Genomic DNA, 72,089 nt, shown 5'->3' with positions numbered 1-72,089 from the left:
GCACCAGTGAACAGCAGCGGCTAATGCTTGATCTAACCACCATGAAAGGAAAGCTTTTACACAGCCTGCAACCTGAGCTTCTGCAAACACAATTCAAAACTCCAGCTAGTCAAGGTGCACCTCTGCTCACATTTCCTTTTATCAGAGGGCTGCAGGGGACCATTCTGGGCAGATTATTTACTCTCCTCTGTATGCAGCCTTACATTTCATATTGGAGGTTGCCACCCATTAACTAAACATGAGATTAATAATTGTGAGTAAAAATACTTGTTCTTTATAGAATTTACTTAGATCATTAGAGGATCACACACTATTTACTCAAATGAGAAGGCAGGAGCCAAGATGTGGATGCTTGTCTGCACTAAAACTCTATTTTCAATCTTTTTTGCCAGCATAGCTGAGAATCCAGTATGGGTGAAAATATGAATGCCAGGCTTCAGCTCCCCCAGAGGACATCACAGGGTATGGTGGTAAAGTCATCGTATTTGACGTAGCTTGCTTACTGCCTGGTGCTATTGAAAAGGACTTTGAAAATCAATCAGACCCACAGCAGAGGCTGGCACTGAAGGTTACTTCTGTATCCAGAGCAGGAAGGTAAGAAAGGCCAAACACCATGAGATGACCAAAAGCAGTAGAGGAAAACCACATTAATGTATGCAGGAGGAGCATGAAAAGGCTGTCAGGCCTGTTTCCTTCAGGCTTTCTTCACTGCTTTTTTGCTGGCAAGGAATGAATGAGGTGGCTGGGACTTGGGCTGTGTCTCACAGACAGGCTGGGGAGACCCTGCTTCTCCTTCCCCAGTGACTGCAGAGGAAGGCAGTGAAGCTTTATCTCAGCCTCTGAAGTGAGGCATGAGTCCAAGCCTCTGCCGCTTTTGTTGATACCCTCTATACTTAGCAAAGAAACAAAAATGTCCTTGAAACGTGTGCACATGATAGGCACCTGTTTGCATTGGGTGTCCCCAGGGAATTCTCAGCTAGTATACATCCTTCTGCATTGCACCACTTTGGGAAAAATGATAGAGCTCCCTCCTGCCTTGTAACTGTGTTATGTAAAGCATCTGAATATGGTACCCTCTGAAAAGTTGTGCCAGCTCCAAGAACCTCATTCAGATATTTCAGATATGATAATGACCCATTTAAGGAACTAATTAAAATTGGATGAGTTTCATATCTCCCCCAGTTTTAGAAAGGAAAAATCATAGGCCAAATATAAATTTCATAAATGCTTGATAAAACCTCTGTAGGAAGAAATTTGGTACAGGACATCAAGACCAGGCCATTTTGAACAAATGAAAGAACCTAAAACAGTCTGACCTTCAGAGTTTATAATAATACACTGGATGACAAAGGTAATAAATGCCAGGTAGTGGGACAGAATGTATCTAATGAAGCAGTTTTAGCCATGTTTTGACATTCTTTTCAATTATGTTTCTTACTAGAAGGATGCACAGTTTTGTAGTACTTTTGGTTCTGAAAACACTGCTTTTTTTCCTCTATGCAAAGCAGTACATCATCAGTTATTTTAGAGTCACATCCACTTCAGTGGTGTCATTTCCATTACAGCAGTGGAAAGCTGCAACTGTGTCACTTCACTGAGAACTATGGGCCAAGCACATTTTCCTGAGCTTTATGTTAAAATCAATGGATAATCTAATAGGCTATACACTGCATATGAACCAGAACACCAATTTCTTGCACTCCATACAGAGAGACTAAAATCTGTGCTCTCTTACTCATTTGTTTTGCCAGAATCACAAAACAAATGAGTTGAAAGGGACTCCTAGAGATCTCCTGTCTGACCCCCACGTATTCTTTACAGCTCTGTCGATTGTTTATGCACAACTGTAAGTAGAGCAGAGGGCAGGGTCACATCCTTTGATCTACTGGCAACACCACTTTTAATGCAACTCAGGAGGTTCTTGACCTTCTTTACTGCAATTATTTAGTGTTGGGTCACGGTCAGCTTGTTTTCCACCAGGGTCCCCCACTCCTTCTCTGCAGATCTGCTTTTCAGATGGTTGCCTCCCAGAGTCTATTGGAGCATGAAAATTTTCCCCCCCAGATGCAAGACTCTGCACTTCCCCCTACTGAACTTCATGAGATTCCTGCCAGCCCATTTCTCCAGCCTGGTCATGTCATGTTGCTTTGAATGCCTACAAAACTCCCTGGTGTGTCAACAACTCATTCCAACCTTTTAGTGGCTGCAGTCTTACTGAGTGTTCTCCCTGCCCCAACATCTAGATCATTAATGATGTTACGAGAGCCAGTGTTAAAAGCCCTGCTAAAGTCAAGATAAATATCCCCTATTCCTCAGTTTCTTTGCAGAAGACTGTCAGCTCAAGCATCTTTTTCCTCTTCTCAAATCCTTGCTGACTATTCCCAGCCACTTTCTTGCTCTCATGCTTAGAAAGGTTTTTCAGAATTATATGTTCCATCACCTTCCCTGTGACTGAGATGACACTGCCTGGCCTGTAGCTCCCCATATCCTCTTTCTCACTTTCCTTGAAGACAGTGATATTTGCTTGCTACCAGCACTCATGAACCTTTCCCAGCTGCCATGACTTTTGAAATAGAATGGGAAGTAGCTTTCCAGTGGCATTGATCAGCTCCCTCAGCACTCATGGGTGCATCCAACTTGAATTCACCCAGTGTATTCACAAGTTCCCTAAATGATCCTCCTCCTGAAAGGCAGCCTTTTTTGTTCCACTCTTTCCCATTGGTCTCAAGGCCTTGGGACTGATCAAGGACAAGACGAGTGAAGACCAAGTTGAAGGCAGCATTCAGTCTCTGCCCATTAACTACGCTGTCCTTTGTCACCAGGTGCACTGCCCCATTCAGCAGCAGACACATTTCTTCCAGTCTTCCTTTTGTTTTCAATATATCTGCTGAAGCCCTTGTTGCTCAGCATATCCTCCATACAAAAATTTAACTGTAGGTGTGCTCTGCCTTTCCTAACCCCATCCTTGTATTCAGGCAGTGTACCTGTAGTTCTCTGAGGTTACCTGTCCCAGCTTCCACCTCCTGTTTTGTCCCTTTTTGTTCTTGAGTTTATAGAGGAGTGGCAGTCCTCCTCCCACCTCTGCTTTTATACCTCCTTATGAGGATGGACCGTTCTTTAGCTCAGAGATGACCATTAAAAAGAAATCTTTAGCGTCCTTCCAGAACTGTATCCCATACAAATCTGCTATATAACTATCTGAACAGACCAAACTCTGCTCTCCTGAAGACCAGGGTTATGGCACTTCTTTTTGCCATGGTTCCTCCTCTCAGAATTCTGAACTCCACCAGCTCGTGGTTGCCACAGTCAACTGCCTCCTGATTTTTATGTTCCTGTGAAATTGTCTTTCTTTGTAAGCATGAAGTTCATCAGAGCACCTCCCTCACTGATCCTTGTCTCTGAACTGCATAGCCCTCAGCAGCTGAAAACAGTTGGGTCTCTGCTGGCAAAGCCCAGGGATGGATGATGAAGAAAACCTTACAGGCACCAGTCACAGACACAGAGGCATGGCAGATGCCAGGTGGATTCCTCCACATTCTTTGTTCCCTGCCTCACCTCTTGGTTCACAGATCCAGAACAGCTATGCAAAATGATTTTGCATATTTTGTGCTTCCAGTACATAGTATGAAACATTTTCCCAAAAGGCACCCACAGCAAGGCTGTTCTGGCAGTGGGCCCATTCCCCAGGTGCTCACTTCACAAACTGGCCCATGTAACAGGAACTTTCAAGGCTGAGAAAGGGTGAGATAAAGCCATCTGGTGGAGTAGCTTTAGCTACAGGAACAGAAAAACCTGATAACCCAGGAGATTTACAGTGCTCACGTCAGCAAAAAAGACTAATACATGGAAAGCACATTTCGAATCCTGGAGGCTTTCACTTGTGGGATCAGCTCAGTCCTTTCATGCAGATTTGTGTGTGCTTTGGATAAGCACCTGCTGGAGGAAAAGTGGAGGGCTGCTGAACTGTAAGATGCAAAAGGCCACTCTCTACAAATAGAACCATGCTATGTTCTGGGTCTGAGCAACAGGGTGCATCAGGTTCACTGCCCAGTCCTAAGTAAATTAATCATGCGGTGCTATTGACAGGAACTCTCTGAGGACATTGGAGACTGAATGTTGTTAAGAGGTGGACACAGAATGCTCTGTTCCAAGTATGACCAACACTATCTGGATATCTATCACAAAAGTCACCATGCTTCCCTCATAGTCCAAGATAGAATAGGCCATAGTAAAAACTGTTAACACTAGACTTCTGCCTGGTCTTGAAGATCACATTTTTTCCTGTTTCCACTTCTTCCAAGACACTTTTGCCAACTGATAACGAGTATTCTCCTTTTCTACCTTCTCTTCATACTTGATTTTTGCATCTCATGATACAACAGCACAGTAGTCATATTTTTCAGTCTTTACCTAATATTACTTTTCATTGAAAACACCATCCTATGTGGAAATTAATTCCTGGTTTCATATGGTTTGCCTAACCTAGGTTCCTGAGCTGTACACAAGCACCTGGTGCTTGGTGAAGCAATCCTGCAGAAATGAGGGCTTCATGGGGCACTGGTTCTCACTAGATTTTCACACTTCTCATAGATGCACTCAGCTGCAGCCTCACATGCCCTGTTGAATCACTCACCCTCTGGGGGATGTCCTCTGTGCCCTGGCTGAATTCATCTTTGAGTGTGTGCCACCACAACAAGGTGACAGGCTTTCTGCAGACTGATGTGTCACTGGGGTGGTAGTGGCAGACGGCCCTTCCTGTCCTCAGGCTTTGAATTATGTGAAGGAAAAAGCTTTTATTCCTTGCTGAGCTGGGTGACACATGCTTCTTTCAGATTCACACACATATCGTAACTTACAGAATCATAGAATGGCTTGAGCTGGAAGCGACATTAAAGACTATCTAGCTTCAAAACCCCTGCAGTGGGAAGGGATGCCTTTCACTAGACCAGGTTGTTCAGAGCTCCATCCAGCCTGGCCATGAAGACTTCTAGGAATGGAGCATCCACAGCCTCCCTAGCCAAGCTGTGCCAGTGCCACACCATCCTCACAGTAAAGGATTTAAAAAATATTTTAGTATCTAATCTAAGCCTACTCTTTTTCAGTTTGAAGCCATTCATCATGTCATGTCTCCACATGTTCCTGTAAAAAGTCCTTCTCCATCTCATTTGTATACTTCCTCCAAGTATTGTAAGGTCACAATTATTAGGTCACCCCAAGGCCTTCTCTTTTCCAGGCTGAACAATCCCAATTCTCTCTGCTATTCTTTCCTCACAGCAGAGCAGCTCCATCCCTCTGATCACCTTGGTGGCCTCCTCTGGACTCACTCCAACAGCTCCATGTCCTTCCTGTGCTGGGGACCCCAGGGCTGGATGCACCACTGCAGGTGGGGTCTCAGCAGAGCCGAGGGGCAGAATCCCCTCCCTCAGCTGCTCCCCATAGTGCTTTGGCTGCAGTCCAGGATACAAATGGATTTCTGGGCTGCAAAGGCACCTCTGTCCAACCTCTCATCCACCATGTCCACCATATCTTGGGGTTTTTCTACATGAGGACCCAAGTGCAACATGTGCTTAACCTGGTGGTCTAGCAATGTGGGGTGTCTGTGTGGGGGGCTCCAGTGCCATTTGTGAGAGCTAAGCTGAGAGATCAGAGCCGATGTCTAACCATGGTAACAATTTTTATGTGTATCTATGTACCTTTATCTAATATATAAAAGATGATTAATAGTACAATTTGTAAACAGTTTTGTACTCCATGGGTTGTTTGAGGCTCTGTCATTGTTCCCAGACTCTACAAAAATCAAAGAAACATCACTGATCTCCTTGAAATGCCTTGTGGTTTACTGCTTAATTATTTTACATGCCTCTTCTAAATTAGCCATGGTTAGTATGTACAGGTTTGTGCATGGCACTGACTGCACTGTAACATGCACGTACGTGAATATTATATAGCATGATTAATGCTGAGTACTTAAACACCAGCTTTGCTGGTAGGGATTGAGTGCAGTCATCTGTGTGACCTAAATTGCTTTATGAGCTGGGGTTGCTAAGAGAGAGTGAATAAGTGATGGGATGGCATTATGAAATCATGTCTTCTCTTGTGTAGCTAAAAATGGCTGCAGTCAAACACCAGTGGGTCTAAGTTTGCTTTGGGGTGTGGTGAACTCAGATATTTGCAGTTTCACACAGGAACAGAATTCAAAACATCCTTTTCTGAAGGGCTACTTTGCTGAACGTTAAGAAGATTGGGCAAGAACTCCAAAGTCTCACTGACATTTGTTATTTGGGTTTGCCATCTGCCAATGGACATTTTCTCAGCTCTTTAGTGCTGGAGGGTTTACAACAACCATTACAAAGCACTGCAGGTACATGCAGGCAGAGCTCACCTGCTGTGCCATGAGCAATTCCCAGCGGCTCCAGCAGCCCCTGGCTTGCAGCAGCAGCACCACCAGCAGAGAAGCTGCATTGGAAAGTGCTGTGTATTCTACATGTTCACTGACACCATGAAGAATCAGCTTGTTTCTGGTTTTTAGGAAAGTTTTCTGTCTCAAAAGGATACAACAAATAGTGATGGCTCCAGTCAGATGAGGATAAATCACCTTTTAGAAAAGAAAGGGAGCAGAAGATTACTAGTTACATAGCAAACTAGCACAGTAGGGCTTTGCACCGAGGTTTGGCACAGCTCTGGTTTTTCTCATTTACTATGAATATGTATATATGAGGTCTGTAATTTGGTAAGTAAAGTACCTATGAGTAAAGGGAATATCCAAAGCATCATTTCACAATATTCTGGGGGAGATTCTTGAATATCTCAGGGAAAATCAAACCAAACTCCTCAAAGACATTTATATGAATTTTCTGTTGTTCTGTGGAAATTGTGATTTTTACTGTGATAGACAAATCAAACCCTACATTCTTCCATAAGAAAAAAAAAAAAATTAAGGCATGTTCTAGTTCTCAGGGAAGCTGTGTAACAGTGGAGCTAAAAGGCCATATTCTCATTTCACATTTCCTGACTTAAGCAAAGGCTAAAACTTGGGTAAACTGTTTATTTTCTCTAATTGTGGAGCAAATGGAGGTACTAACTGAAAAGGTGCATTTATTAGTAACTATAAAAGAAAAAGAAAATTGGGTTTGAGGCAGCACAAAATTGTGTTGCTGTTTGTTCTTAGGATTGTGGTAGCTCAATTATGGAAAAACCAGTTATCCTACGAACAGCACTATTGAGTAGGTCTACGGCTTACATGACTCTAGAGAAAGCATTCAATATTTTGTTTCCAGCATTCTGTGCTATGTGTGTAATGATAATTTTTCTTCATAAACTCTGAGGGAATCCTTTCAATGCCAAATCCAATATTCTGGCATCTAGCCCTAGTCATCATCTCTAAAGAGAACAGGTTTTAAATTTGTTTCTATTTCCTATGAAAAAATAAAATTGCAGTTCTAATTCTTCTTTCACTGAAATGATAGTGAGGTTAGAAATCTCTGTAGTCATAGTCTGTATTGCTATTTTTAGAAGAAAGCTCTCAAAACTGTCCACTGAAACCTTTCAACATAATTGAAAACAAATTTCCAGTGGTTCCACCCTTTTGATCTTGTATAAAATGAAAAGAAGATCCACTAATATTCAGGACAGCGTGAATGTCTGTAGTAAATTTTTTTTTCCTAAGATGAAAATTTTATTTTTTGATTGTTCTAAGATAAAAGCTTCAATTCTGTTTTTGTCAGTGTGATGTACTTCACATCAATAATCCCATGATTAGTTAGCATTTAAGGGGTATATGAATACTGTGAAGAGTTTATCAGCTCATGCTTTCTCTTGGCTTACTGCCTAATTGGGAATGTGACTTTGATCAACTTCCAGTTCAGCAGGCTTTGGTGCTTCTGTTATGTAAACACACATGAAAATGGCTATACATACTGCAATGATTATTACACAATTAATGTCTGCAAACTCCAGAAATGTCTGTGTTATGATATTCATTTTCATTGCTAACCAGACCGTATTAGGGGAAATCCACTATTTTGTAACTGGTGTCAGTTCTTCTTTCACATTGGTGAAACTCTCTTAGGAAAGACACTGAAGAATTCTGAAGAAAAATTGCTCCTAATGAGAGAATCATGCAACTGAATGGAAAGAGATATGATAAACTGATAAAATCTTCATTTAATGGTTTAGAACATTAGTCATGTTTTAAAATTTTTTATGTGTCTGCCTTCCTTTCTCCTCATTCATTTATTCATTCATACTGCTCTCCAAAAAGTGAACAGTATTTCTGATTCTGGAGAAGACAAGAGTCCATATGCAGCTCTGTTTTACATTTCATGTTTTTGTATTTTTAAATCTTACTAACTTTTTATTGGTTGATAGATCAGCAATTGGATGAGGCACGCATGTTTACAAACAGGTCTGCCAAACCCCTTCCCCAAAATAAAAGGCAATAAAATAAAAGAAGAGAAATGTTGATGTATTTCTTAATTCTGTTGTGTACCTGTGCTTTTCAGAATCATGAATCTTCATCAAAAAAGAGACCGAAAGGCTTTGTCATTGTGAACTGTATTCTTACTGATTTTTTTTAAAGCTAAGTTCAAATCCATACAATCATTTGGTGGTACTTTCCCTCCAGCACTGCTAATATTGAAGCATTGAAAGAACAGTGAGTCTACTCTGAAATATCAATAGCCAGTGCATGTTGAGTCTGTATTTTATAATATTGTATTTTTAAGCAGGAATCCAAAATATTTCTCAATATTTTGAATTACAAACTGCAGGAGACACGTTGCCAATAAGGGGTGGGTTCTTATGTGGCGTCTCTGCAGAGCTGGACTGTCAGGCATATCTGAAGTTGGCCTTTCTGAATCAGTTCCTGTGTTCTTAGGAAAAGCTAGGTTCTGCATTGAGTTCAGGCAAAAAATGGGAGCTCTTTTCTTTCAGAATTGCAGAAATTTCTCAACTGTTAATGTCTTTAATGAGGTCTGTGGTTGAGTAATTTAATTGCCCAAGTATAGATTAAGATACTAGCAGTATTTTGAAAATGTTGGCTTTGTTTTGACTTGCATCTGTTGCCTTTACTGTAGCTGTCAGACATTTCTTGACATCTAGAATGTGAACTGCTTTTGTTGCAAATATAATATTGGTTTGTGTTTGTGTCTTGTCAAGCACTTGGGGATGCAGGGTTTGAAGGCAAGCCTGTGCTGGTGCAGAGAGCACCATCCTACAGCTTTGGGTGGATTCTGAGCTGTGCGGGTGCATTGCCCACACCATAAGCCTGGTGCAAAGTAGGTGGCTTCCTGATAGATTCACACAAATGTTGAAAGTTGTCCCAGTTACATGTTTTGCCCTTCACAGGTTTTAATCTTTGCCAGTTTGCCAATTTTTCTTCCTCAGAACATGCTTGGTTTTAACAAACCAATAAAATATAAATACCAATCCATTTAGTCCTGTATCGTATCTTCAAAACTAACCAGTTCATGGGACTTCAGCAAAAGAATTAAATGTATATCAAAAAGAAAAGAGCCCTTAGGTCTGAAGGGCTGATGAAAGGACCTGAAAAGCTATCAAAAAGTCATGGCTTAATTTTTATTGGATAATAATAGGAGATATTACAGTCTTTTTTAAGAACCTATTATTATTGCAAACCTTTATTTTAATAATAAAACAGACCATTATTCCCTCTGTACCAATTCTCCCATGACATAATATCACATATCTCTGGTAAAAATATTTTTTGCATTCCTTTGATCAGCAATTCCGTTTTAGACTGTCTCCTCTCAGCTCCTTCTTTGATCACCTTTGACAGACTACTAGATTCTGGAGGACTAGTCCATCTAGAAGAGCAAGAAAAATCTCTGGATACAAAATATATTTATTAGAAATATGACTTAGGCATGTCTCCACAGCAGAAAGTCAGGATAAAAGACATAAAAGCTAGTGCAAGGAAATGGCAGAAGCAAGAAAGATTGTCTGGTATCTCTCTGGTGCTACAATTCATTGTTTGCCTTAGGGTTTCAGAAAACAGCAGCTGCCTGAGCCTTGATGGCTAGAAATCAATAATATAGATTTCATCTGCAAACAAATGCAATCTCTGCCCCTTCAGGGGAGGAGCAGCCAATACCTCAGGCAAACACAGGACATGACTTTCAGGTACACCCAGTGAATGCCCTGGGAAGTGTCATGTAACCTTGCAAGCAGCCTTATTTTCATAAGCAGAATGAAAAATCAAAGGGCTAGATATGAGGGGGAAGACTGCTGGGGACAAATTTAGGAGCAAAGTGTAAAATAATTACTTCTAACCAGATTATAGAAAACATGTAAACAAGATTCTGAGAAGAGTGCAATTTCTTAGGAAGGATAGCAGGCTTTGTTTTAAAATATTTTATTGATTTCTATTTCCTAGACACTTTTATTTCAACCTGATATTGCCTGTGATTCCTTCCTTCCTTCCTTCCTTCCTTCCTTCCTTCCTTCCTTCCTTCCTTCCTTCCTTCCTTCCTTCCTTCCCTCCCTCCCTCCCTCCCTAGTTCTCTTTCAAAGATAAAAAAAAAAAATCCCTTTAGCATCAGCATGCATTTTCTCAATTTGATGGAATTTTCATTTCTTTTTGCTTCAGTTTTCCACACAAAAATAAAAACATCATTGTGAAATAATCTGAAATGGGTGTTACAAGACTTCCTGGATGATTTAAGTGTGTTTCACAACAGGCTTGCTTTTGACAATATAAGTGATAAAGCAATATTTAGAGAGGGTACATAGACATTTAGAAAAAGAGAAATGATAGCCAGAAGGGAAATTGCCTTTAATTTTCTCTCTGACACAACTATATTTGTTATATGCAAAATATTTTATCACAGCACACAGAAATCACAAATTGCTGACAGTAACACAACTGAGAAAACTGCAGAGACTCAAGGTATTGTTCCAAAAATCTTTCAGTTAGTTACATATTAACAGCTTCAGTAGTTGTACATTCACATATTAAGAAATCATCCAAGTTTAGAGTTCAAATAAAAACTTCCTTTTCAGTGCATTGCACTTTATCTGGAAAAAAGTAATGACTTTTTATATTGCACTCTAATGGCCTGGAACATGTTTGTCTGACTGGAATACTAATGAATAGTCTTCTTTGATATTAATATACTTGAGAACTTATATGTACATATTGAAATTTTAAGATGAAGGGAGTCTGGTGCCTAGACCGAGCAGTGTACTAGTTAGTAAAGAGTTTTGCATTAAATGGTAAAATGAGAGCTCTCTAAAACCCCTGTCAGTAGTTTTGTCCTTTACCAATAGCAACAACAACAACAATACAGTTCAGCTGAACAATTATTAATTAACTGTATTTTCCATGATCTGTCTCAGGACCAAAAAGAACCCAGCACCCAAAATGAGCCCATTTCTGAATACACCAGATGCTCTGAGCACACTGCTTTCTCTCCTATGTATGTGATGTTTTGCTTTGGCTTTGACTGTTCTTCCTGGCAAAAATATATTCATTTTCAAAATTTCTAATTTCATTGGTGCCTAAATTTTTTTTTTTTGGGGGGGCGGAGAGGTGGGGGTGGGCGGGAGAATATTCATTCAATACTTCTCTGAAAAACATGAACTCATTAAAGATCAATTCCATTATAAAAATATTTTTGTTGGTATTTTTTTGACCAACTATCATTTAGACATCAAGATTTATGTACACCAGTGACTCACATCTCCTTCCTCCACTGATTTTCAGCACCTTTGCTATTGTTTTGACAAACTGCTCTTTTCTCTTCCATTATGAAAATAAAACAAAGACCGTTGTATCAATCCTTGCCTTTGTTTTCCCTGCCTTTCCAGCTTTTTTGGCTAAAGACACAGCTTTTTTCTGGAATAGGAGAATACCACTTTATTTTTCAGATTTGCCTTAGGTGTTGCTCTCTATCATAAGGATAAACCAAATCTCACCATGTCTCAGTCGGCACCACTTTAACCTGCTGGTTGTGAGATTTAAATAGCCTTCAAAAAAGAGATGTAAAGGGAGGAGACAATTGTTCTAGACAGCCACACTCCACAGAAGTTAATTAATATGCCAGACATTGAGTTTATCCTTAACTAACTTGCCTATTCCTAGATAAGTAAGGACAACTTTTACACTCCCTCTCAATGTTAGGGTACCACTGTGGCATCACATTTGCTGAGCCCACCTAGTCTGGAGGCACCCAACATTCTTTGCCCTATTGGGACTTTCTGCCAATGACCAAGTTGGCTCTGCAGCATTTCTTCCAGGGCCCCTCAGATTTGACAGATTTGGGGTTTACCAAGTTGAAGCTCTTCCCGACACACCTGGGTGGGGATTTTCAGAAACAGCAGTCCAAAACAGTGACCAAAATGTTTTACCTCAATAAAGGATTAAAAAAAAAAAAGTGGCAGGCCCTCTCTAAAAATCTCAGTAGGCTTTATGACTTCAGACAAGCACTTTCACAATGATACAGTTTATGAACACCAGATGAGGGTGGGATTGCTCTTGTCTAAGTTTAAGTGGCCAAAGGTTAGTAGTCTAAATCAGTCCCCATTCTCCCCCAGCAGTCAGCAGTGAGCTGTAGGTAGCTGCAGAAGTGATTCATTCCAGGTCTATCTGAAGATGGGATGACTCACTGGCTGCAGGGTAGGCAGTCAGGTGAGATGTACTGGGCTGCTGGGCACTGTTTGTTAGCCTGCCCCTAGAACACAGCCACAGCCTCAGCTGTAAAATACCCACAGGCTGCATCACCTCCCGTTTGGAGCCAGCCAGGAGCACACACCTGGACAGTCACAGCAGCTCACAGGACAAGTGCTGGCAGGTTCAGCTGCCAGAGCTGAGTCATGTGGCTGAACCCTTGGTACCAGCATCTGTTTGCAAAACTGGCTCTGAGATACTTCTGATAAAGAGGATTATGATTTGGAAAGGTTGTGAGTTCTTTTGAAACATTACACCACTTCAAACAGCTCAAGCTATGACCCAGCATCTTAGCACCCCCTCTTCTTGGCTGCAATATCACGTGGCTCTTTCTAGCTGTAACTACTACCAATAATTGATTATTACTCAGTTAAATGCTGTGAGAACCTTAAGCCTAAAAAGCAGAACATTTTATAAGGCCAAAATCTATGACTTCATTAAAATGATTCTCACATCAGCTTACTTTTACCTTAGATGCTCACCAGACTGAAACAGCATAGTGGATCCAACTCAGTTATTAATAAGGAAGTCAAATTGTTGACATATCTTTCACTTTATTCCCGATGAATTTTTCTTGCCTCCTCCACACAATGGAAAACGTCATCATCACAGCTTCATTTTCTTTTTACAGTCTGGGAGCTTTCTAGTTCACTTTTTTCTTCATGCCTTAAGAATCCTCCTTGAAGTGATTTAATTTTCACGTCCTTTTTTAGCTACACTGGCTTTTCTCATACTTCTGATGGATTTGTTGCTATGTGGCACAATTCTTCCTAGGAAACACATCCATTTATGTTTGACTATTTTGTGTTTCCATTGCACCATCCCATTTGATTTCACTCAGAACCACCCACGTTTACTTCCTGCTTGGATGGAATTTGTTGTCTTTGCTTTACATTTCATCCTTGATCATGGTGGCAAAGGTGTGATCCTGACTGTGCAGAAAACATTGTTGTGTCTCCAGCTATGTCTTTGAGGTTTGTCACAACGAACAGGAGCACTAGGAAAGGCTGGGAAGGCTGCAGGAAATGGACATTGGAGGGTTCTTGATATTGGACATATTTGTACTGGGCAATGCTTATGCTTTGCAGTCATTCCCAGGACGTTAATATGCTACATGTATACGTCTACAGCAAAGCACGGCACTTATCCATGACCAGAGTCATGGATACCATAAATTTCATAGGATAAGTTCCTCATGGCTCTCCTGCCTCCTCCACTGAACTGTGAATCTGAATGAAAACCCAGGCTTGTAGCAAAATGCAAAGTGTAAAATTGGTGTCCTTCTCTTTCTTGCTCCCATTCAGTACCTGAAGAGTCCTAAATGTTTGGATGGTTTCAATCTGGATCATAACTGTGTTTATAGAACTGTGAAAAGTATTTATTTCAAAAGAAATATACCTATATATACCTTGAAAAGATATCTATGTAGAAGAATGTTGAAATGTTAAATGTTGAATGTTGAATGTTAACATTAACAGACAACAAATACAGGAGTTTTGTTTTAATTTAGGAATCAATTCCTAAATTTAGGAATTTAGGTCAGCGTTTATTTTAATTTAGGAATGAGCAAAATAATTTTAAGCTGGGCTTAAACTGGAAATAAGTATTTGTGATCTATTTAGAGAGAGAAATACATCCTTTTTTGAAGTGGCAGAGCATTAATTTAGATGTAAAGAAACCCTGTTCTCTTCCTTTGACTTACTAGTACATATTCTATTTACACAGTAGGCAAGGGCCCTGAAGCTGTAGTTGAGAGGATGATCCCTGGAGAGCACTTTTTGAGTCCAGGTCAACCACCTTTCTTCCTAGCAGGCCTCCTTGCCAGCAGTCCCCACTCCTGCATCACTCCTGCCAGGAGAAGATGCCCAGTGTGCTGCAGCACGAAGGGGAGGCTGGTGGCGGCCAGGGTCTGCTCTTGTGCCCCTCAGCACACCTTGCAGGCTGGACTTGCAGCTGGTGGAGGGCAACTAGCTCCACTGCACTTGAGAGCCAGATCTCATTCCATGGCCACATCTCAGCTAAATGAGTGTTTCAGAGCTTCAGATCTTCTCAGTGGTTTCTGTTCAGCTGAGCCCTGTGGCAAGCTGACACGAACTAAGCAGAGGGAGGACTGCTGAAGGACAATTGAGCACATGGACATTTGCAACACTTGTGAATCAATTTTATTTTACAGCTAAAGTAATGCAAATAGATTTAGATCCATGCTTCTAATTAAAACAACAGTTTCCTGTGCCTCCCAACTGCAGGCAGAATCTGAGTTCTATTCTGTGATGAAACTTCTCTTTCACAATTTACTGCAACTTTCCTAGATCTTGCCAGCTCTGCTGAACCATTAGATAGGATGTAAATGCCCTTCTTAGGGTACTCTGAAGAAAGAAAAAAATACATCAAATTATGTCACTTTGGAAGTCAAATATTCCTCCAAATTAGTTTTCCTTTTTTAATGTGCATTTTGCAGGGCATGATTTTTTTTATTGCATTGTATTCATTTTTACCTTAATCTTACAGATTATCCCTATGTTGTGTGATGTAATGAACAACTTTAGGTTTTTTATGTACTCCCGCTTCTGTACAAACATTTTACACATGAAGACTGTTGTTAATATTGGTCTCAGTCCTCAGGTAAAGCAAGATGCTAACATAATACAAACCATGCTGCTTTATGTTGTAAATATTTGATGACCAGGGGAATTTGTTTGTCAGTTTGAGATCAAGCATAGGTAAATGGGGAAGTTAGACAATGTGCCCATGGAAGAAAATCATCCCCTTGGATAGTGCATGATAAGACTCTCAGGCACATGGTGTGATTCTTGGGATTGTCCTGGGCAGGGCCAGGAGTTGGATTTGATGATCCTAATGGGTCCCTTCCAACTCAGCATATTCTATGATTCTATGATCAATGGGCAGAGAAGTCCTCTTACCATCCTACCACTTTGTTTCTGCAATTGTTTTAGAGCAATGTAAGATGATCTATGAGTGTCTCAAACTCTGCAGGAAGAAGATGGTCTTTCTACCAACTGTAGGGTAATAAAATTATACAACCTAAATATCTGAAAATTTAGGAAAATTGGAGCTTCCAGACAATTAGTCCATCTTTCAATGTTACATTGAAGGCCTATTCTCAGAAGTTACACAATTTTCAGCCTCTTTACAGTAATTGACATCAAGGAATTTAATCCTTTTTTATGATGCAATCCTATTCTCATTGTTGTCAGAGCAGATGGAGGCAACTGTGCAGATGCTCTTCTTAAACCCAATTGATGCCTGGAGAGTCACCTCAGCTTGTGTTGGCAGGTGAACCCAAAAGACTCTGTTTGATGCTGGTCCACTCTTGCATGTGATAAAGTTCTTCTTAAAATCACTTTCCTGCATGAAATAAATGTTGAGTGAAGACACCTTTCTGTCCTGGGTTCCACACAGAACTGCTTCAGTCTTTCTTTTTCAGTCCTGCTACTGCAAAGCTTACCCAATTGGCTTTCACTGTCCTAATGCTCTTATTTGACCCCACCAAACTTCCTAGGAGGTTTAAACTATAGTACACCATGAAAAGACTTGTGAATTGGGATTTGATTTTGCAATAGCTGTGCTCAGAGCTCTTTGAGGACAAAGTGTCACCACAGCTCTGAAAAATATCCTCTAGAAGACATAAACCAAGCCAAAGATGATGTTACAAAAAGGTATCAAAGAAGAAAACAATGAAACATTATTGCTAAGCAGGAAGAACTATATAGATGAAAAAAGACTAGGAAGTTGGTCTCAGATCTTGTAAGCTTCTCCTTAACAACAGAGCACATTAATTTTTGGACTTTTTGCATGACTAGTTCTTAGTTTCCTTAGGGCAGAAACAGAAAGATTGAGCAGAAGGGTGTAAAACCTAACTGAAAGCACTATTCAGAAAAGAAAGATTACAGGAATGAGGATAAATAGAGCAGTGCCATGCGTAATGACTGGCACATGAATGAGTTCATTGGAAACGTAAACATGGAAAGGGACTGGCAGAGAGGGCGTGAGATGAGCAACTCAGAGCGATGAATAACTGCGGAAGTGGTTAAGACTTCCTGGTCACCAAAGAGAAAAACAGTGACGCAAAAGGAGCTTGGGCTAAAAGGAAGGAACAGGAGAAGCACTCCCCTTCGTGTGCTCAGTGTGCCTGCCTCTCTGTGTGTGGCTCCACATCTTGGTGCTTGTTGCTTCAGTGCTCTAATGCTGATCAATAACTGACCAATAATCACGTGGTTTTGTGTTGATGATTGCTACCCTCTGGTTCCTGTTCCTGCCTATGAAAAAAACATAAAAATTAGTACTGCTGTTGAGCTCTTGATGACTGAGGCAAACTTTGAAACCCAGACAATCACAGCTCTTAGATATTTTTAATCATAACTGCTGAGGCAACTCAAGTCTAATACAAATGTGCAAGCTAATTTTAGAGGATTTTGTGTTCTTTCAGTAACTACATTGATTCTTGGAGATGGATATATGTAGCTGACTTTGATCTGGAAGGGGTTTTTTCCTATGATATTGTTTGTTTTTCTGCTATGTCACAAATTTCATTGGCAAGTATAATTGACCAAAATTCTCAACACCTTTTGTCATGGAGACCTTGACAGACTGCTGTTACATCACTGCCTGCAAATGAGCTCAGCAGTCCTTTCTAAGTTCATTTTATTTCCAAGGATGGGGCATCTACCACCTCTCTCTACAACATTATACTTAAGTGAATTGACATAGTTCCCATTTAGTACCACAGGATAAAGCCAGGATAAGTATGGCCCAATCGAGAAAGGTCCTCAAAATTTGAAGGCATCTCTTTGCAGAGTAAAGCCAAGTCCTGTATTTGTTTATTTGCCTGCTGTTGACATAGCATGGCCCTTCTTTGGCAAAAAATCTTGGAGATACTAAGTGCTTTTGCAGTGGTGTGTTCAGAATGCCTCAACATCTACAATACATCTGAAAAGACCTTTTTTCTGGGTTCTTTCCAACACCAATTTACTACTCAGAGACAAATCAGAAGCAAAGCAGTGGATGGGTAAGCTATGACTTTTAAAGGTTGCTTGCACCAGACAGTGTGAGAGCAGGAGCTTGCCAAACCTTACTTCTGGAAGAAATCCACTGGACTTCATAAAATATGTGATTAAGGTGTTACCTGAAAAATTACTTAAGAGCAATGTTTCTAAATGGTAAGCTGGGCTGTAGCCCAAGGTCATTCTCAGACTACAATGGCTCTGTCCTCTGTAAGGCGACAAGATGAGCAAAGGCTTCCTGAGGGAGATTAACCTCCACAGAAAGGGGGATGCATGTATTTCACCCTTTCCAGACTTCCTTCATACCTTGCACTGACACAGGTCACACAGGATTTATGATAGGAAGGTACATGTCAGTAATAATAAAGTTGCTCTTGAGTTTTTGTGGAAGATCCCAATCTGCAGAGCAGGCATCCTTTACCTCTACCTCAAGTTGTCTTCAAATGCTGGCTGGTGAAACTTGAGTCTGAGCAGATTAGACCATACAAAAATGAAAACTATGAAACTGGAGTGCACTGGTTTCCTGTAAAAGCTCACTGTATGCAACCATTATTTCTGCTCCTTTCTTCACTGAATTCTTTCTAAGGAAAGAACAGTCAAACAACAGTTTTTTATAAGATTCTGGGGATAATATATTTTCCAAGCAGAACTTCAAACTCCCTCCCACTTTGGACACTGGCTGAGTGTGGTGTTGCCTGCAGCACATCATAGTGTTTGACAGTGAGCAAGACCAAACAGAATACTAAATTTGGAAAAAAACATAGTACCCTTCAGAAATAAACTCTATCTTTTCAGCCATATTCTGAAATAAAAATCATTGGAATGTTGTAGAACAGCCTTACCCTCATGTAATTAAAATTTACTGATATTGAGAGTTACTGGATATTGTGCCAGCTCCTTGAGAGATTCCGTGCCTAAGCTCTCAGCCAGGGGTCCGGGCATGGCTCAGGGATGCATTGCACTTTGAGTTGAGTATCAGCCTCACTTAATTCCCTAATGGGATTCCAGCTTTAAAATAACAGCACTTTAATGGAGACAGCAAAATAAAAGTATACTTTAAAAAAAACAAACATTACCTCTCAGAGTGGTAGTTTTATTTGTATGCATTCAACAGCAGGCAGTTTTTTTCACAGGAATATAAGCATAACAATGGTGAAATATCCGTATCAGATCCGACTAGTATTCCATTTCAAAGGATTCAAAAGCAGATGTAAGAAACTTCACAGGAGGCAATGGCAGGACAACCTGCTCCAGAAGAAAGTTTCTGCTTAATCCCCACCAATGTAATGCTTGGCTGATTTAATAAAATGTGTAGACTTATACCCATTAGAAAAGTAATATATATATATATATATATATAAATTCTTATAGATTTCTGTACAGTAATATTTACAATATATTGCAAACATTTCAGTCTTATCTCCATATTCTAGACCATAAAGCCCAGACTTTGTACTTTTCTCCTGTTATGCCACAGCTGCGGACATCGCCCCTTGTCACAGCACTGGAGAACCATGAAACACTCGGGTGTAAACAGCAATTTGTTCTGTACACTTGCATCCCATTTGACTGTTTTGTTTACATAGTTCTAGTCAAACAAAACAATTCCATTTATGACTAGCCTTTGTCATCAGCACTGTTTTAGGCTCCCTAGACTATTGGAAAACCAGCTCCATTGCTAAAACTTCTGTTCAAACTGCAACAGCCCACTTTTCCACAGTTTAACACCAAAGTTGGAAAATTCCACCCATCCCAAATAGTAAAAAAAACCCAAAATAAACCAAAAATTTTTTTTTTTTTTGAGAAAGAAATAGGTAGTGGCTAACATTAGCAAGTTCTTCTTGTTTTGAAGGATATGACTAAAAGACCCAGCAGAAGAAAGGAGAACCCTTTACATGTAACAGTAACAGGAGCGGAATGAAAACCTGAGCTCTCATCATTTGGAAAAAACACTGAATTAGCCATTACCAAAACCTGTGGGGAACGAAGATTGTCATCTACTTTTGTTCTGACATACAGGAAATGTAAATTATTAGCTTCCCCACAAGGCATTATTAAATAAAGGGAATCTACAGCTTAACAGGCAAAGATCTTAGACACATCCACATCACCTCTGAAATAAATGGGAGTGCTTGGGATTCCTAAAGAGTTTGAACAAAGCCAAAGAAATTTTGCACATCAGTGTGGAAAGTCACCTGAATCCTACTGAACCATCCACAAGGACAAAAAGAGGGACTAAAAAAGTATTCAGAATGGGTCCAGTTGTGATTCAGCTGTGATTTCACTAACCTCTGCCATAAAACCCTCATCAATTTTCAGAAAGGCTGATGTTCAGTAAATTTTCAAGCAAATAAAACATATTCCTTCCTAATACTGAAAATTCATGAGTAATACATATTTCATCTTAACTCTTGAACGCTGCTCAACTGACAGAGGAGCCACAAATAGAAGTTTGAAAATGAAACAAGAATTTTCCTTGGAAACAAAACAAATTAATTCTCTTCTCCTGTGGCAGGGCACTGGATTGTAACTCAAAAGATTTTTCCTGCACCCTGAGCTATCTGCAGTAATCCATGTTTTTGAAGAAAAGCATCCCTTAGCTCTGATATATAAATATATATGTGGTACAGCATCTTGCTGGGAGCATGAACAGAACAGATTATCATACATCATACATCACATTATATTCCTGACTAATAAACCTAGAGACTGTGATCCTTACAAACCTGCCCCTTCAGTGTATAAATCTTATCATATTAGCAGCATCTTGAAGTTTTCTGAGAATCATCCTTTTATAATAATGTAACAAATATATATAGAGAGATTTCGTTATATAAGAAAATATCCACATATGCTACCGTCTCTGTAAGTAGGAAGGAGCTCACACAAACTACTTAGTTTTCTCCCATTTGAAAAGTGTGTTCAACAGTTATTTTATCTGGAATTGTTATCTAGTTATCTTAAGAACTTCAGACATGTAGGCCACAGTACCTAACACTAGAAACAGAAGACATTTTTCTAGACTGGTGCTGTAATTGAGATAACCATCCAAGGACTGACAAGCACATTTAAAACCCATGGAAGTGCAACTCAGATGATATTTAGCTGATGTCAATGAGCTCTTCAAGGGCAACTCTTCCACAACCATGGTAACACAAAGTAAGCTTTTAACCTCTGCAGGACCAACAGCTGAAGTCAACATTGTGCCAGTCAGGCAACTTTCACAGATGGATATCACTGCAAATGGAAAGGAAAGTGGCTTTGGCTTTTTTTTTTTTTTTTAATTGTTTTGTGGTTTGCAATGTCCATATAGAAATGCTTTGATTTTCTAGCAAGCAATGACAAATTGGGGTGTTTGAGGCATAGCCAACAAATTCCATGAGTTACTGCAGAGGCCTCATTCACTACACTAGTGATCCAAGTATCACCTTTTAAAACATGTTTAGCTCAGGCAGCCCAAATGAAGCATTTTACTGATGATATTGAGTGAGGTGTTGTCTACACTGGGTGTCATCAGGACATTCCCTGGCCTGGCTGTGCCCTAACATGCCTTCTTGCCCTGCAGTGCAGCAATGCTGCCTTGCACAGCCCTACTGCAGACCCACACTGGGGAAGTGTGGCTTAACACAGCCTGGCACAGCTGCCTAACGCCATTCTGTAACAGCCTGCCCCCTCACTGCCCAAAACAAAACCAAACCTTGCAATGTTTGCCATGTCAGACTCAGGCACACATCACAAACAAACTGTACTGTTCTGCAAGGCAGAAACAATGCAAAACCTCCCTCAATACCTGTTTCCTGGAACCATGCTCCTGGAAGTATTTGGTGCTATCCTTTCCCAATGGCTGAGCAAGCTGTGTGACAAACGAGCAAGAGCAAACTAGATGGATATAAGGTACACCAATTTGGCTTGCATGCTCTCAGAGAAAGGCAGGTTTGGCAGGGATTTAGCTTACATATTTGCCAAGTATCTCAGATAAGGCTGCCACAGTTAGTTCTCACCAGCCAAGCAAATGATGGTGAATGATGTCGGGATGAGCTCTAATCTAACAGCCCTGGTAAGGCAGAGCCTTTGGACATTCAGGTGGAGTCTGTCTGCAAGGAAACATCTGACCCAGAGGTCACTGCCACTTCATTCCCACCTTCTCCCCCCAGCCCTGTTGACAAATTCATTGCTGGAAAGAGATGGGTGCACAAAACAGACCTTCTGTCACAGCCCGGAATGACATCCTGAGGCAGTGAGATGATGTTGAATATTATTGCGGATGGCAGCTGCCGCCATGCTTCAGTTTTCCAGGGGATTTTGTTTCCTGCTGTCTTGCTGGGGCACAGTTCACAAACTCCACTTTCCATTGCAGTCTTGGACACCCTTGGGCTTGAGAAGAGTAAGGCTTCCAGAGGATGGGGGCGAAGGTAGGAAACAACAACAAAATACTAAACTTGGACAAAGTACACATAAGCCAAATGAGGGAAGAGTTTCTTCCTGCGTCTGGTTTTGTTCTACTTCCAAGTCAACAACTCTGAAGAAAGAAGAAAAACAGTGTCATTTGTTACTTATCACATCAGACAAACTTAAGGTGATACTCTAAAGCTTTTATTCAGCTGCCTGTGGCTACTGCCAACATAGCAAATTACCCTCCCCGGAGATTTCCACTTGAATAATGCTCACCCAGTTAAGAATGATGAGAAACTCAAGGCTGAATAATCTTGATTCAGCTCAGGAAGGAGGATGCAGAGGGAACCCTCTTCCTAGAATCAAGCAGAACTGACAGTGAGAGGAACTGGACTGCACAGGTCAGCTTTCTACCAAGAAACAGCAGTGACTATCTTGCTAAGGACCTCAGTTTTCTGAAGCTCACAACCCACACTCTGCAATCATCTCTCTGATGAAACACACTAAAGAACCTGATCCTTCAACCAGCTCTTTTATTTACATGGTGCTCCACCAGGTCCCAGAAAGCTCATGAAAAATTAAAACAGCGAACATAAAATATGAATGGAATGATCAGGAATGATCACTGGCCCATAAAAGCTCTGCAGTTCTTGAAAGGTGTTTTAGATATAACGAATGCCGGGATTTCAGAAATGAGGTTTCTGCCTCATTGTCCAAAGAAGATGCAACAATTTTCAAGCTTCTGTAGAAAACGAGGAATTTCTAAGGATGTGCCTGGGAACACCAGGAAGAGCACGTTGCTCCCCAGCAGAGAACAGCAGTCCACTGCCCTTTAATAAGCAAGCTAAACAGAGCCAAACACTTGGATATTGTGAAAACATAGATATCTGACTTGATGCTGTATTGTCGAAGTGTAGAACTGAATGAAAATTTAGACCAGAACTACAAGACTCATCTCGCAATCACGTAATGATAAACAACTCTCTCCTTAAATTCTGTCCAGTAAATGTGGTATTTACCTTATGGCAACTCTTGATGACCCTTGTACAGGTATTTTTAGCTGACCTTTCTAAACTTCCAACTTCTGTGGCCTAAAAGCTAAGTAAAATTAGGTTTATAAATAAGGACCCTCTGAATTAGTCTTTCCTAGCCTGTCAAAGGAATTGCTACCAGAGTAATTAAAGTTATTGCAGAATGAACATAGGATCACTTGAATAAACTTGATGTTTTTTTCATTGAGATCTTTTCACCACCTTGTTAGGCTGTGTACTACAATTTTCTCTTATATGGCAAAAATGAAAAGCCATTGACCAAGCTCATGTGAGGTTACACTGGTTCAGCTCCTGGTACTTCCCACCCTCCTGCCCTTGCCTTTGCCCTGGTGCAGCACCTCCTCTGCAGAGCTCCCAGGGGTGCTCACCAGCATCTCCTGCCTCAGTTACAGCACTGGATACGCTTAGCAAATAGATGGGGAAAGGACCAGCTGCTCCCTCTGGAGCCAGCTCTGTGGTGATGACCTGGACCTTACCCCCATTAGGGGCATTCAGGAGCAAACAGGCTTTTATTTGGTTGTTTTTCTTGCGTGGTTCATGCTTGCTGGAATCTGCCTCCCATCCTCTTGTTTAACAAGGCTGGCAGCTGCAAGGAGCTTCACAAACCCACCACCTTCCTCATTTTGTTTTGTGTATCTCCCTGGCCTTTTATCACAGAAGGATGAGCAAGGAGAAATGATTAGTTTGGGAGAGCCCTTTCTTCTCTCTAAAATTATTTGGGAAAGGATTTGTTACATAACAACACTTCTTTTAAGTTGTCAACCTGAGAACGTTCTTATCAGCATGGCCTTGAAAAGATTTTGTATAATGGCTCTCTCCCTGTCTTCCTTCTCTTGTAGGAAGAAAACAGACTATTGAGAAAAATTCTAATTCTAAAGATGAAGAGAATTTCACATCATTAAAACCAGTTTCAAGTAAATGGATAAAAATCTATTTACTTGAAACTTGAAATTGCCTTATATGGATTAAAGGAATTTAGAGTGACAGCCTCACATCCACACAGGAATGAGGCTCAAGCACTACAATTCTCCACATTCATAGGACCCACATGCTCTGTCAACAGCTGTGTCTACACCAAATGATGTTCATCTCATGCACCAATTACGAACTGTCAGAAAATATACATGTAATCCTTCATATCAAGACCTACTCATGAAATTTTTAAATACCTGACGGTAAGCTGCAGCAGTTATCCTAGGGGTTTTATGTGCTGGAAGAAGAAAAACTTATCTCATAGATTATCAACACCACAGGCTCCATGAACATAGCTCTTTTCCAGGAGATCATACGCAAAATAAACACCACTTTTATTAAACCCAGGACACTGGCTTTTACCAGAACTAAATTTGTTATGCTTCTGTCTGTGAAGTAATTGATTTCTAAGCCTAGATCCACACTTTTGTGTTAATTATCTTTAGCTTAAAACACTGGAGCACCCCTCTGACCAAGGCAAACTGCACAACCCATTCCCAGCTACCAGCACCAAACCACACAGCAAAACCCACTGCAGAGGAAAACCCGAACTCTGTGAAATGCTATGAGGTCACCTGGAACAAACTTTTAGGGTCCCAAAGAAAGCCAGGGAGGAAATAAGATTGACAGCAAGGCACTGATTCAGTTTTGCTTTTCTGATACTTGGGGGTGCCTATGTGTAAGGAGAAGGAGAGTGAAGTAAAGGGGAAAACTGTAGCAGTGTAATGTAAATATAGTGCACTCCTGATGAGTAATAGTTTCAGCAGTACAGTATAAATACAGTGTACTAATTAGTAGCAGACTGTTCAGTCTGTTACAAATAACTGTAACTAAAGGTTGAATACATTTCCTAGCATTTAATACAGCAGAAATTAGAAGAAGTAAGATATTTGCAAAGCAGGAATCAGCAAAGTGCAAGCATCCTCCACTGACACTGACTCTTTAATTTCCTGATCTAAACCTGGCAAGTTGCAAACATTTACTTGTTCATATTTTGTCTTTTATAATAACAGATCTCTGATTTGCAAAATAGCCATACCTGGAACATGTGGTAAACAAAACACATTTTCCTTCAGCCCTTCCTGAAAAGACTAATATAAACCATGAGAAGTTAACTGCTCTCTAAAAAGGAAAGAGAAATGCAAATTGTCAGGGCGAGGCTTTGCACACACACCTTGAGTTCACCAGGCTCCAACGCACGCTGAATGAAGCCATCACGCCAGTTCCTGGATCACCTTATTGGTCTCCTTGGCTTTCTTACACGTGTACAACCATTTGATTATCCGAGCGTTGCGCTCGATCACAGAGGTGCTGCTGGGGACCTGCTCCGTGAGCTCGTCCTCCAGCAGCCCCTCATCCCCGCTGTGCCTCGTGAACTCGCTCTCCGATGTTGCCACGCTGATGCTGCGGATCTTGAAGGAGACGTTGTCAGACACCACAGAGAAGTTCTCTCTCCCAAGATCCTCAATGACCTCCTGCTCCAGGCCACAGTACTTGAAAAATGTTTCAAACTCAGCGAAGGACTTGGAGTAGCGGGAGCTGATGTCTGACTGGGAGCGATGGAGACCTCTCCTCTTCACCTCCTTGACCTCTTCAGGAGGTGTACTCAGTTTTGAGGGTCTCTCATGCTCTTTTGTACATACCCCTGCCCCTTCAGTGCTCACGGGGATAGTCTGCACCGCTCCATGTTCGCTGGGCTCGTGGTCACCATCTTTTGCTGAGAAAGGCTCATTGCTCTCGGTGGCTGCGACGTCCTCCATGACCCTGGGCAACGCAGGGGAAGCCAACTGCTTCTCTTTTATGGACCCATGGAAGAGCCTCCTCACCAAGTTCCCCCGGGAGCTGTCCTGGCTTTGACCTCTCCCGAGCTCACATTTCTGACGGTAGATCACCAGGGAATCCGGCCGCATCTGCCTCCTGGTGCTGCGCCTGGCGATGGGGGGCCCGTGCTGCAGGGGGGCTTGGCAGGAGCTCACCGCCGTGCCCCGCTCCAGGGGCTTCGCGCCCGTGCCTCTGCCCGGCTCCCTGCTCGCTGCTCTGCTCTCCACGGAACAGGTCTCGCTGCTGCTCTCCGAGGCTGAGCTGAGCGCGATGACGGGATCCTGCCTGGTGCTGATGACCTGCTGGCTTTTTACGTACTTTGCCTTATCGGCGGCCAGTCTCTCCACGGCACTTTTCCTGCCCGGCTTGCCGGCCTCCAGCTGCCTGCGGAGGTACTCGGGCCCCTTGTTGAGGAGCCGCAGGGGGAGGGAGGAGTGCAGGTCGGAGATGGCGTGCATTCCCACGGCCCGGGAGAATTCAGCTGGCATAGCAATTCCAGGGACACGGATCCTGCTTCCAGTCCCGAGAGGGAAGTGGGATAAGAAAATTAAAAAAAAAATTAATAAACTTTTTAAAAAGGGCAAAAAGGAGAACCGCGGTGTAGGACAGCCCGGGCGCGCAAGCGGCGGCTCCGCGCTCCCAGGGCCGCGCTCCTCGCACCGTCGGGGCGCCGCGCGTCCCGCCCGCCCGCCGGCAGCACAGCCAATCCCGGCCGGCAGGAAGCGAGGGAGAGAGGGAGGGAAGGAGGCAGGAGCCGCCCTGAGGGGGCAGCGGCCCGGCCCCGGCACCTCCCGCGGCGCTGGGGCGGCCGGGGCTCCCCGGGCCTGGGGCTGCGGTGGGCGGGGGCAGCCTGCTCCGACGCCGGGGCGCTCGGAGGGTTTGCTCCCCTCGGAAACGTCCTGTCCCGGGCCGCCGCCTGGGAACGGGGCGCTGCCTGAGTGCCTGACCCGGTAGACCCCAGCGCATCCTGCCCTTCGGGGGGCACCGCCTTGCCCCGCTCCTTTCGCGGCCCTTACGCGGTGCGTTCACCCCGCGGGTTTCCCTGCCCGGCCGTGCCGGGCGCTGCGCTCCAGCGGGAAACCTTGGAATGATCGGGAAAGGACGGGACGGGCACAGCACGGTGGCAGAGCGGAGCCCGGGCACGCCGGGCGGGCAGAACAGATGTGCCCCCAGCTGTGCCCCCAGCTGTGACTCCAGCTGTTCCCCAGCTGTGCTGGCGGCATCCTGCCCTTCCCGGAGCAGCGGCAGGGACACGTTTGTCCCTGGGCCACTGCTGTGCTGTGACTGTGCACGGGTAAAGTGCAGTGGAATGGCATCAGTCTGAACTGCGTGTCGCAAATCTTTGCCCTTCAGAAACACAGGGCAGAATTCCCATATGGGGCTGGCAGTTCTGAACGGGCAGGACAGAGCCATTGGCTGTAATGTAAACTCCCGAAAATTAGACTTGTAAGTCAACTAACTGGGGCAGTTCAACTTCAACGTGATCTCATGTAAGATGTGCTGTAATAACTGAATTATAGATAACTATTGTTCTAATACAGGAAACAAAAGCCAGTTTATATCTGCAGGTTTTTTCAAGCATAGTTTTTACTGGTTTGGTTTGGTTTGGTTTGGTTTTAGTTTGTCTCTTCTGGGGGAATACTAGAATGCTTTAGTGGTGATTGGTTCATAAGTCATTTTTACAGTATGTAGTTTTAGAATTGTAGCTAACAAGATTAGAAAGGAAGAGATGAGCCTCCCTGTCCTTGTTGAAGCTTCAGGGTACATCACTTTGCTACTGGCAAGGTTCTCACTGTTTCAAGAGAAAGGTTACAATCAGCCCTGGAGTCTGAGTTTGGGCTAGCTCTTCAGTGAAGACCTTCTTAGAAACACACAAAACAAAAACATTATCTTGCCAACATGGTTCTACTGTTGTTTTTCCCCTTACTTTTACATCATCTTTGTTTCTAGACACATAGGTCTGAACTCCAGAAGCCCTATAATACAAACAACTGCCTGTTGACAGCAAGAATCCCAGATATGATCCTTGCCTGAATCATGACTGAAATTTGTAACATACCTTGAGATCACTTAGGGTGAAATTGTTGATGTGTAGAATGGGTGCAGTTCTTTGAGAAATATTTTTTTTTTCTTTTACAGATGTACCAGTAGAGCTGGTTCACATAACAATTTACCTAAAATCAATATTATTGAAAACTGAGAGACAATAATAAAAGTTTAGGCACAGTTAATTACTAGTGAACTCCTTCTTGTTAAAGTGGTTCATACACAGATGTGTAAGAGTGTAGTTCATATCATTACATATTGAAATGCTTCCTGGGATGCTGGGCATATAGACAAGGCTGATGTTTTCTGACAATTAATCTGAGCAATTAGCTGATAGACATAATGAATTTAGTAATGAGATAGTAAGGTTTCATTCCCATATTGACAAATCTGCCTTAATTTTTCTTTCAACATTTTCCTTGGAGTTCTATGGCACTGAATAATGTAATAACACATATTCACATTTCTCCATCCATTTTATTTTGTGTTTGTTCCAAATTCTAGTGTCTTGTAGAAGCTTTAAGAACGTGCAAAAAAATTGTTTACATTCATTTGAAATAATGAGAAAAATGAACACACACAAGTATCAATAAGAGGGATCTTATTAAACAACTGCAATTAATTTCTCTATCAAAGCTTCATTCACTTCAAAAGTTCATTCACTCCCTGCAAAATTATATAGTTTTTCTCAGTGGACAATAGCTTTGTGTTTAGAGTTGATATACAAAAACAATTTTAAAACATTGGTTTTGATGGGAAAAAAAAAGAGTTTAAAATATTTTTTTAAAAATTGATACATTTTCCTTTCTCTTAAAATGTCTTTGGCTTTAAGTGCATGCCTGGAAGACTTTTAATAGAATATTTTCATTTTTCAGCCAGGTTCATCCTTGTCTCACTGACAAAAGTAGATGTGAGTTTTGATTTTCCATGAAGCGCATGTCACAAGAAATTTTTCATGAAAAATTGCAGAAGCAATTTCCAGCTGACTTTCCAGATATGTGAGATACTTTTCCCTGAGTATTTTGGGTGATGACAACAACATTTAAGGGGAAGAAGAGTCTTCCCAGGGTCAGAAAATATTGCAAGCAACAAAATTCTGTCTCCCTTTAGCAGTATAGCAGCTGCACAGTCAAGTGATAATTTAAATATATTTAGGTCACATATTCTAAAACTTAAATGCATTTTAGTTTAAAACATGATTTTCGGATTTGAAATGCTTATATTTGTATTTCTTGGAATTAGCTCTTATACTTATGGATACACTCTTACAGTATTTAAAGAAGAGGGAGCAATTGCTTTTCTTCCTTCTGGAAAGCAGAAAGACAGTGTATTATGAGAGTCCCAAGCAAACCACCTTTGCCCCTGTCCCAGAACAGGCTTGCAGATTATAAAAAGGAAATAAAAATGGGTGCAGCAGCACCCATCCCTCAGCCTGTCAGCTGCCATCAGTCTCCCTCTGGCACCAACGCACTGGACAAAGGTAAGAGAGGAAAGTCCTGCACACACTGAGCCTGAGCTGACAAAAAGAGTTTTCCCACAGAAGGAGAGTTCTGCAAAACACCTTTGAGTCAGCTGGCATTTAAAGTTATCACGAAACACAAAGCAGTTGAATTTTATGTGGGGTAAGAAAAACCACTTCTCTTGAGTTTTTATTAATAAGGGATGTTTTCGGAGCACAGCTAGAGTCTGAGCCAGAGGAAAGCCAGAAACAGGACTGGTACAGTGGCGTTGCAAACAAACAGTACAATGTGTGTCAAGCTTAGGTCATTGCTGTCACTGCTCCCACCCCATTGCCAGTGTCAGTGACACTCTGATTTATAGTGGTCAAAGGGCAAAAATGAAGTGGTGGCAGTGGGAGGTAAGGGCAAGGAGGAAAGAAGAAAAAGGGGAGCTCAAGTCCTAGCAGAAATAGGAAGTTCCCATTTTGGAGACTGCCAGAAGAGTGGTGTCCCACCCAGGACTGAGGTTTCTGCCCCCAGCAGCTCTCAGTGCTGAGTGCAGGTGTTGCAGCCCACATCAGGGGGTGATTCACTTCCACTGTGACACTGAGTGCTGCCACTGAGTGTCCTGTTTGCTGCACTGGGGGGATGTAAAGCAGCCACAACACAGAAATGAACAGTTTCCCAACAACTGTCTCCAGTGGGGACATTTTAGGCCTTTCAACATGAAATCACTGACTGTACTGATTCTCTCAGATTCACACAACAGAAGATATAGGCATGCCTGTACAGGTTCAGGCAGAATTTTAAGACTCAGGGCTTGAGCACTGTATGGCAGAAGCAGACCCACATCACCCACATCATTTGTATGTCTTCATTTAGCCTCTCCCACCACTGCCAGATTGCTTAGCATCCTTTTCACCGTTGTGATTTTGCATTTTTTACTTCATTAGACAGCTTGGCATCTTAATCAGAAAACATCTTCCTCCTAAAATCCATCCAGCTTGCTCACAATCATCATTAGTGGGCTTAATTTTTTGGAAATTCACCCCAGGGGTACCACTTTCCAGGCTGAACAACCATCATGGATCTTAACAGGAGTGTGTAATTTACATCACAGGGATTCATGGCAACATATGGGGAGCCTTATTAAAGCAAAGAGCAGAAGAAAAGTGATGTAATATCACAGTGAAAGCAAGAGATGAAAGAGAGAACAAATGCAACATGCATTGCACCAGGCAGTTACAATGGGGAACGGGCTAGCCATAGCAAGACTCTTCCCTTTTTTATGCGTTCTTATCCCTGCAGTACATCTGAGCCTACACTAATTCCTTTTTTTCATACACTTCTCATGTGCCTAAAATGTAAAAATAAAAATCCAACCCAGGTTTGGTGCCTAACATAGTAAATGATGTGTTAAAATATTGAGATTGAATATTTTGATATGAAAGGGCTGATATGTTTATCGTGCTGTCTGATCAATTTCACTGAGTAATTTGGAAAGGAGGGGAAGAGCCAGAGTTTTCACAGTAAAATACAGCTATGATGCTGTAAAGGAAATAAGTAATTGAACTCCCAGAACAACTCTGTTTGATCCTGAAAGGGATTCCTTGAATTTTGAATTGAGATGCTTCATGAATGAATGCGTGTTACATGTGTTAATATAAACTTTTCACTCAGAAAAAGGTTCTTACTGCTGCTTCTGTGGTGTACAAGTTAGATAAATGTTCTCACAGTGTTCCCCATAGGCCTAGTCATAGCTTGCAGTTGTAAAGCTGCCTCTCAGTGCTTGAAACACCCTTTACCAACCAACCAAACTCAAACACAGTCACTTCACCCAACACAGGGATGGGTCAGGGCACTTCTTAAATACTTTATGAATTTTATAGGTAACATTGCTGCAATCATCAGCATTTTTATCCACACAGTTTTCCTCTGTAAAGGTTCTGCTAGTCTAGTTTCATGTATAGTTAGCTTTGATCATAGAAAAGCCCTTTCATGTCATCTAAAGCTAAAAACCATAAAGGTTTAAAGCCATGCCTGATGTCTTAGGGAACTCCCAGCATGTGTGTCACCTCTTTACTGTCTGCTTGCCTGGCAGATGCCTAAACCATAAAGGTTTAAAGCCATGCCTGATGTCTTAGGGAACTCCCAGCATCTGTGTGTCACCTCTTTGCTGTCTGCTTGCCTGGCAGATGCCTAAGACAATCAGGGCAAAGCTTTTGCTGTTGCTGTGCCAAGGCAGTGCATGTCTGTCTGTGGGCCTAAGCAGGTGAGAGACAGTGCACACTTACGTTCCATGAATTCTACTGTGTATTCACACACAGGCAGGTTAGGAAGTACATGAAAAGTCACTGATTGTTGAACTTCTGACAGAGTATTGCCTATTGTCTGTTACATATAATTTATATCATGGTAGTTTGGGTACTCACCTGGCAAGTGTGAGAGACAATCTTCCCCTCCCAGATTTGCAGCAAACTCTCAAAACCGGATTTCTTGCTTCCCAGCACAGTAGTTATAATGTGGGTCTGTAGTTCATTGTCACTCAGATTCTGTTGCTGAAAACATGTATATTTTGCTTGTCTAATTAGAAATTTACTGAAGGCAATGGTTGGAAGATATTCATTCTATAATCTAGTGTGCATGCACCCAGGAATTTAATAGATTATTAGTTACTCTTGCAAAGTGGAAGGATTTATCAGAGAAGGTTGAAAAAGTCTCACCTTCAATGCTGTTTAAAGTGTTCACTGGAGATGTGCCTTCAAACCACAGAATGGTATCTGAAAACTTCATCTCTCCCACATACTTGCTGACATGCTGCTATAAGCTCTCCCGGTCTCATTTTCACTCATTTTGAGTGTAGAAATCAAACAACTAATGTTCATATTTGAAAATCCTAGTGATGCATAGGAACCAAACAACACTCAGAGCAGTCTTCAGACTTCTGAATGTCCTACCAGCTTATGCAGGTATTGCCCCATTCAGACACTGACTGCTAGAAATCCCATTCCCTATTAGTCTTATCCATTTTATGTAGAGTTTATTAAATGTTTTACAGTAAGAGGTTAGTCACTAAACTCAAAATGTTTCTATTAAGACAGAAATTTTTTCACATTTTCCTTGAGAGAATGCCCATCATAAAGCTCTTTCTAAATGTAACTGAATAAATTTGTCCAACACTATGATGCACACAGCTCCTAATGTGTGAAGAAACCCAGCTGTCAAACACCAAAACACTGGAAATGTCACCAAAGAAGCACAGTATCAGAACTTGGAATGCATGGATATGTATAACATGTGAAGTCTGTCATCTTCTGTCTAAGGTTTTGATACCAAATTGGATGAGATCATGATATGTCTTTCACAAGGATTTCTTGTAGTCCCTCTAAAGATACAGCTAGCAGTCATTCATTCTTTCTTATCAAGTGATTGCAAATTTAAGTTTCTGTCCTTATGAAATCTATGGAGAACTGACCAGTGTTTTACCTGTACTTCCTATGTATAAATTTGGGCCATGGTCTCTCAAGCAGGGTCATTAGCAAGTGAAGTCTGCATGTTAGCTTTCCACAGAGGAGCCGGTGCTTTTCATTGCTGAGATACATTGTGGTTTTCTATGATTTTTCAGTGCTTAGAATCTTTCCCAGATCCCTAAGGATGTGGGTTTGTAGTTCAGTTCTTGATGGACATGTGATAATTAAAGGAGACTGTTGGAATACAGGCTGTCCAAGGACTCCAAAATTGGTTTTTAACTGTTTAGGCACAAGAAATATGCAAATACAGGAGAACTGATAAATGTGCTTGTATGTATCAATGCAGCTATTTTGCTTCCTCTTTCTAAGTATTTTCAGGTCTCCTTCAGTTTGCTGATGCAAGAGCTCCTTTCAGAGTTTAGATGGGAAAATGAACTAATGTATCAAGACAGTTTTCCTGCCAAGGACAAACGTTTACATTTAATAGTCATCAGTCACTATACCTCTGAAAGTGTGGTGGTTTGTCCTGTCACTTTCTAAAGGACTCTTGTACAGTTCAGACATAAAAGGCAAATATCTTCCAAGCTCAGAAGGGAACCTGCACCCTGCCCTGTCTGTATGTACCGAGGAGATAGATCGGCTGTGTCTCCTTAGCCTGGCTTTGGGAATCAGCACAGGCTATTGGCTGATAGCTGTTTCCAGCTATCCTGTCTGGCTAACAAGTGAGTTAAATAGTGTAGATGTTGTCAAATCATGTCTGGTTTAGTCTTGAGATCAGAGAATAAATCTGAGCTCACAAATGTGATTCTGAATCCTCACTACAAATTTAATTAATTGTCTGTTTGACCTTCTCTAGGTATTCATCATGACATGCAGCAGTTCTATGTATAGGCTTAGTGTGAGTTTGAGTCTATTTAATAATTTTCAGCTTTGGTTTAGGGAGATGAGTAATTTTCTGTTACCCTATAGAGTTGTGTTTTAACTAAGCTGGGCAACATCTGTGTTGCAAGTGGGTTCTCTGACACAGTTGTTTACGTGGTGAAATCGAGCCTTGTCTTGCCCTTTGCATTTCAGAGTGCTTCTGAATGCACCCCATCATGACCTGAGCTCCACATAACAACAAAACAATATTCACAATACTCTTGCGATGACCTGACTACAAATTCTTGATGTACATGTATTTATCTTGAAAGTCAAAACAGATTTCTTCTAATCTGATTGACTTCCAAAGATTAAATAACATCTTGGATAAAGACAGTAAAATAGCTTAGCTGTTCTGTATCATTACATCAATTCCAAAGCTATACAAAACAAATAAACATAAGCTCCAGTATTCAAGCTTCATTAAGTTTATGTTGCACAGCTACATTAAACAAAATTACAGATTCAGTAAGATCTTACCATGCTGATGCAGCAGCTGCTCCAGACAGGATCACACAGTTATTCTAATTTGCAGGTTTTTCTAGGAAAAAATAGTCCAGACCACTTCCATGAACAGGTCCACCCCTGCCCTGCAAACTTTAAGTCAGGTGCTAGCAAGAGGCTAAATCCCAGCTGAAAAAGCAGATTCAATTAGCAGAAAAGGGCTGGAGATTTTAATCATTCATCCCATATGACTATTCAGTGTTCATCCAATAATTTACCTGTCAGAAAATGTTTTTCTACCAATTTCTTGTTATTTTCCTTTTTAACAAGTACAGCTGGTACAAACGTCTAATTTATAGCACCCTCTCTATAAACTAACCTATATAAGTTTCTATATAAGTTTAAGTCTTTCTAAGACAACTTTTAAAGACAAATATAAAAGAGGAAAAGCTTCCTGGATTTCTCAAGTAGATGCCAGGGCCATTTGGGCTTTACTGAGCCTGAGTTGTGAAGTGGTGGACTAAACCAAGGGATGGGATGTGACCTGATCAGTGTGAGGGGTCAGGGAGTGAAGGTGAGCACTCATTTCCACACTGCCTTTGCTTTGGAGCCTCCAGTCACCGTTCTCCAGAACAGGCAAGTCCCCTGGGTGCTGCTCAGCAAGGTTCCACCCCCAGAGCCACTCCAAAGGGATACATGGAGAGAGCTCCCCCAAGTCGGCTTCCTTCTGTCCTCGGTCTCCTTCAGCCAACACCCTCAGGCAATGAGACAAATAAGGCAAAAACATTAGTAGTTGATCGTATGATATTTTTGAACACCTATTTAATTTCCATTTTTAATGTGATCCATTCATTTAGTTTTTCTATATAGATTTCAGGCTTCTGTTTTGTGTATTTAACTTTTCTGTAAATTGCCTACAGCATTGTTAAGCATAAAATAAAAGAGTTCTAGCAATATTAAAATTAACTGATATACAAATAAATCTGATATGCTATTTACTTAAGGTCTAAAGTACTTATTTATCCCCTCTGGAAGTGAGACTTCACTGGAGAGAAAAACAACTTCAGTTTATAGTTCTTTGGCTTTGAATAGTGAGTGTCTATTATTTTAATACCAGCTGAACATAGAGGGAGCCTGTAATGTAAGCCTATAGAACTCATTTCTGCAGTTCTTAAAGAGTAACTGCAGATAGTATTTTAGATTTTTTTTAGATTAGTATGTTAGATTTCAGAATTGCAGATAGTATTTTAGATTTTTTTTTTTAGATTAGTATGTTAGATTTTAGAATTGCAGATAGTATTTTAAATTTCTCCTAGAAAATTGCTTCTATTACCCCATCTGCTAAACGCACCAAAAAAAGCCCCTCCCCCCCTTAAAAACACCTTTAAAATATTTTCATGATTATACTGTTGTGGGGTTTTTTTCTCTTTCACATGAGATCATCTCAGCTGGTTAGAACATGGTGCTAATAACACCAAAGTTGTGGGTTCAATCCCTACATGAGTCATTCGCCGAAGAGTTGGAATCAGTGATTCTTCTGCATCCATTCCAATTCAGAATAGTCTGTGATTCTGTGAAAGTATTTGATTATTCTATTGTCCTGTTCAGGATCTGTGTCAAAATTTTTGTTAAAGGGAAGAAAATAAGGATTAGCACACAAACTCAAGTCATGCAGTATGTTGTAGAATAAAAGTTAGTTGAAATACTTGTTCCTTTGGTTTAAGACTGGTACTAAGTAATGAATGAACAGATAATCTGGTAATTCAGATTAGCATTTTTGGAATTAATTCTGGATTACCAGGGAAAAAATATTTCCAAAACACCATAATTACTAAGTTTTCTAATCTGGGGGTTTGTGCACAGTGTGTGGTTCTCCCAGTAACCCCAAATACAGAATAAATTTGATCCATCCAGTTTTTTAGTGTTGAGCATTCAACCTAGACTGAACTAAAGCTGCTTCCCAGGAGGTGAGAGCTGTGTGCAGCCAGGCCTGGAACACAGGGTCACACAAGACAGGAGTCTCCTCTTGGCCTTCCTGGTGCCCCTGTGCAGGGTGCTGGCCCTCAGCGCCAGGCATGGCCAGCCCTGGCTCGTGGTGAGGGATGACGGAGCAGTGCTTGGATTCCTGAGCTAAACCCATCTGAGGCTGGAGGAGCAAAGCCCAGCCGTTGCAGATGTTTTGTGGAATGGGGGCAGTTCTCCAAGGGGAAAAGCAGGACCCTGCATCCACCAGAGCCCCTGCAATCCCAGCACTGGCCCTGGCTTCATGTGTTTCCCGTGGCGCCTGGAACTGACCCTTATCTGATTTCAGCAGAGACAACATTTGCTGAACCATTTGTGAGTCACTTGACACTTGCACAGACTTGTTGAGAAACCAAAGTCATCTGCCAGACCACAGTGTTCCTGGCTTTTCTTTCCTTCCTTCGTGAGACTGCTGCTTCAGCCAACTGAAATTATGTGAGCATGGCAGAGGTGAAGAGATAGGCCAAGATGGTAGAAAATAATTGTGTTTTTGTAGGTTTTCTTGCAAAAATGAAGGCTTTCTATGTATCAGTGAAGCTATAAACAGCTCTAGTTCCCACTGGCTTCAGTCAGAGATAAGGGCATGAAGCATCAGGCAAGTTTGTTTGCTCAGAGATACAATCACTCAAGAAATAAAAATAACTTGCATCCTGTCAAGTTAGTCAAAGACGTCAATGCTCAATGAACCTTTACAAAGGCTTTTGAAAGGAGAGAAATAGTGTAAAGAGCTTAACTTATTACTCAACTAATTATATTTTATTTTTAAATAATTTAAAGTGAATTAATAAGTAAAATATAATTTAATATTTATTTAACCTTTTTAGAAGCTTAAAAGTACTGTAGACAAAATATGCATGCATTAGTTTGCTGTTGTCTTATTTGAGAGGTTTATGTTTTGTTAATACTGTCTAGGCATTCCTAACACTGAATATGTAAATGGATACAACATCAAAGTGTGAGGTTGCATCTCTGAGCTTCAGTGTCAGAGCTTTGCCTTTTATGCTCCTATACAATTCTTTGAAAAGGCTGACATTATGCATTGGTCACTAAGTTGCCTTGTTATGTTTTAAAGGATTTTAGAGGTCGAAAAATGATGATTAGCAAGGATATCAGCTATCAAAATCAACTTCCAACTCCATAGTGCTCTACAGAGCGAGGAGGAAAAAAAAACCCACAAAATCTTTCCTTTTCTAGACAAGAAATAGAGATAATAGGCAATGTTTTCAATGAACACTCAAATCTTTTTACACATATTTTTAAATGGTGGCACTTCCAAATCCTTCTGCTAGCAGAGCTGTTACCTAGTAAGGGTCTTGTGTTTCTATCTGGTGAGTATAAATACAGTACAACTACAGCTCATCCCCTGGAAGGCACTTCATGAAGGCTGTGGTCTACATCTGCCTCTCCCTCACCTTCCTGTCAGGGCTCACCACCCTCCAAAGCCAGCACTGACCTCTTCAGTGAAGAATGCATTTTCCTCCATATGATTATGAATTTTCCTTCTGTTGGAAACTGGAGTGCCATTTATATGAACAATATTTGTCCTGCTTCATGCTGATGGTTTAACTAACAGCCTTAGTGTACAGCACACAGGTTTGAAGCCTGGCCCCACAGCATGGAGCTCTTTGTGGCTCAACACGAGAAAGGATAGCAAAGCACATGGAAATGGTTGGGGCTGTGTTCTCTAGTACAGCAGCAGCAAGGGTTTGCATTCTTTGCCAGCAAGGCACAGCTGAGTTGCTCAGTGGAGCTCTGTGTGGCTAGAGGTAATGAGTATTAGATTACTGGCAAAGTCATTGGACTAAAGCTTTGCTGTGGGAAAGGCTGAAATGCATTTACCTACATAATGTGGTTGGTATTTTATCTTAGTGCACACAAGGCCCGCTGTCCATCTTTTCCACTCCCTTCTCCCTCAGCTCTCCCCCTCTGTTATCATTCTTCCTCACTCCCCACTGCTGTCTTTGGCCAAGCATTCAGCAGCCTGCAGGGGAGGTGGCCTCTCTAATCACATTTGTGCTAATTGGGGCCTGATGAGAGGCATTTGCTTTCCTCTCGGTGCTGATGGCTCCCCAGCTGGGGCCCTGGCTGGCTCTGCTCTTTCCCTGTGTCTTGGCTCTTCCAGGAGGACAGCAGATGATCCCTGCTCCGCCACAGAGAACAGCTGGCTGCTGTCCCTGCCGTGTCTCAAACCAGCTTGTGCGCCGTGCCACAGAGCCAGGACACTTGGAGTCCTCCACTGGCATCCTGCTCCTTAGGAAGAGCCCCATGCTGCAAAATCATAATTTTCTCTCACAGAAAAAACCAAAACAATTGTGTCCTGGTCTCAGTGTTTAAAGCAGGAACCCTCGAAGGACAGATAGCATCTCTATTGAAAAATGCACACACATAAGTACAAAAATTGCTGTGAAAATGTGTTTATTTTTAATTTTTTTTAAATAGTAATTAACATAGCTTCTGAAGAGAGCCATATCTGATGGCTAAGGGCAAGGCAGGACCTCATGCACAGAGAGCTCAGTTACAGGGGTAACCCACTAGAGTTTCTATATCAGTTTTTATTCAGTTCAGTCGTGGGATTTTCTGCCCATTCTCCTGATCATCTCCTTTTACTGCACCTTGGTTTGTACTTCTGTGTGATGTGAGATATCCTGGATGGGACCCTATTTGATAGAAGTACCAGAGCACCCTACATCCCAGTTATGGACAGGCAGTCAATGGGGCTGGTGCAGCCTGGGTAGCAGGCTGGTGGATGTGCATCCCTTGGGCTGTGCTTCTGCTACCTCACCCACGACCCCCAGAGCAGCCAGCTCTGGCATGACTGTGCCCAAGATGGTAACAAGGACCTGACCTCCAGCCTCCTGTTCCTGATGGCCCAACAGAGCTTGTGCCCCTTTTCCTGGCTGTGGACACGTGTTTCTGTGTGGGTACTGCCGAGGGAGAGCATCCTCAGGGCCCTTCCAGAGGCTGCAGCAGCAGTATTCTGCTGGAAGCAGGATGCTGCCAGGGACTCCACGCTCCCTACAGCTGCAATCCAGTTCATCCTCCAGGTGGTTTCTTCACTCCTGTTGATTAGATAATTCCTTCGTGGGGCCAGATCTAGTTTAAAAACAATCTATGGGAAATTTTGACTTCATTGTAAGAAGTCACTGAAGTTTTTTGGTTTTTTTTTGCTTACAAGCAGAAGAATGCAAAAGCAGGTTCTGGCCATTTGGTCTGTGGCAACTGAGGACACTCACAGAGATCCTGACATCTCCACCTTAAATAGGGCCTAATGGCAGCTTTCTTACAAGCCAGCAGAAACAATGAGTTTTTGTCAAGTACAAGTTTTTCAGAGCATGGGGGTGGGAAAAGAAAAATGGTAAAAGAGACAAAACTGTTATTTGAATTTTTTTAATCTTAAAATATTGCAAATGGCTTTAATCACTGTATCACTTAACTGCATCAAAGAAACTGAGGTTAGGAGAAGGCACTGAACACTCCTTCTGAACAATGTTTCCTTTGAGCTGTTTATCCATGCAGTGCTCTGCTGGAATGCAACCAGCAGAAATAGTATCTGACTTCTGCAAAGACCACCTAAGGTGCATTTTCTGTTGTCAAGGCAGATCAGTAAACTAGCTCTTTCTGATCAGGAGCTGTGTGTTTCACCTTAAATCTTCAAAACCTGGGCTGTTATCTGAGGGGAGAAACCATCACTTTGTCCACTTTGTCCACTTCTCCATTGTGCCTGCAGTAAGTCTTCCACTCAGGAGAGTTTGAAGTCCTATGATCAATACATTTTTAATAACATACTTTGTATCCATATGCACTGACTCTGTGGCTGGATTCCTTTCACCTTACAGTACCAGTGGGGCTCAGCAAAGAACAACATGTGTCCCCATGAGTGTCCCCATGTAGGTGCCATGAACCTAAACTGTGGAGGTCTAGTCAATCACTCGACTTGTTGTGTGGGTCTCCCTAAAGCCCACCTAAGTTCAGATGCTTAGATGCAGACTTCTGTATCATTTGAGCTGCCTGAGTGTTGACCCATGGGATGTCCAGCTGCTACCTGGCAGGAAACTGGTGCTCTCCAGGATATGTGCCATGTTTGATGGCACCATGATGCCACTTTATGCATCCTATTGTGACTCAAATGACACCAGATGCCTTTGCATAGGGAGCTCAGTTTCCTTGTAACAGCAGCATGACAGACTTCTATATTCTAACTGCTCCTTCTGTGTTTCCTCTCTGTTCCCCTGTTGCTTGCTGGTGATACCTCTTTCATTTCAGGATGAAGTGTGTCTAGTCTAATACTTCTTTTACTGCATCAGGACCACCAAGGTCACAGGCTTCCATGCTAATTGCTGCAGCTTTTCCTGGGAATATGTCTGCTCTAGGAGAGAGCAGCCTGCAGAGGATGATGGGTGGAGCTCAGGTGTTGTGTGGAAAAAGCTCTTGAGTCACAGCCTGTTCCCACACCACTGCTCCTGTCATCTGACTACACTTTGCCCTTTGGTCAGGACTTCTGGCAGTTTTGCAATATGTCCTTGGCTGATACTGTGGCCAAGGTCACCCAGGGTGTGGCATGGGCAGAAGTAGGGCACTCCTGCCTGAATTTCCAAAGAAACAATGTTCAGAGAAGGTAAAATTCAACAAACAACCATAATGACAATATGGTAGCTGTTGTTTGGATTTTTTTTTGTTTTGTTTTATTTTGTTTTGTTTTGTTGTATACTAGATTATCCTGAGTTTAAAACAGAAGCACTGACAATTACACAGTCTTGCAGCCTGTGTACTATGTCAATATTAAAATAATCATCTACACTTTTCCCTACCACATATTTTCATCTATGGCTGACCAGCTTGGAAATTCTTTAGAATGTTTTTTGCTCTAAGGGTATGCCTGCATGGGAAAGGTATTCTGTAGAAAATCAAGACAAGAATTTGAAGTGCCAGTATCAACATAAGGGTTTCTCCATTTGAACAGCTTTGTTTCCTTTCCTGGTCACATCTGAAGTGATGGTCAGTGGTACCCTGATCTCCCTGTCCATGCTTGGTTGGGGCAGACATGGAACAATTTCTGTTGTGGAAGTCAAGTAACTATTGCTGCAGCATTGAGCATGAACTGAGGTGCTGACCTGTGCTGACATGCCCTGTGAACTTCGAGCACATTGACTTCATTCATTTCCAAAATTCTCTAAGCAAACCGAGACAAAGAACTTTTTGAACAAATTGTTGACCTAAGAGTCAGCACAATGCATCATTCTGTACCATCTTCTCATAAAGAGAGGTCCTAGGATAAGATATCCAGACTCTATGTTTCTGGAAGACCCCTGTCACTCTGCTTAGCTGTCAGTGAGATAAAAAACTATTTGCATAAAAAAACTCCCTAACAACTGCAGTTTGGGAATTTTAAAAGATCACACTCTTCCTGGGAACACCAAGAACACACTTCAGTGGCTGCGTCATAAAAATGAAGGGGTTGAAGACTCCTATCTCAACTTTGTTCATAACCAACTCATCCACAACCAGCTGTTTGCAGATGTGAAAAATGACTTGAGATACTAGTTTTTCTTTGTGAGACCCTGATGGTGGATCTAAGGGAGCAGTTTGTGCTCCTGTGCCTTGGCTTGTGGAAGGCTTAGAATCCAAATCTTGCTGTTTATTCTGGTTATACATTTAAATAATGCCCTGGCAGTACACATGGGACTCAGTCTTCTGTCTGCATCCACTGTCAAGACTTAAATTTCTGCCTTCTGGTTAAAGGCTTTTTTTTCCCAGCTGCTTACTCAGTTTTTTGATGAGACTGGTTGAAGAGGAGAAGCCACCTTGGATGCAGCAGGGCTGCTCATGCAGCAAGCATCTTCTGCCTGTTTTTGGTTTGCTCATATATCTAATAGGCCTGGGCTCTAATAGATAGATAGATAAAAGATATATTGCAGTTGCCTGCTTACACTAGGTGTGCATTCAGTAAATGATTATTTTACATTTGGCCTTAAGCTCAGCCTTTTTTTCCCCAGGGTAATGTGGTTGCTTGTACTCCCAAAACTCTTTCAGAAGCCCACATCATACAGACTACAATATCTTATAAGTTATGTAGAATACATCTTGTTTCCTTGAGCTACTATTTTGTTTCCACCTTCACAATTTCTCTGTTTTGTCCATCCTGAAAAATTGTATATTTTAACAACAAACAAATCAACAAAAATACAAAACCACAATCAAAAAAAGAGCTGATGCTTTATGTTTGGCTACTTGTTCAGCTGAGTTTCAAAATGAAGTGCTACTGGTCCCAAAGCACCATCAGAATAGTGTGGGGGAGTTTTTTTTCACATACTGTTCCATTTTCAATTCTTCATAGTTCTTTGAATTTAGGTCTACTGGTTGAGATAATCCCATGGAAAAGGAGGATCTTTGGATAGTAAAAAGCACAGGTAATTAACGTCTGTAAGGACATCCTGAGTGAGTATACACAAGAAAGTAAAGAGTGCCAGGAGTGTCAGTTTGCTAATTGTGGCCATGGTTATTAATGACATTCTTTGGGCAGTTAATTACTCTTTTCTTTAGCTGAAGCCTAACTAGATGATAAGACCACCAGGACTCCATTTATTATTCTTCCTACATACAAAGGCAATATGTGCATTTAAACAGTGTGCAGACACATATAAATCAGATAATGATGTCAGATATTTATGGATATTTTCCAGTTTCTCCTTGAATATGCTGAAAAATTGATGAAAAATGTCACCCATAATTAAGTAGGATGGAAACTAGGGTGTTTTCTCTGCCAAATTCATAGGTGAGGTATATAATGGTGGTGTAAGGTTCACATAAGTGACCTGCTGTGTGAAAACAGGAGGGTTAATTTAGTGAATACAGGAGAAGGGTGCGTTGTCGCAGCAGATGAAAATGAGTGTATTAAAATCATATGAAGGACAATAGTTGGTGACACCAAAATCCATGTGTCCCAGTATTCTCTCACTGGTAGGGTCCCATCATGGATGGTTAACACACTCAGGAACATGGCTCAGGAATTCTGCCATGCATCTGTGTCCCTCTGTTATAAGCACACTTCTTTTCTTTAAGGTATAGGCTGTCTGTATTGTGCTTCTCCTTAACTGTCTCAGGCTGTGCTTATCATGCATCTTTCTCTAGACTGTCTGGAGAAATATTTTTAAATGAAATTTTCAGAAATTCTCCTGAACTGCACTCATAAGCAAAATTAAAATAGAAGTGGGAGAAATCCCAGTGTAAGAGCAGATGAGAAACATGTGATAACGTCGAAGACAGAGACTTTTCTTTTTAAGAAAAGTCTGAAAGAATGGGCATTAAGATTGCAGAAGGCAAGGTCTTCAAGCAGTGGAATGCAGGACATCAGGGGTTTGACATTAAGATAGAATTTCACCAAAATCTGGCCCTTATGATGAGATGTCTTAGCCTGGGGCTTTGGTGAAACATGTATTAGTAGAGCATGAAATCTCTATGGCAGAGGTAACATCTGTGTTTACTGGCTGTTTTCTATGGCTAACTTTGTGAGTCTGTGGTACTTTTAACTAACTCAGCACTCATTTTTGGGATGTGACTGAGTAACAGACAGTGAGATTGTTGTAGAAGTTTACAAACAATTCATAAAGGAAAGGAGCAGCAGAAGCAAGACATTAAAATAATAACGTAGCTGCTGTTTATTTAATACATCTACAAACAGTGCAAATTAGAAAATATCAATGTGTTACTTCTGCAATGACATCAGGGTCATAAAAGTTGAAGGATTATATGAAACTAGAAGTAACTTTGAGGATGACAAATGGAACAATAACAGTGTAGCAGATACCATAATCTTAATCTTTCAACTTTTAAATTGCCTGAAATAATCAGTTTATATGCCTCTTAGATAAAAAACTAGCTTTGATGACTCAAACTATATTTACATGGCATAGAGTACATCTGGGAAAAGGTCTGTGACAACAGAAGGTACCACTGCATCATGTTCAGTGTTTCTCAGGCTCTATACAGAGTACCCATTTGTGCCAATGCACAAAGATGCAAAGGCTGAGGAGCCACTGTCTTCCTGCTACTGTCTTTTACTTGTCACTGTAGCACTTCTTCACCCTCCAGAAGTGATACCATTACACAGGGAGAAAAAGGTGTTTTTACCCATTAAATCAAACTAGCCTATTCTAAATTATATAGGATTTTTTATTTACAGGCTACAGGAACATTTATAATCTCTGCACTCATCTGAGTGTGGGAAATGTCTCCAGATCCACTTCTCTGGTTGGTGGGGTCTCCAAAGCGAATCGTGCTAGGAGGAATATGGTTCTTTTCCGCTCTTTCTAGTTTCTGGTTTTCTTCTACTTAGTGGGGTATAACTTTCTGACACACATTTGGGGCTTGGTATTATATTTAAAAATCAGACTTCAAGGTCAACTGAAAATTCTCACTGCTAAAAGGAGGGTTTTTTGCACATTGGCACACCAGATGCATTGCTCTCCCACACACAAGAAATTATACTCTCACTTAAATGAGTGTGCATGCTCCAGATGTAATAGCTGTCCCCGAAAATAACAAATGCACTTAAAGTATGTCTTGAGTATGGTCTCATTGACTTCAGCAGGGCAGTTCATGTGATTGAAATTAAACAGGTATAGGCACTTTTGCAGGTTGCTGTCATCAGGACATCATTACGTGCCCCCAGGAACTCTACTGCTCAGTGAGATCAGCTTTCTTTTGCATGAATAAATAAAAGTTTCAGGATTAAAAAAATGCTTTTAAGAAGGAGAAGGGAGAGTGACATGGCAGGAAACAGATTTTGCACCTTGACTGACAGATGCTGGAGTGTGAAGAGTGCTGGCAGGGCCTGTTACAGGGGCTCAAGGGCTGCAGTGCTGGCATGGAGCTGCTGCTCTGGTTCTGTTTCAGAGGGTCCTGCAGAGCTCTGTGAGCACAGACAGCATCGCCTGGCCCGGGGTTGAGGCAGCCTGCACAACTTATTGGTAACCAGGGCTGCAGTGGTCCTGGGCCTGGCTTCTGTTTTGTTGGCACCTTTACTGTTGAATAGAAGTTTCAGAAGCCTGGGATTTAGCTCTATCCTGACTTACAAAATGTAGCATCCTTGTCTTTGATGATTTCTCTACTCTGTATTGTGCATTCCCCAATGCACAGAGTTTTAAGAAAAACTAAAGGATGATTCCTTCTTCTTCTCAATTATTTTGTATGAACTGATAGCAGATTCATTTAAATTTAGGGCCAAAATCATGTCCTGTGTCAGCAATTTGGGTCAGCACTGAGTGATGTTATGAAGCTCTTGTATAGCTTTTATATGGTGGTGGACTTGGCAGTGCAGTGTTAATGGTTGGACTCAATCTCAAAGATCCTTTCCAACCTAAATGCTGCTAGGATTCTACACAAACAGGAAAAATGCAGATACTCTGGCTTACAAAAATGTTATTATTTGCTGCAGGTCAGTTTGTTTGAAAAACTAATTGTGATAGTGCATAAAAGAGAGGGCAAAGCTTTGTGGAGATACAGGGACAAGGCCAAAACTTTGTCATTAAACATGGGCTAAATAGACTTTTTAAATTATCTTTACAATGAAAAGGAGACAGAGTTCAGTGGGAGCTGGTTGTTCTGCTGAGAGTGATAAAGGATGTCCCACATGTCTGAAAGCCTTGTATTCAAATTTATGGGTTCCTCTACCACTGCATTTTCTGTGTAGCCAAAACATTATCAGGTAATTAGCTAAAATACCTATATTCTACATTTTGAAAGAGTAAACAAGATTCAAAACTGACATTTGAGCAGTGCATGGAATATAAACCTTGATATGGTTTGAACAGACATGAGTATTATTGGATGTATCCCGTTCAATGCATTGTTTTGACAGCTTATCCCTCGGAGTCTGAATGAGTTGTAACTCTTTTATACAGAGGCTTCTTCCTCGGATGTTCCCTCAAGGGAATGAAAGATTGGTTTGTAACGGTGCATGGGGAGCTGAAGGTCGGGAGTAAATTCTGTTTACTAAAACATATTCTGGTGCTTAATCTAATGCTGGGTGAGCTCACTCTCACAGCAAAGTTTAGAGCAAGAAAGGAGAAAAACCTTGGCAACTTCATTAAAATGATTGGTGGTATGTGCAAGAAAAGAAGAGAAGGACAAAGAAAGGTCCTGCTAGTACAAGAAGGGTAAATACTGGAGAAGATGAATTTTACTTTCAAAATAATAACTGTGTTCTGGTCAAGTATGCCCATAAATCTGTAATATAGCCTAGGATTTCAGAATGAAGCATTTTTTACTTCCTAAAATAAATTTTTGAGACTATTTCCAGAGATCTTTTTAAGAATCCAATGCAGGAAAAGCAGCATTGGTATGTACAAATTTATTCAGCAACCTGAAATAATATTTTTCATCCCTCATTCAATTTATTTATTTGTAAAGATCTTACTAACACCAGTAAATTGTTATTCAGTACCACATGTTACATTTTTTTCAGGATTTCCACTGACCTGAAAAGAGTATGGTGTATTAAAACACCTATTTGGAGACATGATGCAAAATTGTTTCCATTGTTTAACACAGGAGGCACTGAGTTTAGTTGGTTGAGTCTTTAAATATATGGCACAGGTTATTTCATACTTTTCTACTAACATAGTGGGTTTTTAAAATTTTATAAGCATAGTGATCACAAAAAGTTCAGTGTGGGAGGGACTTGGACACCATCCTTAGAAATATGCTGTATAGAAAGTACCTATGGTCTCTGCCCTCTGTGGCTGCCCTGCTGAGCCTGTGTGCAGCCTCCTGCCATGACCTGATGTCTGCTAATTGACAGAATCAGAGTTACACATTGCTGGGGGGAAATTTTTCAACTACTTTTTGGTCAAATTGCAGGTGACACACATCCTGACATATTTAGCACGAGGGGAAATGACTGCCAGGTCTCTCGAGAGGCTGCTTTGTAATTGCTCTCACCGAAGCATTGTTATTATCACTGATAAGAGGGCTGGAGCTCAGAAACAGCACTCATGTTTGGGAGCTGGATGTGCAAGGGGAAATGGAGTAAGTAAGGAGATGTCAACGGTTGTCAGCACCCAAATTCTCCAATGGTGAAGATACAGGAGATGGAATGTTAATTGCTTTCCTGGAAGATGCCTTCTAATATGGGAATTGCACATATGAGTATTCTGCAGTCCTACGAGCTTTATTTGAAATTCAAAACGAGCTTTTCTCATCAGTGCATACCAGCCTGAGTGACTTTTAATTTAATGTTACCCTACAGAGTTCTACCAAATGTTAATAAGTGATTGTACACAGCACGGGTGTTTGAAGAAGCCCCCTCAGAAAAGGTTGCAGAACCACGTTGTGCTATAATTTGTATCGAGACAATGTCCTGGGATCCAAAATTAATTTGTATTTTTTTCAGTTTATTTTCTGTGTGCTTTGCATTGTAAACTACTTTTATATACAAATCCTTCACTGCCTCAGCAGGTCACAAATATTTAATGGAGGAAAAAGAGATAGAGTGGCTGCCCAGCTGTGTGTGCACCTGCAGGTCAGGGTGCTGGTGACTGAGATGAAACAGGAGGATGTTTGGAGCCAGTTGTCTTGGCCTCTGTGTAGATACCTGATGGCAGACAGTAAGTGAGATAAGAAATTCATAGTCTGAAAAACGAGGTAAACAGTGAAAAAAAGAAGAAGAAAGTCACTCCAGACAACACCAAGTGTTATGCAGTACCCACTGTACATAGCAGTGCCTTTTCAGCATCACACACACAAGCCACAGCTGGTACAAGGGGCTGCCCTTCTTTGCCTCTTTGGTTTTCTGCCTGATAGTACCAGCAGCAGAGATCTACCTGTGCCTTGGGGTTCAGAGCCCCCCGCTCCCACCTGGGCCAGCAAGGCTGAAACGAGTGCAGCTGACTGTGAAAAGGAGTTTGGAAGGCACAAGTGTCCCTTGCGCTTTGCTGCCACTGGGCTTGGGTGGGCAGGAGCCCCCGCAGCCCCCAGCTCTCCTTGCCTTCCTCACTTTGCCAGCTCCTGGAGGAGCTGCTGCTGCGCTGAGGGCAGAGCAAGACACCCCCCTCCCCTGCAACATCCCCACTCCTGCAACCATCCCACGCTGCTGCAGCTTTCAAACTCGCGCTGCTTTGATGGATTAAAACCTAGTGATAATTTACTGATCCGTGAAGGCTGATATTTCATCCGGGAAATGAAAGAGACATTCACAGGATTATGCACTCCCACCATCTTATATCATCAGTCTTCCCTCTGGATTTTTTCAGGTAGCAGCTATATTGGGATTGTGTAGTACATAGAAAACAGGAATTTGAAACCAAGCGAGGCTTTCAAATGCTTAATTTGAAAACAGAAATGAGCATACAATAACATGCAATTTTTCCTGATTTTCATATTCCAACATAAGTAACAGGGAGGAAAACAAGTTCGTTTTCCTCTTCAGGCACTTCAAATGATGTTTGCCAGCAGAAGTCACAATCATATCTTTGGCCTTCTTTTTTTTTTTAAATAATGATACTGCAAAGAACTATATTTTTTATCATTTAGGCTAATGTTTAGTTTGCCTAATTCATACACAGAACTCTAGAGTCTCAGGAGAAAGAAATTAGAATAATGTAAAAATGCAGCACACGTCAAGACATCTTGAAAGAGATGGAAAGTATTAAATGCTGTTTTAAAAATTATTTTTATCTAGAAAATCAAGGAATTTGAATTAAGTAGCCTGAGAAGATTTTAAAGTTCTACATATTCCCTAAAAGCATATTTTTCATGTGAATTATTGCCTATACAATGTAGATCCTTATTTTTCAAATAAATTTACATCAGAAATGTATTAACATCTAAATATGAGCACAAAAGAATTACTTATTTGTGGAAGTATTTTTTTACCAAAACTAAAATAGTAGACACCAGTTTACTAATTTTAATTCTACCAAAATTTGAATGTTCAAGCCTTGCTCAAACTGAAGCCTTTTACTGCGGCCAAGAATCCATAATTAGGAAAAGGAGTGTCTCACTTATCTGAGCATTTTTGCAATGACCAAGTGTCATGTGTGACAAACAGGTGGCAGTGAGCAGGGGAGCTGAAGAACTGGAGAATAGTACAACAGTCTGTGTCAAATAGATCACTGGCTGCAAGACAGACCACAGAATAAAAGTTGCCTACTCAGTAATTTATGTAATGATGGCAAAACTACCTTGATTTTTGGAATGATAACTACCTTGTTTTTATTTCATGTAATTTCTCAGGTTTTGTTGCATCTTCTTTTTCTGTATATATATATATATATGTATATATATATTTGCTTTAATATATATTCTAGCCTTTTTTTTTTCTGTCTGACAGTGTGGTAATATTATTTCACTTTCAAAAAAGGTCAAAACCACCTTTTTTGTCTGAAATCTTAAATAAGAATCTCCAGTCACTCTGCAAGCTGGTGCCTCCCCCATGCATTGCAATAGGTTATTAACCCCAGAAACTGGTGGTAGACATCCCAATTTCAATACTGTTTCAGTTGCTGCACAGGTCATTTTACCACATTCCTGCTATAGGCTGCTGGAACCAGAACTCACTCCTGGGTTAATTACTGAAGGAAAGAATCAGTTGAAAATGCCTCTGCTCTGTGTCCATGGCAGGTGACAGAGGGCAAGAATCTTCCTGCACATCCAGCTGGCATGTGGAGGAGAGCTGGGGTGGGATTCTGGGCTGTACCAGTGTAGAAGTTTGCCCCCTTGGATGTCCATAATTATCACCATGTGTCACTGAACTGGCCAGCACATGAAAAACTCACACCAGGGCATGGCATAAACTGTCTTTTGCCATGCTGGTGTTTGGGGAGATAGGGACTTTGATGGAGTGGAGGATGGGTGTGCCACACTGAGAAACAGACATAAAAGGGGGGACTGTTCAGGATAGATTATGCTGGAAGGAAGGGAGGGGCAAGCCCCTGTTCTTGGGGGCACAAGGTAGTAGGGAACAAGGCTGTGAGAAATCACACTGGCAAAACTATTCATTTTAGTATATTTGAACTTTAACCAACTTCTGACCTTGAAAACTGGGAACAAGACTTTTGAAGTAGTTATTGAAAAGATGCAAGAGGCAATAGAGATTTCCTGAAGAGGAAGCAGGTGAGTAGACACCCAGAGCCTTTCCCTTTGAGAGCTTCCTAGCCAGCCCCTGGACATGGTGAATGAAAGGCTGACAATAAACAGAGAGCTAAAGATACTTCCCATCTCTGGGGCTTTAATTTTACCTGTACCAGGCTGTTTAAGAAGATATCACAGCCTCTGGAAGGAAGCAATAGGAAACTTTAAACTCCAACGAGGAGATCTTTCTTTTCTGTCAGAGAAAAGGGCAACTTAATTACCCTGTTCTGCTTTGCTCAGCCATGGTGGTGTTCCTGCTGAATACAAAATGCTGAGCAGGAGTGAGGGCTTAATAGAAGAACCAGCACTGAGCTGATTCACTCTGTTTTGAGAAATGACTTATTTATTTGCTGGTGTCAGTTTTGCCATTAGCTCTAAGGAGAGAAGTAAACAATATTTTTCTGATGCACCCATCAGCCCTTCCTCAGAATGCACAGTTGCTCAGTTCATAACTGGAGATGTGTTTATGGTGGGGTTGCAGGCATTTTAACTGCCCTGCTGCCCCTTTGCCTACAGCCAGTCTCTGATGCTGTTGAGACTTTACTGGGCCTCAAAGTTTGTATTTTAATGAACAAAGGTTTGCTGGTTATATCATTAATCTTCTATGTACCTTCCACCCCATTTTCTTCCTCTGTAATCTCTTGCAATGATATAAAAATTCCAAAAACAGTGATTTTCAAATCATTGTTTCTGTAGTTAATTTTCCAAAACGTACTTTTCAAAGCTTTGCAAATTTTTGGCTTTTCCTTGGTCCTTTTTTGTGTGTTTGAGGGGGAGGACTTGTTGCTGTTTTGGTTTGGTTTTGGTTAGTGGTTTTTTGTGGTTTCTTTTTTGAAGGATTTTAGGTAGAATTGTCTATGTCATTAAGTCTTTTATGCAGCAAATATAAACCAGATTCTTGTTGCAGCACACCCCAAATAATGTGAATGACTGCTATAGAGATTCAGCCTTTTAAAGAGAAATTGTACAATATTATCAATGGCCATGTTGTCTGAAAAGCTAACTTTTAAATTTTTAAATTAAAAAAAGAGAAGGATCTTAGTCTGCTATCATTGTTTTTCACCTCTTCATAAATAATGTTAACCTTCATAAGTTTATCTAATTGTACTATGGATGTTTTTTTTATCAAAGGAAAAAAAAAAAAAAACAAACCAGAAGTCCTTTATGCATGTCAAAGAGCCATTTACAGAAGACCATTTTCTTCACCTCACTGCAATTTCAGACAGGGAAGTTGAATCACTTACAAAAGGAATTCTGATGTCAGTATTGTAAAAATATTCATTTTTCTAGTGTTGAAGACTCATAAACTTGGATGTTCTTAAAGCTTTTCTGCCATCAGACTAAAACCTGTGAAGAACTCCCGGACTGAGGTATTTATTTATTATTCTTCACTTTTGACATTTTATGACCCCACACTGGCTAGATGAGTAATTCTATCAGTGCTAATTCTAACCAGATAATCAAATGAAGTGTGAGTAAAAACATTGCCACTGTAGGACAACATCCCCTCAGAGACCTAACTTACACTTTCCTTCCTCTGAACCCTTCTCCTGTCTCTCATCTCTGTCCTCCACATCCTGTTACCACAGAAAACATATGGCATGACAATTCTGGGGAATAATCTCTTATGAGAACAATTTCCGTATTTGAAAGAATCAGATAACCTTTCAGGAACCCAAGTCCTCCTTTGGACATAAAATTGAAGCCCTGAGCTCCTGAGGTAAATCCTAGCTACTTTTTTATTAATTAGATGTGTAAAGCATTTGAGACAGCTGAGAGTGGCTGGCCAGCTTGAGCCTCAGGAATAGCATGGGGAATGCTAGATAAGATAAGAAGGTGATTATCCCTTACTGGAGAAAAAAATAACAGGTAATGTATTGCCTAAGGAGGAGAAGGTTGATGGGGGGAGGGAGGAGAGATTCCACAACATTCCATTAAAAATGTTCCATTAGAAAGTCTGTTGACTCCCATTTTTATGGATTTGAGTTCCTACCATCATCATTTTGTGTTTTGTTTACTTTTGAACACCACAAAAGAAGAAGCAGGGAAACAGAATAAGAAAGCACTTCTGCTCTGTGGCCTCAGGGTTGGAAAGCCATGCTCCTCTAGGGCAGGACTCAAAAAGGATATGCAAAACCTAAAAAAAAGACAGAACAGCACTGGAGAACAAAAAGGAAAATAAATTTTGGCTGTGGAATGAGCCATTGTTTGAGGTGGAACCAGCTCCACAGCTGGGCAGCTGAAGGACTAGGTACAATACATTGATTTTCAGTTATGAAAATGTCTCACAGAGCTCTTTTATATGACATTGGATGCATGTACCTAAAGGAGAATTGCCAATAACAGCTAAATGGAAAAGAGGAAAATTCTTTATAAGAAAACAGATATAATAAAGATTATGAATATGTATCTTACCAAGAAACCATTATTGTAGCGAGGCTCTAAGTGAGATAAACAGTAAGACAGCTTGTTCATTATAGCACACTGTGCATTGTATGTCATAATAACTGCACTGTACTGATATTCCTGCACTTCCAAGAAGCTTTACATTGTTGTTTCTCTTATTTACTCAGCAGGCTCCTGATTCAGGGACGAGATCATCCTGTGCTAATAGAGATTTGAGCACATACGATCCTTGAAATTATTTGGCTAGTTACAATGCTGTAGAATTGTAATTGTCTTCTCACAATGATGTCTATTCTATAGTTTGTCTTCTGACTGTAAATAAAAGCCATTAAGAAGCCTTATGAGTCAACACTTTGGCACAGCTCTATTTACAACACACCTCTCTATATGGAGATTGTCTGATTATGCTTTACATTCTGACATTTAAATAAGCATATTCTGAGTTTTATTTTCTGAGCATTTAAAAAGCTCCTTAAGAGCTCAAAGCACAATAGCACAGAATAATTTACTGTTGTTTGAAGAAGACTTTCAAACAGCTCTCCAGGTGCCTCTGAAGCGAGTGTTGACTGTTTGCCTGCTGGTGTGAAAGGTGGAGGATGGTGATGCCCAGTGTCACGAGACCTCCTCAGTATGTGGGATCAGCCTACTTCCACGTGAGCCACAGGCTTGGCTTTTTCCATGCTATGTGAGTTATTTGTAACTACAAAGAGTGTCATGTTCAATGACCAGTGGCAGAGGCAATCGATAAAATTTTAGAAATTTCATCTGTACCTCACTCAAGTGCAAAAAATGACCTAAAATAAACTTAGCTTTAGAGAAAGAGAGCTGTCCTGTGATATCTCATATCTGAGGATATTTCTCCAGCTCCTCTGGTGTCTCCATGTCCTTTATTGTCTCAGGAGTATTTCACAATAATAGGAATCTTCCAGCAAGAGTCTGAGTAGTGCCAGAGATTCAACAGAAAAATGGACTGAAGTGGATTGAATAGCAGATCCTGGGCTTTGCAACTTTCTGCAGTGTCAAAAAATTTTAAGTCTACAGAGAAAACCTCCTTTTCCATGCCAGCAGCCCTAGGACTGAGTTTCATGACTCCTGCAGCCAGTATCACCCCATCCCCTCTAAAGCTGTGCCCTGTGCCTTAGCCTCTCTACCCATGAGAACAAGTAAGACCCACTGCTCCTGCTTGGTTAAAACCCTTCCTTGCTCTACCCATTCCAGACTGAAGGCTCTTCTCCAGAGAACAGACTGCACTACATCAACACAGGCTCACTGGGAGCAACTGTCTTCACCCAATGTGAATTGGTTGGTGGACATGAATCTCACAGCCACCGTGGGTCATTCTGGCCCAGGGACTCTTGCTTTGGGAATTTAACCTGGTCCTAAGCAATGTCCAAATGGGAGCTGTGCCTCTCTGCCACTCCTTGCCTGTGAGAACTGTGCACCAAAGGGTCATCAAGAGCATGAAACTTTTACAGCAAAAAGTAAAAAGGGAAAATCAGAGTTTTCTTCAGCAGTGTAGTCCTACACAAAATCTTCTAGTGGTGATTGAACTGATCCAAGCTGGTCTTTTACTCAAGGGATATTTGACAAGAGCTACAGCTCTTGAGCCAGTCCCAGCTGGAGTCACTTGGCACTCTGCTCTCAGCTGTGGCAGGTGCATATGCCACCTTTGGCTGGCATTATTCCCAGAAATACCCAGGGAGTACAAGTGATACTGAAGAGACACAATATTTGTCTTATATGTTTTTCCCCAAATATTTTGGTTCTTAAACTCTATCTGCTAGAGCCTCCAAAGCTGTTGTGGACATTAAAGTTATTTCTCTATCACAGAAAACTCTACTGCTCATAAACTACTTCTGAGTTTTAGTGAGGTCATTAGTCACTTTCTGGAAGAACACAGTTCAGTAAAGTGCACTAGGATGCAAAAAATATTTCTGGCAAAAGACACCAGCATGAAGGGTGATTCACCCACAGGAGGATTACAGTAAATTACAAAGCAACCTGGAAAGCTGACAGTAGGGATGAATGCAGGAAAGCAAATGTGATTTTATATAGTAGGAACTTGATATATGAAAGGAAATTAAGATCAAGTTTAAAAAATGATGACTGAGCATAATCAAACTACATCCATCTCATTAAAGCAAGTTTATTTTCAGCTTGTTACTTTGATAGAACTTCCTTATGTTTTCATGCTATATCTTTAGTCTTTGATGAAGGAAGCTGAATAAAACTGTCCATCAATGAAGGTTTATTTTACTCATCTTTTGAGACGTGTGAGCCATATTTACACTCCAACAGCAGGGGCTCTTTCCCACAATACCATGACCTGGAGGATTTTTTAGCCTGCAGCAATTGCAGATGCATGCCTGAGGCTGCCTGCTCTGCACCTGCCGCCTGTGGCTGCTGCAGGGGCAGATCAGGGCATCCTGACAGCTCCTCCAGATGCAGGAAGACAAAATGCACCATGATTGAAGAGAAGGGCAGGAGCAAAGGCTGTGCCTGTGCACATCAGAAGCGCATCAAGGAGAGTGGTTTGGGATAAGAAAGTCTCTCTTCTCCTTCATGTCATTATCCACAGATACATTCACACTGTGGGTCACTCCATGACTCTTACCTACTTTCCCAGAAAACTACAATCAAAAAGGCTTTGCTCTTTGAAAGCTAAAGAAAAGAACCGGGTGCATAGACTGAAAAGTCTTTGTTATGAAAGGTGTAAGAAGTGGGCTCAAGTCTCACCAGGGAGTTTGCTTACAGAGAAAACACAAAAAACTTTCTTCAGCTGAGTGACAATACAGTAAGAGGAGAGAACACTGAAACTCCCACATTTTGTAGATACAAAGCAGCTATGTGTTTCCTTCAGTTGTGGGAAGTAAGTCTATACCTTTTACTAGGTACTGATGGTGCTCTAAAAGAGGATTTTAATAGAGATTTACACATGGCTGAAAATCTGGTCTATTTGGCCAAATACTTTTTAACAGAACTCCTCCTGCTATTACTGAGAATGCCATTAACAAGAATAAGCAAACTTGCTTTAGCCCAGGATCAGCCATCACTCAACTGCTTTTACACAGTTCCAGGAGAATGGAAGGGAATTGGATGTTCTCCAATGGCTCTTGTAAATTTGGAAATCTGTTTGGCTATTAGTGCATGGATATAGCAACATCCATCACAGTACTATACCTATGCACAAGTGCTTGGAAAAAACACAGTCAGGATGTTTCTTTGTTCCTATGTATATTTAATAAGAATACATTCCCTCCTGAGCTGCCTCCTTTACATAGGAGTATCTGCCTGCAGAGCATTGTGCTGTTGGATTAAAGCTACAAAACATGCAGACATCAGCAATATATTGGTTTCTGGCAGCAAGGGTTTGTCACACCCTGTTAGTAAAGAATTTCATTTTCAGCCCAGTATATTGAGTGCAGGACAGGCCGCCCCCTCAGGCTTTAAATTAATGTTTTAAATGAGACAGAAGCATTCCAGGGAAAAGAAATTACCTGAAAATCACACATCTTCTGGCATATAATTCTACTGCATAATTTTGACACTTGAATTAAATCAAATTTGTATCTCTATTCCTATTTCAGAAGGATATTTTTCTAGGTTTCTGATGTAGGAATAAAGGACCAAAGGAAAGAGATATGCAAAAAAACCCAGAGAGGACTTCCATTTGCACATAACAAACACGTTATAAATACCAAAACAAAACCAAGGTTCAGTTATTATGCTAGAATAATCACCAGGACTTAGAGACAAAAACAGAGCCTAGAACACTCATCCAAATGTTTAACAAGATGCAAATTTCAAAATCTGGATTCTTTTGCATTTCAGAAATTGTGTACTGAGAAATTTGAAATGAAAATAGATTATTTCTTAAACCTGCAAATTTACTGAAGATAAGGTGGAAAGTAATTGTTTAATAATCATTACTGCCCATGTTTTCTTGTTATTCTTTCCTTTAGCCAAGGAAAAACAGATGAATCAGTGCAACTGTAGGGATTTTATAATATTTGTATGCTTTATTCCTTGGGAGGACTCATGGCACAATGAGTAAATTGCCCATTGCCAAGGTTTTGCACAGATTATGTCCTTCCACATTAAAATAGCATATCTGAAGATTAATGTGCAACAAAAAAAGTTCAATTACAGACAAGAGTTTAATGACATTGTGCACAGGGCTTTAATGTCTTATCAACTCTGATTTTGGGGCCAGAAATGGCATTTTAGAAACACACAAATGACAGTACACTTTAAAGGAAGATAGTCTCTTTTGTTAAACAAAAGGATCATTTAATTTTACTGGAATAAAGGGGTCATAAAAAGAAGTAGGATCTACAATCATCTAGGCCTTATGCAGAGTGAAACCCAAGATATAACCCAAACAGCTTCATACTGTTTAAATCTTGGTGAAAACAAACATTTTAAGGATTTTAGATTTCCACACCATTTGAAAATGCAGAAGCCTTGTGTCAGTTCTTATTCCACATTCACCCTTTGCTGTTATATCTTCTTGTAGCATGAATTCTGATGTGGTTGGAGCGATGAAATGCAGCTGATAAAACAGAGAATTCTGTCCCTGACTTTCAGCCTTCCTAACATCAGGTGCTGGAGGTACTGATCAACAGAAAAGGTAATTTATTTACATAATGGATTTTGGGATGAACAGTGGTCACAGTGCTTGTCATGATTTTCATTCCTACTTAATATTCCTTTGGGAAATGAACAGTGACACAGTACAAGGTGGGAGAGGATGTTGATTCTAGTATATGTTCACACAAAATAATTTGGCTCTGCAAAAATTATCAATCCAAGTTCCAACTTTATAACATGACATTACAGTATAAATATACTTTTTAATTCCACTTTGCTAGGAGCTTGCTAGTGGATTGCCTAGGACAGAATGGCCATGGGGAATTATACTATTTTCAAAGAAATTTTAGTCCTTATAATGATAAATGTGGGAAAAAGTCAACCACTTTAAAATACTACTGCACTACCAAGGCTCCTTTCTCTGCATATTCTGAATACTCAGGAATTCAGACTAAGGAGGTGTTGAAACACTTGTGCTCACTTGGGCATCACTTGGGAAAAATGAGGGTTCACTTGGGAAAGACAGCAGCACAGGGCAGGAGAGTGAGGCCAGGACCTCAATCCAGAAAACTTGCTTTTCAGACATTTTAGCTGCAGCTGCAGGTGAACTTAATTGAAATGGTGATTGTTCACTACTTCTCGTGAGTCTCCCCACAATTTCAGGGATGTATTTTGGAGGTTACTTCAACACACGTAAAACATGTGGGACAATGTACTGGTGTGTCCATTAGAAAATATGAGAAGCATTGCAAAGCCTGGTTTGATTTTATGCAGTGTAAGCATACATTTCTGTGACTGTTCCTCAAATCCTGATACAGTAATTCTTCACATAAGTTCGAATTTATTTTCTTCTTGCTTCATGTGATTAATCTTTTAGTGAAAGAAGAAAAGAAAAAAAAAAAAAGGTTTCTTTCCACATTGATTATCATCCAAAATCTTAGCTCTATGACGCAGATGAATTACCATGAGCTTTATTTGTAGATGCATGGTCTTGGCGAGCACAGCAGGATGTGAGAAGCTCAAGGTCAAAGAGTGAGGCAGCACTGAAGGAGAAAACATGCCCTGCTCATCCTGATTCCTGTTCCAGCACTTCTCTGCTGGTTCATCATCCAAATTAGTGTGGGCACAAAGAAAAGGCTTAAGAAATATACCAAAAATCAGTGTACCTAGGCAGATGATAGAAAGCAGAGGAGAATGTACCATGTCTTTGAATGCCTCCCCCTGCCCAAAGGCAGGCTTATTTATCTCTGGCTCTGCCAGTTCTGTTGCTTTTTTGTGTAACCTGTTCTTAAAAAACAACACTGGCAATCCCCTCCCTTCATTAGGCAATCTTTCCTGGGAACTGGGCTGTATATCCCAGGTCTCCAGATTTGCCTTTCATTGCAACAGTTCTGGGGAGCTGCTGTTCACATACTGACTTGTTGTAGCTAGTCTTGATAGAGCTCCACGAGATAAGACATTGTGTGGGCTGCTGCCATCCAGGGTGTTTTGTCCCTGGGTAAGGGCTGGGGCAGCGAGGGAGCTTTTGCCTTGGCTGGTGAAGGATGGCTGTAAATTGTCAGTGTGCATGTAGAGCTTTGCAGTTGTACAGAACACAGATTCTGGCAGCCACAGCCCTTCAGCAAGAGTTAGAAGGTGCTCTGGCCCATGTAGAGAGCTGGGCTGATGGTGCTGTGGCTAGGCACAAGTCAGCAAAGAGTTTCAGATGGTCTTCTGAGAGAGCAAGAGCCCTGGCAGCTTTGGAAGCAGAGGAAGGGCAGTCTCAGGAGTGAGCAGGAAATAGGAGGCAAAATATGTAAATTTTAAGATGCTACAATACAGAAATTGAAGGGCTTTTTTGGAGAAAACCTAAGGGATGGATTTCAACCTTACAACCCTAAGGGCAGAGAATAAAATATTAATACATAACTTTTTTTTTCTCATTTTTATTGAGTCTAAGTGGGTGCTTTCTTAATGCCACCCCTTATATACCCAGTACTTATTCTGTCTAAATATCAGTACATCAGTTCACATCTGTAAATCAAGACCAACATGTCTCTCTAAGCCCATTAGCAATTCCTAGTGACTACATCCATTGTAATGAATATTATACTTTAATAATTGATGTTTCACATGCTCTATTTTTCTCTTCTTGGCACTGGGACCTTCTCCAAATGCATCAGAAGCACTCCTGGTAAATGGAAGGTAATGATGAAGTGAAACTACAACTTCACACAGTGATCTTTTCCCTTTTGTTGATGGTCAGAATTTACATGTTAAATTAGAGTCAAATTTCAGCTCAATCACTGCATTCCAGTTACAATCCTAAGGAATTGAGGTTTTGTGATACTTTCTCCAAATTCAGTAGAAAGGAAATAATGAAACATTCATGTAAGTAAATTACAGCTCCACACCCTATTAGTCATAGAACTTGAAAGTAATTTGAAATCTTGAGTATATATGAATTATTGAACAATGAGTGAAAATGAAAGAAAATGCGGACTATAACTTGCACTTCCACCTTTGTGTAAATTGCTACTGTGGTACCTCTGTTCCGTAATTTCAGGGCAGCATTGAAAGAGCAGCAGAAACCTGTAATATTTAAAAACAGTAGGAGCCTTATTACATAGAAAAGCCAGAAGGCAGCAACAGATCAAAGATGAGAAAGGACATAAAAGGGAATGTGGATGGTTCCAGTTAGTCCCACCTGAGCTCATGGATAGGTTCAGTTCTACACCTCTTCTGGTTGCCCTCCTTCCATTTGGCCGGTGGAGAAGGACACATTAACACATTTTGTTAGACAGCTGGGGCAAGCTGAGAACAAAGGTGTGCCCCAGCATCATCTCTGCAAGTGGACGTGAACTCTGTCCAATAGTTGCCATCTGTGGGATGAATGGGTAAAAGATTTTTTTATAATACAGAGATAGGCACTGCAGAATAGCTATACAGAGGTACAGATTCAGCTTTTAGAATAGGTGTATGTACAACGTTGAATTTTGTAAAAGGTTTTTTTCCTGGTATTTAGGTTTTTACATATTCCAAATTTTTATGTGGCTATTTACCTCAACAATTTTAGGACACTTTTTAAAAATTTTCTCTTTTTCTTGGTATGAAGATTTGAGTAGCACTTTTTTTTTATGGCCAACCCCCAAGTCTCATTCAATTTTTTCAACTCCTCAGAACCTGTGCCTTCACTCATTAGCTCTTCCTGTATCCTACAGATTTCTGTTCTGGAATAATCTTTAATATGGGCTCTTTTTGTTGATCCTTCTAGTTAATTTAACCCCAAATGAGGCAAGACTAACTTCTGCAGCCACCACTTTCATGGTAGCATTATGTTTTAACAAGACCAGATTCAAAGCCTTTCTTTGCTTAGGAATGTGTTTCTCAATTGCAAACAAATTTCATGGCTATCAAACTAGATATCTGATCTTCATGTCTAATTGATGTCTGAGAACTAAAAACCTTCCATTGTCATTTGTAATATTTATCTTCCTATATTGTTAATATTTTTTCTGTAAGTAAAGTACTTGAGTGTTTTTCTTAAGTAACCTTAAGGATTTTTTTTTCTATGCCATCACCAATACTGACAAGATTTCAGCAGTCTGCTATTTATTTCTCTTTTCTCATTACTATTTCAATCTCAGAGATAAAATCTTGATTGCTATTTGATTGTGGTTTAGTTTTCTCTACAGTATTTGTTCTTACATTCTGCACAGTAGTTCCAATTCCCAGATTTTATTTTCTGGACTTCACGAACTTCTTGTATATTAATTTCTCAGTTGTTTCTCACCAGTATCTCTTAGTTTCATATACGGAAACTCATTAACCATACCTGCTATCTGATTACTTTTGCAAGAATCATTCTTTCTCCCAGTTCTGCTTCCTCTATGCTCTCCCTTCCTTCTTTTTTTTTTCCTTTCTGATCAATAGCTGGGATCTCTAAGATCCTCTACCAATCTTCTCCCTTTAGTCCATAAATTAAATTCACAGTCATGCACAGACCTCACACACCGACTTTGATAGAGTTCAAGAGGAGCCCTTTCTCTACAAAAGCTTTCTGATATTTTCTAATGAAAAACTTTCTTCTACTATCAAACTTTGTGTTCTTTTAATATTTATTGTTTTGACACGTCACTTCATTAAATCCAGCCAAGCTTCAAATGTCTGTTCAGAAATGAGGTTTCTAAGCCTGTCTATACCAGATCTGTCTCTTGGCTGTTTTCTCTGAGAGGATATGATCCTTCAGTTTAAAGAAAAACTTAGGCTGGCCAAAGGCAAAGCTGGAAAAGGCAGGCAAATTTTGCATTTGTAGTTAATTTTAGAATGAGCTGAAGAACCTTTTTGACAAGTACAAGCTGTACTTTCATAATGGCCACACTGGCACAGCCTGTGTAGCACTGGAAGGGCCAAGTGGCAAGTTCTCTCTGCAGTCATGAAATGAGATACTGGCCCTTGTCTGCGAGGAGGCACATGAACCTCGGGGTGCTGTTTGCTCTTTGTCACAGGAGACCTGTGTGAGAGGGCTCCAAGCAGCACTTTGGAGACAGGCCAGCAGCTTCCTTTGCCAGTCGAAATCAACCGTTCACAAACAGGTTCGTTTGTGCAAGTTATCTGGCACCTGGACAAAAGTCAGGCTGAGAGGAAACAGGAGTCCTTTGTGAATGTCTCATAAATAAGAAAAGAAACTAATTTAATCAAGCACTCTAGAAAACAGATAGTATGAGCAGTTTCAGTTTTAAGCTAGAGCACTCTTACTGAACCAGCTGTAAGAATATGAGTACAGATTTACATAGTGACAACTTGCTAGCTATCTTTTGCGAAATCATTGTGTCATTTTTAAATAGTTAATTAAGTCCTTTAAGTATCAAGGCTCCAGGAAGTGATAAGACAGCTTGTGAAAAAGCAGCTTGGACACCTCAGGTGCTTACTGCTTGGTAAAGTATTTACAGGATACCTTTGGTTATTCCAGGTGAGATGACTGCACATTGCCATGCATGCAATGGCTAGGTAGGACTGGCAATTCCTTGAAGAAAGGTAGAGCTCTAAGAGTTCAGGAGAAAAGGGGGAATCTTACTTCTCCTTTTACCTGTGTGAATATAATGCATGACTTCTTGATTTGTAACATGAAATTTCTCTGCATGCACTTCCAGTGTGACTGAAAAAATAGATATAATGCTGCTGATTAAAAGTATAACCTTAAAAACAAAAGCGCACCAGAGGTTTTGCTCTCCAGCTCACCAAGGACATTGATCAATGCTCAGCAAAACCTCTTCATCTCACCTCTCACTGTCACCTCTGGAGAAATCACAGAATAACAGAGTAAGTATCTGGCTTCCTCCTTGTTCAGGCTTTTAACCTCATTGTGTGAGCCCAGCGAAGAAGCAGCAATGATGTAAGTAGGTAAATTAAAGACTGAGAACACTTCTGGTCTCTGTTCCTCCTCCTTTTTTTTTTTCCACTTCCAAATTAGGAAAACGTATACCAGGATTTTAATGAGGAGCAAACGGGTTAAACCAGAACATGACTTTTAGACCCAAAATGGGACTTACCTTGCTGTTTTCTGTTCACCAGACTTTTATGCCCTGAAATGAGGCTGTGGGAATTCAGTTTGCTTGCATGGGGTATGACATCTACAGCATGAATTTTTCTGTTGTTATTTAATTTGGCACTGCAAAGCACCCACCAATTCTATTTGAGGCTCCATCAATGCTCTTAATGTTGCCACTGTGGATAGGCTGTTTATTTCAACAGATAGTCCTCAGAACCTGATAAATTTAAAATGTTGAGGCTAGTGTTGGAGATTGCACCACCAGTGCCAAGATTGCACCACCAGTGCCAAGACAAAATAAGATTGAGATAAGTGGAGCTATTAAAAACATAGTGTATTACTGCTGGAAAAATTCTGTTTCATTTTATTTAAATGACAACACATGCAGTTTACTGAAACTAGTAGATGGAGATGTTTTCTTTTTTTTTTTTTTCTTCATTATTTGTTTTTTATGATCAACATTTCACAAAGAGTGAAAATGGTAGCAAAGGCCTTTTTCATTCCTTAGTTTTAATTTTCTGACACTGGGCATGCCAGCATCTGTGCGTGAAGCAGTGCTCACCTCCCACCACACAATCCCAGAGGGCTGTCCAAGCTTCTACCTGCTCTCACTTAGTGCATGTGCTACCCAGACACTGGAGACTGTTGATGGTGTGGAGTAGGGCAGGGCATAGGGCATACCATTTAAATAAAATGGAATACAACAGGCATTCAGTGGTGGTACACGACTCACTGCTGAACCATCACATCAGCTGGCATTAGTTCTGACCCCTAACCCATATAAATCCTATTGAATGTATGCCTATTCAAGTATATGAAAGAAGATGGGCATAGTGAAGGTAATGTGAAGAAAAGGAAGTATTATGCTCACAGCAATGCTATGGGCCCTTGCTGTGACATACACAGTGCATAGTTGGTGCTGTAGGGCCACCCTTATTTTACCTGTGATATGCCAGGAAACTTTCCCAGCTTTGTTATGCAACCCCCCCACTGCAATTCTTGGCAGCACCTTGCTTTTATTGTGGTGAAATATCTCTTTACACAAAGTGCCCAGGGAAACAATGGAACATTAGTCTCTGCCAGAAGGCAAGTATTAAATACCATTCATGAAATAATAGTCAACAGTACCCAAATGGATTCCCATGGGAGAGGGAAGTGTTTCCCTGTTTCTCCAGTGCAGGTGTAGGCACAGCAGTACCACCTTTCTGATTCCTCCTCCATAAAAATTTCCAAAAGCCAACCAGTTCCCTATTTTCTGGGAGAAGAACAGCCCGTTCCTTCTCTAAAAGGCACCTGATACTTGCTGATGGCGGAATATCCAACTCAGTCAGTGACTGAAGCTTTGAAAACAGCTCTTTTTGCCCTGGAAGTTAATTTAAAATGAGCTGCATTTTTGATGCTGTCAGAAAGCTTGGCTGGTTAGTCCTCAAAGGTTACGAACAACAGGAGAGAAGGGAGGGTTCCTGTTGTGCTATGGCAACTGTCACAAACTCGTGTACACATTAGCAAGATCAAACGTTTTGCTCAGCCTGGGAAAGAGCAGGTAAACACCACACTAATCCCTCTGGAGCTGTGGGACACACGGGCTGCCAGCATGTACGGCTTTCGTCAAGAGATGCAAGAAGTCAGTCAGGATTCGTTTCTCTCCTTGCAGTTTATTTATTCAAGGTTTGTGCTTTGCACGGCTGCCCCACTTGTTCCTTGTCATGCAGCTGTGCTGACTGAAGTACAAGGGAGCGTAGCACAAAGGGAGAAGGAAGCTTCAAGAGGTCAGCTTTGCACTAGAGAAGCAGAGAGCAAGCTCATAGCAAGGTACCAGGGACCTGTAAGTTCTGGCTGCAAGCTCTGCACTTCCTTAACCATCAGACCTATCTGGCTCCAGCAATATGTTCCCAATGAGCTGAGCTGGATGTTGAGGATGCATTTATAGTAAGGGCAATATGCCTTTGAGCTGAAGTAGAAAGTACATCCATCACCATAAGTGCCTGAATCAGGGTTTCCCCATGGACACCTTCTTTCCTTTGAGATCCAGGCTCCAAAGGCTGGGTTTTGGTATGATCCCAGAAAAGCTTAAAAGGATACTGGTTAACTTGAGTGAGAAATTACTTAGGTTAATTTTATATCCTCCTAACAGTGCTGAAAAAAGACTGTGAATCTGTACTAAAATCTGAGAGAGTACTACAGGCTGTGCAGAACACAAGCACAAAATTGCGATTAGCCTTGCATGTGTAATTATTTTCAGGCCATGTGAATTAAAGGAAAAAAACCCTCTGAAACATTGAGGTGGACATCTCAGAGGTGCCTTCACTTTGAATCAATCCAGGTGTGTACTATGGAGGAAAAAAAAGTCCTGAAGAACTGAAAAGGCAATATGAGATTCTCCTGACACTGGAAATCTGCTTCCTTGTTTGTCCAGATCCATCAGCATCTAAGGAGCAGTGGTTTGGCTTAGCTACCTTGGAATATGTTAAAAGAGACCCGTCTCTGTGTACGTTGCTTAGGTTTTCTTTTAAGTGCCTTTCCAAATTTGTTTTCCTAAGGCCTTAATCAAAATTTTATAAGTAAGGAAAGATACATTTAGCAGAGTCTAGTGGGTGTTAGTGATCGGTAAGTGCCTGCTAAACCTGGAGGAAATGCTGCTTCCAGAAAAGGAAGATGTTGACATGAAAAAGTGTGTGCAGGGAGAGACCTGCCCCCTCCATCCATCCTGCTGAGCCAGACAGACACACAGCCAGGGAGGCAGGACAGGCAGTGGCAGTGGAGCTGTTGTCAAAGCTTAGTGGCCAGGACATTTCAATAACGTACAGAAGAAAACCAGGCTGCATTCCTGCATCCTGCAATGTTTACAAGTGCTTCCTGAGACAACAGAGAGAAAAAAAATGATTTGGTTTTCTTAATCTGAAGGAGATCATACAGACATTGCTTCACCCACACAACTCAGGTGAAGATGCAAAATTCACATGCCCAGAGCTATGGAGAGCTGGGCAATTCTGCACCTTCTGCATTGAAAATGTGTCCTCCGCTTAGGGGCAATGGATAGAGGGGATAGTGAGGAAAACTCTTCCCTGTCTGAAACTAAGGGAGTTTTGGATTGGAAGTGCAGGAATGCATCTCAATCTGTGAAATTTCTTAAACTGCATCAAAGACATTGATCAAAGTCCAACATTTACCTTTCTTTCTTTGAATCCCATGGTCTGTTGCTTGTGTGGAAAAAATTATGGGTTTTGTGCTCTTAAGGGGAGGAGATAATGAAAAATTCAGAGGGCTCACAGCCTGTGGTAAGGTTGATAAACTGGCTTCTAATTAACTGCCAGTTCTGAGAGCAGGGAGTGAGTCTTCATGCTGCAACCTGTGACTGCAGCGATTCTTGCTCTGCGGTGCTACAGCCACCTCACATGGTAAGAGGATGGTAGGTGACACAAAGCAAAGCACAAAAGCTTCAAAATTATTTTGGTTTATTTTTTACTTTAAAATATGAAAGTTGCCACTGGCAAATTTTTAACTTTGTAAAAGGGACCTTAGGCTACAACTCTTTACTATTACTTCTGCTGCAATTTGAATCCAGAGAAACTGGTGAAGGTTTTCTGGAATAAAATGTCTTTGAACACCCTGAAAAATCAGTGATATATTCCTGATATGACAGGTAATCCAGTTTATATTTCACTGTTAACTTTGTAAGCAGGGAAAGCTTTGCTCTTACAAGATTTTTTTCTTACAGTTTTAACAGCAAGATGAATGTATGGCACTTTGTGAATATGGCAGCTGAGTTCTGTTTCACTGCTCTTTAAAATATTCTCTGCTTTCTCTCTGTTGAAGAAAAATCAAGGCATTATCAGGGATTTGCTTTTTCACTACAAATGCAAATGCACAGGATGACAGCTGAGCCTCACTGATTTAAGACTTCACAGACCCGTCTTGTAAACATTAATGGCATTTGAGTCATCTTGTCTGCCTCCTCACAGCCACACAGAAAGTATTAAATGTTGGAGCAGTGGGGGAGGCAGGGGAACCCTTTGGTTTAAGATGCTGTCCACAGCTGTCACGAAAGTTCAGTCGAACTTACAAGATTTATTGAGTTTGGAGACCTTTTTTATCTGTTTCCTACCTATATAAAATGAATAAAAAAACAGACAAGAAAGCTTCCTAATAAGGCAGTCTAGATCTGAAGAGCAAATTAAGGTCAATTCCTGAACAAAATTGAAGCGTGAGTTACTTTTCTTTTTCAAGTAGTTTTACTTATGTTAATAGCCACGGTTCCTTAGTTTATGAATAATTCATGTGTATGAGTCTCCACAAGACTTAAGCCTGCAGGTAACAAACTTGTATTAAGCACTGAGTGACTTAAAAATACATTGGTAAAGAAGTACAGAACAACTTTTATTTGGTGCTAAAGACAATTGCAATGCAACAATTAATTATTGTGAATAAAGATGGTCAAACAAACACCATCTACATAAGCAATGGAGTAAATATATTCAATATGTCTTCAGCCTGCTGTATTGCATATTGTGCCTTCATTTTATGCAGGAAAATTTTAAGAAGGATATGGCTACGTTCCTCCAAAGCAATTAAGCAGTATATATCAGACAAAGGTTTTGGCAGAAGAATGATTACTCCAATTTAAAGTCTTATTTATTTTCTCTTTTTATCCACCTGTATGTTCTCTACGCTTCTGAGCAAGGTGAGCCACAATCCTGGGGTCTTTGTTCTGGTGATGTTTTTTCAGTGGTGGCCATTCCTGGTGATTCTCACCACCCCAGCGACAAGTGGAGAGCAATGTCAGACTCCCTGGTTCCCATTGCCCACCACTGATGTCTGTTGGTATCATTCAGGATATTGTACAGCTTGACAAAACAGGGTCTTCAATATACATGAGGAGTCTCACCTGGAAACAGAATCCTAGGAGGTCCTGTCTTTATTTGATCCAAAGTTCTCCTGAAAGTGAAAGAGGCAGCTTGCAAGACCTGATCTCTTTTGTTTTCCTTAGCAGTCAGTCCAGTCACTCCTCTCTGCTTGTAGGGTTTTCCCACACACTGTTCTTCCGTCTGCTACACACGGATCATGGAAGCAGGGGCTCAGCAGGAGAGCACAGCATGGAGGCAGAGGTCACGCAGGGAAGGGAAAAAATAAAGGAGAGTGAAGAATAATGAGGAGGGTTACATGTCAGAGAAGAAGAGGCAGAGACTGTCAGAAGGTGGGAAGAGAACGTCCCAGTGCTTGTGGGAAGCCTGTGAAGTTCCATCTGTCTGTACATGGACATGCTGAAAAGGAGGCTGAAATGGCATCTCCTCCATATCGTGACTGCTGCAAGTTTCAGTCATGACTCGGTGGGGCCCCTGCATCAAGTAATTTTTTTCCACCTTAGCATACATTTGTTGAGTTAATTTTGAATAACTGACATGTGACAGACTGATCGCATGCTAAACCTCTCAAGGAAGAGCTGAATGAGTGTTTGTTTGGGGTTTTTTTAAATCTATATACCATATCTGTTATACACTCTGTGCCAAAAAACTATTTAGTAGTGCACAACAGGATGTGTGTTTTGGAATTAGAGTGAGTGAAAGAGGTCCTCTGCACTTAGCAATGACAGGTTGCAGTGGATATAATCCAGCCCTTTGCACTCAAGAGTTTGTACTTTTGAAAGGCAGCCACACTCAGAACAGCACTGTGACATTTCCAACAAATAAAAAAACCTTCAGCCCAAAGACAAGTTGTTCCTTTCAGCCTGTTGAACTTGAGAGTATGAATACACATTCAAATAGCATTGCATGAAGCAATGCAGCTCCTTGGGTGAGAAGGCCATGGTATGGTGGAGGAGAAAGCAAGCTGGAAATTGTTTGTAGTCTCAACTCCATAAGCTTTTTTTAATCCTGGGTCCTGGCCATGAGTCAGGAGCTGGGGAACACTGCATCCACCAGCTGCAAAACCCCTGCCCTGATGGCCCCAACCAAAGGACCTCTGGTCTTTTGCTCCATAATTTCTGCTGAAACCATTAGTTTTATCTCTTGTATTTGTCCTCTTTGTCTCAGCAGCCCAGTAACTATATCCCATTCTGTGCATCTTACACCACAAGTTGAAATTTGTGTCTTGCCAGTTGGTGCTGTTTCAGTTGTTCACCCAGCAATGTCTAAAAGCTCCCTTTGCCCTTGTGACCTGTTCCATTAAACAGTTGTCCCTGGACAGTAAGGGTAGGCTTTAATGACATTTGGATGCTTTCTGCTCTGAGTAAAGGATAAGACATAGATATATCTGACAAATGATCAGGAGAGGTAGGAGGGACCTGTATGTGCTTGATCTCATTAACAGCATGAAGTAAAAAACTGAGCTCTCCTGCCTGATTACCATCAGGTTTAAAAGGTCAGCTAGGGATGATGGCTGTGAAGGCATTCAGATACTTGAGGAGATTGTCACCAAGTTGTAGGCATTGTTTTCCAGTACCTGTTGTTTAATTTGCAGAGCAGGTATTAATGTATTCTTCCCTTTGCTGGGTGCTTTGTTGACCCCTCTCCTCCCTCTGCATGTTACACAGGCACACAGGGGAGATGGGGGGTGTGAGTGCAGGACTCATTGGGGTGATGTTGGGAGACTGTCCACAGGTACACCACGGGTATTTTTCTGACCTCGAGTAAATTGTATAGCTTTCTTCATCCAATCCTTCCCCTTTTAAACAGTACTTTATGTCTGCCCAGCATATTGTAGCAGTGCACCAAGATACCTAAACTGCCTTTTAACCCCTGTGAGACAGAGGTTATATTAATCCAAGTGAAGTGCGGCATTTATATACCTCAGGACTACTTGATTAGGTCTTTGATACATGACACTGCACTGAGCCATATAAATGCTCCTTGTTACCAGTGTTTTAACATTTTTGACTTTGGAGCTCCTGAAATAGTTCAGAAAAGGTACAGACAGCTTCACAAATGTCCCAGATGTAGGTTGTGTGTATGTGAATGACCTTTCCTTAGCCTCTGCTCCCTTCAGATCACATACAGGTCAAACCCTCCTTCAGTAAGTGCATTATAATAGAAAATCTTTCTTTTTGCTTGTGTTTTTTTCCAGCAAGCAATACATGATATTGAGGCAGTAAACAGCTTAGCACAGGCAGAGAGAGGAAAACACCCCAGCAGTGGCAGGGTCTAGGTAATGTTAATCATTTGAGGAGTCCATGGCAAGCCTGCCCAGCCTGGGGCTGTGTGCCCACACTAAGGGAAGGCTGTGCACTCACAGTGCTGCCACAGCCACAGACAGGGGCACAGTGCTTGTGTGCTTCTCCCCATACAATTCAGTGTCCCCAAGGCACTAAATTGGATCACTGTGTGAATCTTGGATTATACTATCCATCTTTCCTTTCTGGAAGCATGTTTTCATTCAAATGTCATGTAAAGACTTTTTTTTTCTTTTTATCATCTGCTTGATCTTTCTGTTGATGGGTCTGTTGCTTCTTACTCCAATGACATTCAGAGTTGTGCAAGTGCTTTGCAAACATGGGAGAAGATGAGTCTCTGCTTGAATGAGATTGCAATCTTCGAAGGCAACAGCAAACACTGAGCATGTGGATAACTCCTGAAAGCACATCTGAGAAAAGCTGGCTGAAAAAAAACCATTGTTGTTAGGAGCAAAGTCTTAAAATTCCAAACATTTAAAAACAAATTAAATTCTCTGATTTGTCATAAATTAGTTTTATTGTGTGTATTATTCTTTGTGCTTTCTTGTGAAGTATTGTCATAGTGTCGCAATGCCTTTTCCACTGATTTATCAGAGATGGAGATTTTAGCAGGTAAACATTTTAGTAGCTATTATGGTAACTATGTCAAAATATTGGATTAAAAACAATTAAGCAGCTCAACCCTTTTACAAAATAAGAAAAACATTATTATTATTTTGTTGCAAGGAATTTTGTTTTGGGAAAAAGTACCTCTTGCCAAAGTAATTTATTGAGAAAAAGCCAACTGTCTTTTGTGGCTCCTGTGTCTCAGAGAGCCTTCAGCCTGTGCAATGCAGAGCCTGGCCCTGAGGTATGAGGGCCAGTTTCCATACTTTGACTGGAGTGCTGCCAGACAGGTGCTTGTACATTGCTCAGTGTCGGTGAGGCAGCTCCACCCCAACCCACAGCAAAGAGACCTTTCTTATTATAACCAAATCTTGGCTTTTTTTCCCTGCTGTGTAGTCTGTGACATGGAGCACAATTTTTTCATGTGCATCACTTTATTTCCAGCAGGGAATTTACAGAGCAACTGTATACTTCCTGGTACTATAGTATAGTATAGTATATTATACAACTGTATACTTCCTTGGGATTTAAGGCTCTGCCCAGCAAATTAAAACAGGTTAGGAAACTGGTTGTAGGCTTGGAGGTTGGAAAGCAGCTCAAGCACTTGACACAGCACTTGACCTGCTTCTCCTCAGCACCTCATCTTGGGCTTCTGTGCCATCATTATTATACTCTGGAAAGTTGGGTTTTTTCAGCTCAGAGTGCCTGAAAAAAATGTGACGGTTTTGTCAGCTACATTTTTTCCTGTGGCAGAAGGGTGGTGGTTAGTTTGCAATACCTGCAGGGTAGTGCTGGCATGTGGAGGCATCTGTGGATGCAAATCCCAGCTTAAACTGGACGACAGAGCAGAAGGAGCCAGTCTGATGCAATCACAGCCATCCTGTCTGCTGGGAATTGGGCTTCACCTGTAGCCTCTCCCAAACCTTTCTCAAGAAGAATTTGGGAAAATTTTGTCTGGCATATACCAAAACCCCACCTGGAAGCATGCTAACCATTCACCAGACACATCCAAACACGGGATAATTGGAGGGCCACTGCTCAAACCTGCCTCCTGGCCTTGTGAGCTGTTGGTGGGGATACTGTGATGCCTGTGTTGAGGATCAGGATGGGACTGCCCTTGGCACCAGGTGTAGGCATGGATAAGGAAAAACTCAAAATGTCTTTCAATTGTTATTTATCTAATTATTTTTAAATTTCTTTCTTTCTTTTTTTTTTTTTTTTTTTTTTTTTTTTATTTTTTTTTTTCTTTTCCTTTTTTTTTTTTTTTTTTTGTTGATATGTTGTTATCCATTGCATCTGATGTTTGTCTTTGAAAATTACCAATTTTCTTCATTTTGAGCCTTCCTGAGTGCTCAGTTCTTTGCAAGCACCATTAGCCTG

General features: G+C 41.1%; 1 protein-coding gene and 2 long non-coding RNA genes across 3 annotated transcripts; 1 reads left to right on the top strand and 2 right to left on the bottom strand.

Moving 5' to 3' along the window:
- Positions 1-18,802: 18,802 nt before the first annotated feature.
- On the bottom strand, positions 18,803-27,004 carry FAM110C (family with sequence similarity 110 member C). Its single transcript, XM_041422104.1, has 3 exons — positions 26,960-27,004; positions 25,297-26,453; positions 18,803-22,225 (listed from the first exon to the last, which is right to left on the bottom strand). Exon 2 carries the CDS (start codon positions 26,429-26,431, stop codon positions 25,337-25,339), a length of 1,095 nt encoding a protein of 364 aa, XP_041278038.1. The 5' UTR covers positions 26,432-26,453; positions 26,960-27,004; the 3' UTR covers positions 18,803-22,225; positions 25,297-25,336.
- Positions 27,005-50,211: 23,207 nt separating this feature from the next.
- Positions 50,212-58,308, top strand: LOC121345034. Its single transcript, XR_005953918.1, has 3 exons — positions 50,212-50,394; positions 51,703-51,782; positions 57,335-58,308. It is a non-coding gene; the product is annotated as an uncharacterized LOC121345034 (long non-coding RNA).
- Positions 58,309-58,458: 150 nt separating this feature from the next.
- LOC121345037 lies at positions 58,459-63,557 on the bottom strand. Its single transcript, XR_005953919.1, has 3 exons — positions 62,940-63,557; positions 60,095-60,269; positions 58,459-59,979 (listed from the first exon to the last, which is right to left on the bottom strand). It is a non-coding gene; the product is annotated as an uncharacterized LOC121345037 (long non-coding RNA).
- Positions 63,558-72,089: the final 8,532 nt, after the last annotated feature.

This window comes from Onychostruthus taczanowskii, unplaced genomic scaffold, assembly GCF_017590055.1.
Source record: "Onychostruthus taczanowskii isolate IOZ18803 unplaced genomic scaffold, ASM1759005v1 scaffold11, whole genome shotgun sequence".
Taxonomy (NCBI): domain Eukaryota; kingdom Metazoa; phylum Chordata; class Aves; order Passeriformes; family Passeridae; genus Onychostruthus; species Onychostruthus taczanowskii.
This window is presented reverse-complemented; position numbering and strand designations above follow the sequence as displayed.

Coding starts and splice junctions, on each gene's coding strand:
- FAM110C (XM_041422104.1), bottom strand. CDS start 26,431: ATGCCAGCTGAATTCTCCCGGGCCGTGGGAATGCACGCCATCTCCGAC.